This window comes from Pteropus medius, unplaced genomic scaffold, assembly GCF_902729225.1.
Source record: "Pteropus medius unplaced genomic scaffold, Ma_sr-lr_union100, whole genome shotgun sequence".
Classification (NCBI taxonomy): domain Eukaryota; kingdom Metazoa; phylum Chordata; class Mammalia; order Chiroptera; family Pteropodidae; genus Pteropus; species Pteropus medius.
Window position 1 is genome coordinate 1,027,299 of NW_024350399.1, and position 72,089 is coordinate 1,099,387.

The window sequence follows — 72,089 nt, forward strand, 5'->3', positions numbered from 1 at the left end:
CACATGACCTGCAGCTCTGTCTGACGGCTTCATTGCAGCCTCCTGGAGACTCTGAGACACGAGGCCCCAGCTAAGCTGTGCCTGGACTCCTGCCTGACCCACGGAAACTGCAAGACAGTAAATATTGTTTTAAACTACAAAGTTTGTGATACTTTGTTATGCAACAGTAGAAAACTAATACATTATGCCTTCAAACCATTTTTTACTTTATTTTTTGTTATTGTATTACTAATATAGTTCATGAGGTTTTTTTCTTTTTTCACCTAAGACATATTCATCAAAATCAGCAATGAAAATCATCTTTATTACAGCACATACTTTACAACTTTTTTGTAGCATGTACTTTATCATAGCATATACAATGGAAACAGAAATAAATACAAGGAAATCATATAAAGTCTAATAGAAAACTCTGAGTAGAGCTGTGCTACTATGTAAATCATAGTAGCCCCAATTCAGAGCTTGTTTAAATTTAAAGCAGTGGTACATTCTTTTTTCCTCATCATTTTGTGCTGTTTTGGCACTGAATTTCCCTAGACTTCTAATGGTGAAGAAAATGAGTGCTAGTAAAGGGAAATCCAGGGTTCATGGAGAGTTGTGACTCCTAAACAGAACTCTTAATTTAAAATTTCTTCTGTGAGAGACCTTCCACTCTGCTGCCTTGAATTACTGAAACGTATACCATAGTGTTGACCTATGAGTCAATTCCTCGAATTGAAGATTAGCTCAAAGAATAGTGGCACACGAAGGGCTGTGCCCTGCACCCTTACAAACGATTCTGAAAGTGGTGGATGTCGAGCTCCCCCACTTAACTTACTATTCATCAAGCTTATAACTTTTCTATATTCTTGAGCCTTTGCAGACACATTTTGCTTTTCCTGTAATAAATTTTCTTTTGCCTCCATGATGGGAAAAGGTCACCTCTCCCGTGAACTTTTCTCATTACCTTCTTTTGACTTCCTGGATAGCTGTTGCTTTTTCCCAGTTAAAGGTTTCTTCTGTTCAGTGAGGCCAACTAGGAGAACAAGTGTGACAACATGGGGTGGCAATTTTGTGGTTTATCATCTACATTGATTTCATCAGAGTCAACGAGTGAAGCTGTAGGTTTGTAAAAAAGTTCTCAAGTGCACAGGCTTGGATATACATACTTATACAAAAAATAAACACTTTTCCCTTTGTTTCCTCTCTTGACCACTTCCCTTGGGATGGTAATTAGATCGAGGCCTTGGTTTCTCCTATTTGCATGTTATTATAATACAGGGAGCTACCTATCCCCTTCTTGTTATAGCTCCCTAATATCTGCTGGTATTAAGCCAAAGGGTCTGTTTTCTCACTATCTTTGTATTTTAACTTCTGATTTTTATAAGAAGGCTTTGTTTCTTAATTTACTTTCACTATGTCAACACAATTCCAAAATACAATTAGACCTACTTTTATATCATATTGCATTTCTTGTCACTCTAGGATAAATTTAATGGTTTGTGGCACTATAGTTTCAGAACAGTTTGCAGACTTCCGCTCCAGAATTTGCTATGTAGTAACTACTTAATGTCTATATCCACCATTAAACTAAAAACAGGGGCCACACCTTACTCAACATGGCATCCCTAATCTCAAAAAGGCAACAAAATAAAACACACCACCTAATTTAGCTTAATTAAAACGTTTAAGACAAATTTGTATTATCACTAATACTAAACTTCCTATCCCTCTGCAATTAGCTGATTTTAGTTGGTTGAACCTATGGGGAAGGGGGAAGGTGAGGGAAAAGTAAGCATGAGGTTCCAACTGTTAGGTCTCCTCTCCAGTTCCCACAGACCTCAGAGCCAGAACCTCTTTGATAAGTCTGCAATTGCTGAAAGTGTGAATTCTCTGTAGATGAAGTTGAAGTTGTGGCTTGTAGAAGAAGAAAGTGAGCAGGTGAAAAAGACAAAATTCTTAAGAAAAAGAAAAAAGAAAGACTAAAACTATGTTCCGGTTTTCTACATTGAAGGTCATGAGTACCCTTGAGATATTTTGGTTAGCTTCACTTTTCATTACTGTTGATATTTATTTTGATAATTATAGTGTAGAAGTGCTTTTCAAGTGAACACTTTGCGACTCCTATGCTTATCTGAGTTATTATCTCTGTATGAGCTGAGCTATTGTTTGAGCCTGTCTCAAACAAGTTTATTGGCAATTGCAATCTATTTGCCAACAACTTAAGAAGCACTCATTTTAAACTAAAGTACACGCCAATCCTTAGATACAATCGTGCCTCGGGTTCACAAAGCCAAATCAATAGAATCATTCGAATCCAAGGTTAACTCTAAGCTCATTCCTATTGATTAAACTTTTATTTTTGCCTTATATTGAAGAACAATAGGACCTTGGGAGGGCTATAAGAAGAAGGCACCATAAATAATCTATTTTATGTCCCTTTGTAATACCAATAAATTCACATAATTTTTACTTCCAACTTCATTCCAAATATAATAGTGTTATTTTATTGTATATAGAATTATTTTTTTTTCTGATTGTTGAAAGTCTTTTTAAATACCAACTATTTTTAGTTTTTTCTAAAAATATTGGGAGAACAAGAGGAAAGGGAATAACTTATATTTACTGCACATGAAACAGACATATTCTATAAAATCTGACAAGAAAAAAGTGTGTTCATGGGTGCTAATTTCCAAGAATTAATCTGTTTTTAAGGAATTTTAATTTACATTAGAATTTTAATTGGCACTACAAAAGTACTTGATATTTTTCTTCTCTCTGCATTTTTCTTATGGATATTTTGATATCCTTTTTATTTTATGATGAAAAAAGCAAACATACAGGTAAGTGTAGGGATTAACAATTCATGGAGCAAAACTGAAGTTTCCAAGAGAAGAAGGAAATCGGACTCAAAATGGTACAAGACTGCAACATCAACTCTTGCTTGAGTTGCTGGCCTGCCAGCTTGCTATACATATTTCAGGCTTACTAGCTCCCAAAAATCACAAGCCAATTTCTTATAATAACACACCACACACACACACACACACACCACCTGCCTTGCGCACGCATGCACCTCCGCGCACATACACACATACATGTTCTTTGGAGAACTCTCACTGATATAGTAGATATATACCGTATTTTCAACTACAAACAATGTGTAAGAAATGTCAAATTCCATTATTTCTTCTATATCAAATTAATTCCAGCTCTAAGCTCCCATCTGACATGCCAGCAGGAAATTTAGCCTAGGTTCTTAAGACTTCGACTTTTCTGCCCGTTGTACCCACTGGCTTGGAATGGTGGGGACGATATCCAGGCTGCCAGTTCCAGAATTTGCTTCAGGAATACCGGTGACTTTCATTCTTTCACTGTCTCATAAGCCTCTAGCTCATTCTCTCTTACCCTTTCTACGTTCTGTGTGTAAACCTCCATGGATACCTGATTGGTTCATTTGAGAAACTTCCACTCAATAAACCGGGCATTCTGGAAAGACACAAACAAGTCCAAGGGTGTTACTTTGGTAGCCGCCTTCCTTGCTGCACAATGAAAGACCCCAGGCCTGACACTGATGGGAACTCTATGTAATGAAAATTGACTCAGCCTCTGCTAACCAGGGGAACAGATCCAATGTGTTTTTATCTCTTCAAGACAGACAGAAACTTGATCTGTTCAACTTTGAACATTCAGTTTTCTATAAGACCTGCCTTGTTGGTTACCATTGTTAAAAAGAATACCACAGGCCCCAAATGGTGTCAGTGGCTCATGACACCAAAACCCTACTCACTACCTGACCTAATTGCAGTTTCTACCTTTGCCAGAAATGCAATCCTAATCATCCAGTTTGGAACGTCTTAGATTACCTCATTGGTATTTACTCTTCCATGGGTCTTCTCCATCCTCTCCACCTCCCAAAGGAAGAAGAGGCAATCTACATGATAAAACTTGTCGTTCCTCTCCCCCCAAAAGTCAATGTCATAATCTAAAAATAATCCTTTTTTTCTTTTGCCAATAACTCCCCTACCGCACCCTTTTTCCTATAAAAATCTATTTTATACGGAGCACCTTTCTAGTTACTTGATGGGATGCAGCCTTATTCATGAATTGCCTAATAAAGCCAATTAGATCTTCAAATTTACACAGCTGAATTTTGTTTTTTACCACCATGTACAACAGTTCTCAAATTTGTTGGTCTCTTAACCACTTTGTGCTCTTAAAAATATTGAAAAACCAAAGAACTTTCATTTAGGAAGGTTAATCTTTTGATATTTAGCATATTAGAAATTAGTACTGATACATTTATTTAATATTTATTCATTTTATAGTAACAATAATAAACATATTACACTTAACATAAATAGCATATTTTTATGAAAAAATAACTATATTTTCCAGAACAAAAAAAGAGTAGTATTGCTTTACATTTTTGCAAATCTCTTTTAACATCTGCCAATAGAAGACGATTGGATGCTTATATCTGCTTCTCGATTGAGATATATGATGAAAATCTAGTCTCGCACAGATATACTGTTAAGAAAGGGAAATATATTTTAATATTTTTCAAATTATTACGAAAAGCATTCTTTGATAATAAACCAAAACTCAACAAATGGTACATTAAAATATCCCATCTTGCCCTTTGAATAGATCTTTTATTCACATGTAATTTTAACTCATTTGTTAGTCTTATGAAGAATATTAGTTTGTCTATGGCCATGTCACCCTGAATAAGCCGGCTCCTGTCTGATCTTGAAAGCTAAGTGGGGTTGGGCCTGGTTAGTACTTGGATGGGAGACCACCTAGGAAGTCCAAGTGCTGTAGGCGTAAAGAATTAAAAATAAGGCATTGTAAGCTGACAAGGTCCTTGCAATCTATGAGGTCAACCAAGGGCTGCCTTGCCATAAAAAATATATATTATATATATATGTTTATTATAAAATGATTTTTAAATCACATTTGTAATTACCACCACCTATGTCATGAGAAAAATCTGTGGGTATTGTGAAGCAGTCAAGTCACAGAAAGCCCACAGTGACAAATACAAGTTTTTTGAAATTCTAAATTTTGCTTGCAAGATTGAATTTTATCATTGGCAATAAATAATGTTGATGGTTTTCCTTGACGTGATAGTCTCACTTAGTTTTTTTTTTCAAGAAAATATTTGCCAAGTATCCATCTGAATAACCATAGTTCAAGTAAACATTCTGATTCATAAGTAAAGCAACTAATTTAGCTTCCAACCCACACATTTATTTGCCCACATGCTGGTTTTTAAGACCACCATTGTATTTCCATATGCACTGAAAAAGCTTTATAAATACTCCTTTCTGATTTTGTCACAGAGTCCTACAAAGGCATACTTAAGTCAAAGTTTAATAAAATCAGTAGTTTATACTGCTTTATTAAGTACCTTCTTAAGTGAAACTTGCTTTTTTTCGGTGAGTATATGAAAATGAAAAATACAATGACTACTAGTACTGTTAGGTGCCACTGCTTTGATATGTGCTAAGGTGCCAGTCGTGTTACCCATCATTGCTTTTGCATTCTCAGTGCAAATGGTAACACCTGTAAAAGCAAAATAAACTCTCAACTTTATTATGAAAATAATTTGGACATCATGGACACCCTGAAAAGATACTGGAGACTCCCTACATTCCTAGTATCTATATACCTCAATTCGAGAGTGTCTAATCTACAATGCTGGAGTACTGGGAAACAAGGAATTGGCACGGTTCTCCCACTTATGTCTTGGCAGAAGTGGGCACCTCAGTACCAAATAGCTTCAACTTTAGGTACCAATCCTAAACTAGAAACAGACCTTCAGACTAAGTAGGATGCAAAGATCAAGTTTGTATAAAACAGATTAGAAAAGGAAGACCAGCAGGAGGGAATTTATAATCATAGTGTAATAAGAACTTGAAACTAGGGTAGTAAAACACAATTAAAAAAAAAAAGAGGAAAGATATCAACCAATTTAAGAGACATAGGAAAAGTAAATATCTCAATAATACCTTAGCTTTGGAGAAATATGGCAGAGATGAAATAAAAGATGATTTCTCAAGTCCAAGGTTGGTGGTACTAATAGGAGAAAAGTAGAATCAGGAAGAATCACTGGAAAAGAATAGAAATAATAATGATAACAATAATAACTAACATTTACTGAACTTTCACTATTGTATTAAGCCGTATTCTAAGAGCTTTGATTTTAGATACCTTTTTGTTTTTAGATTTGAGCTTTGTTTTTGCTTTTAAAGATGAGATAGGCTGCTAATAAACTGACAAATTATAAAATTTCTGTCCCACCACTTTGCTAGTAACTCTTCTTTCTCTATTACCATGATATGAAGAATCCCAGGCATAACTCGAAGGATAACACTGAAATCTTAGCATTTTTAATCTTGGTTAACATGTAAAAACAAAAGTAAATGCTTATCTAGTAGAGGGGAATGTGAGTCAGTTCACACATTAATCTTTGAAATTACTGCTGTTAAATTAATCAATACAGATTGTGTGGTAGGTACTTTCTACGATGACTCTCGGTGATCCCAGGATCTCTGTCTTGGTAGTCATGCCTTTACGTAATACTCTCCCCTTGAGTGTGGGCTGGACTTAGTGATTTGCTTTACAAATAGAATATAGTTGACTTTGAACAATGCAGCGGGGGAAAGGTGCTGACCCCCACATTGCACAGTTGAAAATCCATATACAACTTTGACTCCCCAAAAACTTACTTATAGCCTACTGTTGACTGGAAGCCTTACTGATAATATAGTCAATTAACACATATTTTGTATATGGTATTCATGCAATAAAGTAAACTAGAGAGAAGAAAATGTTATTAAGAAAATCATAAGGAAGAAAAAATATATTTATCTATTTATAGAAAAAACCATGTATAAGTGGACCCACACCACACAGTTCAAACCCATGTTGTTCTAGTGTCAACTGCGCAACAAAAAAAGGCAGGCTATCACTTCTGAGATTAGGTTACAAGACTTTGGCATCCAACTTGCTTGCCCTTTCTTCTCTCACCTGTTCACTCTGATAGAAACTAGCTTTCATTTTGTGACTGTCCAGTGGAAAGACCCACTTTCTAAGGATCTGAGGGAGGTTTCCAAACACAATTTGTGAGAGACTCAGGCACTCAGTCGAACAGCCCACATGGGTATGAATCCTATCAACAGCCACTTCGGTGAGCTTGGAAGGAGATCCTTCCCTATTTGAACCTTCAAATAAAATTACTGCCTTGGCAACCCCTTGATTTTAGCCAGAGTAACCCATAAGCCACACCCAGGTTTATGACAAACAGAACGTATAAAATGAGATGTTTGTTGTGTTAAGCCACTGAGTGTAGGAGTAATTCATTACACTGACATTGAGGACTAATACAGATGAGAACAGTTACTCAACATTCATTTATTTATTCAGTGACAATATATTGAATGTCTTTATGCTAGTCACTGTACCAAGGAGAACAGAAGCAGATGTGACTATGGGTCCTGCCCTCTAGAAATCAATCTACTAAGGGAGATAAATAGGTAAATAGATAATACACAATACCTATAATGGAGATATGAGATAAAATTATGTGGGATTGGACATGGTTCCATAGTGTAGTGGTTAGCACATCTACTTTACATGCAGAAGGTCCTGGGTTCGCGCCCCAGTGGAGCCACGGTCCATGGTCTACAGCCATGCCACCCTAAACAAGCCCGATATCTGATCGCAGAAGCTAAGTAGTGTTGGACCTGGGTAGTACTTAGATGGGAGACCACCTAGGAAGATCAGGTGCTGTAGGCATAAATAATAATAATAAATAAATAAAAATTATGTGGGACTATAATAAAGAAAATAACTAATTCTATTTGAGATGGCTTCGCTGAGCACCATTTGAGCTAGATCATAAAGCTTGACCACATTAAGACTCTGGCAAATAGGATTGATTCAGGTGAAGCTGCTACTTCCAGAAATCAAACCAAGAAGACTTCATGTAATTATTGTCAAGCCACTTACATGCAGTTATTAGACAAAGGCATGAGAGAGAATAAGATCTCTTCAGAAAAAAAAGCGTATGGAGAAAAGCAAAGACCCATGTAGGTAAAATAAGGGAAGATGATGTTTGATTGATAATATGAACAAAGAGATATATAATTTCCTAAGCTATTTTAAAACCACAAAATGAAAATTTGAGTTGACATAATTTAATCACTTTTTTTTAAACCCAATTTTTTACCAAGATAAAAGCACAGTGCCAAAAAGGCAGCCAATAAATATACAGGTTGAACTGAAAACCAAACACCAGTAAAATCTGTACCATCTAATTACTTAAAAGCCTGAACTCTAAATAAAAAGGTTTCTTCTACTTAATAAGTGATTCTAGACAACTAATGTATTTAATGTATTTCACACAAGCCTAAATTTTCTTATTTGAAAATCAGAATTTATCATAACTATATCTTTAAAACCAGATTTTTTGTGAGCTCATATTCAGTAACATATATGAAAGCACTCTGGAAATGTTTAAATCGCTATACAATTCTTACAGCTATTCAAGCAAGGCTATCAGATCACAGTCACTAAGTCTAATTTTCAGATTACAACAATTTAAAAACCTACTTTCTACTTAACTGACCAAAAAAATCATATTTTGATTTTTAGCTTTGACATATGGAAATGAAACATGAATTACATATTGGATTCACATGTAAATGTCAGAAAAATTTCCCTGATTTAGAGAATCTGTTGCATTTCCTTAGGAAATTAATAACTTGATCAAAGCCATGAAATAAGGTTTGCTTCATTTACTTTGCCTTCTTTTACACAATGGCTTTTTCAAAGCTGTGTGTGTTACCTTTGCCTTACAATATGAAAAGGAGTCCATTTACTGAAGGATACCATTTGGCTGTGTATTTTTGTGTTTTATTTGCACTTGACGTTTGAATTAATATATCCCAATTCTCCCTCCAATTTATTAGTGAATTTATCGTAGTTAGCTAAAAAAAAAAACCAAACTTGCGGGTAAATTAGATAATAAACTGTGATTTACTAGGAGTCAGAAAGCTGCACAGACAATTGGGCTAATAGCATTCAATAAGACAACAGATAGTGAATCAACATGTCACTTCATTCACACTATTCTGTAGGTCTCGAAGCAACTAACACATTCTTTCTCTAATAGAAGTTAAGTAGCATATTCCTTTTGTAAAAAAATAAAATCCTTTCCCCACAAGAATACATAATAATATATTTTAAATACATTAAAAAGACTAATTAACATGATTTTCTCCAGCAGTACTAATAGTAGATAAACTGGAAAGAAAAGATGACTTGTGGAAAGATGGTTAAATCAAGGAGGGAAAGACTAATCTGGAATGGGCGCAGAATGCTTCCCAGTAGTTCATGAGTTATCTGCCTAATCACCCTGTTGCCCTTCCTTTTAGCCATGATCACTTCCAAAAAAAAAAAAGAGAAAAAAAAAATGGAACTCACCTGTTCTTATCTCTACCTCCAAATAATTATTTTTGTGTCTACTCATATTCTACTTCTTATTTCATAGAGATTGGTACTTTCTCCACCTTCTCAAGGAGAGAATCTCTTCCTACATTCTCTATCTACTCATGGTCAGCCTCCCTGATTTTGCTTCATCATTAGTTCACTTATAACTCCTGCATCTAGGCTATTGGTGATCTCTCAGTCTAGAAATACGTTGACCCTTCCCCAGAATCTCAAACATATCTTTCCCTATTTTTGTCAGTCCCTCAATTTACTTTCATTTCTTTTACTGCCAATATCCTTGAGTCACTTTTGTTTACGGTTTCCCACTTTCTATTAAATTTTCTACACATTATAATGTAGCTTTCATTGTTATCAACTCTAATAAGATTGATCTCATTTAGATCACCAATGCCATTCTAACCAGAATCAATGAACGTTTTTTAATAGTAGTACTATTATCTACAGCATTTGACACAATTCCTTCTCCTAAGAACCCTCCTTTCTCGATCTTTTCAACACTACTCTTTCCTTCTTTCCTTTCTACTTCTCTGATAACTCCTTGTGTTTTTAAAAATATCTTTGCATTAGTTATTTATTACTGTGTAACAAATTACCCGAAAATCTAGTGGCTCAAAACAACAAACATTAATTTTCTTAAAGTGTCTATTGGTCAGAAAGTGGAGCAGCTTGGGGTTGGGGGACAGGGGTGTTCTGGCTCAGGGTCTCTGGTGAGGTTGCAGTCAAGGCCTTGACTGGGACTACAGTCATCTGAAAACTTGAATGGAGCAGGAGGATCTACTTCCATGATAGTTCACCCATGGCTGTTGGCAGAAGGCCTCACTTCCTCTTTACCTTTTTATAGATGTTTCAGTTTCTCACTGGCTGTTTGCTAGAAGCCTCGGTTCCTCACTACGTGGGTCTCTCCATAGGTGGCCTGAGTGTCTTCACGACATGGTAGACAACTTCCCCCAGATCAAATAAAGAGAGAGAAACAGACAGAAAAGCTGTGATACCTTTTATTCCTCATTCTCTGAAATTGTACACTGTCCTTTCAACTTTAATTCTATTTGTTGAAAGTAAGCCACTAAGTTCAGCCCAACACTCAAGAAGGGAGGAATTACTCTACCTCTGTAAGAGTATCGATTAATTTGAGGGCATACTTATATATTACCACAGACTTCTACATATTATTTCTTGAATGTTACCATTACTTAAGGGGTCTTACCTCAGTCCTTTTACCATCTCACTCTGTTCACTCTCCCTCGATGATCTCGACTACTCCCACATTTCTAAGTCCCATCTATATTGTTGAATATAGTCATCTATATTGAATCACAAATTATTATTTAAGATTCATTATTCTAGTCCTGACCTCTCTTCCAAACCCCATATTTGTATTTTAAACTATCATATATCACCTAGAAAGCCAACTCAGCCTGACCAAAATCAAACTCCTGTTTTCTTGTTTCTTGCTTCCAATTTGGCTCTTTCTTCTATATCTCTAAAAGTTAGTTGTCTAAGATAGAAAACAAAAAATCATATTCAATTTCTACCTCTCCCCACCACTCATATCCTTTGATATAGATTTATCAATATACCTCCTAAATGATTCTCAACTTATTTCTCCTCTCCATCATCACTATCTTTACAGATTGTCATTATTTCTAAGACTACTTCAGTAGCCTAATAATTGATCCCTATGTACAGTCTCTCCTCTTTCTAATTTATCTTTTGTCAGATTTATCTTGAGTAAAATATATATCTGAATCATATATCTCTATAAAAATCTTGAACGGGTCACTAATAACTTCAGTTTAAAGCCCAAGTCCTTTAAAATGATATATAAGGTCCTTTAAAATCTGATCCAGCTTTGTTTCTAGCCGCATTTCTTGTCACTGTCTCAACATTGCTTCACCAAATCATTGTTAGTCCCCCAAAATGTCATGTATTTTCAGTCATATTTCCACATGCTATTTTCTCTGTCTGGAATATCCACTACTCCTTACTCTGCTTGGTAAACTCCTATATTCAGAGTTCAAACAGCACCTCCTCTAAGCTCCTCTCTCTGACTTTTGTAGGTGAGAAATCACTTTTATCTACTATTGTTCCACATCATCTTGCATATACTGAGGACATATATTTTTCACCTGTATGTCATAGATCTTTTTAGGGCTGTTTCAGTTTCAACAGTTCTGTCTTTAGATCCTCATAAGAACATGCATAAATTTGCCAGACTATGTTTCTCACTTTTTTTTATTAAAGAAAATATGATTGCTAGTGACACTATTTGTCCCCTCCAGAAATTCCAGAATAAGCTATTACAGGAAGAAACTTACCTCTCTGTTGCAGAATTTTTGGAATCTTTTCTGATTTTATGTTGCAAACATGCATCATTGAAGATGACAATGTGTAATTTTAAGCCCAGGGCACAAGTAAATATTTTAGCAACATTTATACCCTTCTCCACATTGCTCATTTCCCATTCACTGCAACCCCCAACATACCATTACAAACCCACATTCCTAACAATCAGCTGAGGTGTCATCAGAACTGGAAGAAAGGAAGCCCACAAAGGTGTTTGTATACCTAATTAAAGACACTTATCCTTACAAATCTCATCTATTAATTTTGTCCTTTTATTGTAGAATCTTGGCATTTAATGACATATAGTACAACCCTATTATTACTAGACACTTCTCCAGATGAAGCTGGGTACTCATAACATCTTGGCGCAGAGGCTATTAATTCATTTTCAATAGATAAGATAAACACCAAAATACCAAAACTAAATACACCCTTACAGAGAAAATGGGAAAAAACTCTCAGCTCTCAACTTAGTTCTCAGCCATCGTTCATTTTTTTTAACACATTTATTGAGTTCCTTCTTAGAAACAGGTTGCATTAGGTGCTATTAATGCAGTGATAAACAAGAGAGTCAGAATCTCTACTCCTACGAAGCTTACATTCTGGGGGAAAAGACACTCAATTAAGAAATAAACAAAAACACGAAGTTACAAATTGTAATAAATGCTATTAAAAAAATTAAGACAGTGATGAGATAGAGGTTAACTGGGAGTGGGGGATAGAGGCCCTTTAGATATAATAGTAAGAGATAGCTATTTGGAGGAATTGGCATTTGAGCTGAGACCTCAGGGATAAAAACGAGCCAATTATATGGGGTCTAGGAGAACATATCCCAAACAGGTAACAGGGACAACCATACTCTAAGTCAGCAGTCCCCAACCTTTTCAGCACCAGGGACTGGTGCACCTATGAGAATCTAATACCTGATGATCTGAGGTGGAGCTGAGGCGGTGATGCTAGCGGTGGGGAGCAGTTCCAAACACAGATGAAGTTTTGCTTGCTCGCCCACCACTCACCTCCTGCTGTGTGTCTCAATTCTTAACAGGCCACAGTAAATACCCCAGTCACTCTGAATGAGTAGCTAAATTTTTAAACCAACTCAAAAGTCAAAATTACACTACCAGAAAGCATCTGGTAGTGTAATTTACACTTCCCGTAAAGCATCTCTGTCACAGTTGCCTCTTTTGTTTTCTCCAAGCTGCTTTTTCTATATTTGTCTTTTAAATGTTCTTCTCCACATCCCTATATTTTTTGTTCCTCCTCAAATTTGTTCATTCCCATTGACACTATATGTTTCAAAGTCTCTCCTAAGTTTCCAAGTCAAATACCCATATGCCATTGGATTTCTCCACATGGATGTCCCACTAACATCCTAAATTCAACACAACCAAAACTGGATACATTACTTCCTTCCCTGCTCCCACACTCCATACATTGCCAACGTAACCTACCTAGCACTATCACTGATCATTTGCCCAAGCTTAACACCTGAAAGTCCTCTTCTTTTTTTCTGACTTTTTTCCCCTCAGCTCCCACATTTAGTCACCCAATCTCCCAATTTTACATTCTTAATGTTTGTCGGAGTGAGTTTCTTTAGAAACTAATGTCAACACTGACTATTTTGTCTTTACACTACGACTTGGACTATATAGTAGTATAAACTTAGTATGCTTACCATGTGCCATTCTGAGTTATTCATATGCATTATATCATTTCATTCTTCCAACAGCCCTATGAGTTACAAACAGTATAATTATCTTTTTTATATACAAGGAAACTGAAGCTTAAGAGGTATTCTGCTACCTATAGTCACAAAAGTGAAAACGGTATTTAATTCACGTGTTTCTGACTCCAAAATCTAATTTTTTAAATACTCTATCATAGAAGGAAGTAGCAAATGAGCTTTCACAACAGAAAATTAAGCATTTAAGATTATATTTTACATAAATATTCTCACATTATTTGGAATGTTTACAGAACATTTTTTACTCACATGAAATGTTTTATTCATTTCTGCTTGTTTCTTCTTTGTTCATTTACTTGATGATCTGATAGCTAAAAAATGCTGGCAACCTATCGATTTTTAAAGGGCAAATGTGAGGGAGTGTGTGGAGAAAGAAAGATGGCAGTAGCCAGGCTTCCTCCTGACACCCCTACCTAACTTCCCAGCAGAAGTGACTCAGCACTTCCCTTATGTAACCATGTGTCTGGTACGCATGCGCAGACTTCCATCCTCTGACAGGGTGCGGCTCTTTAACTTGTGTATAAAAAGGACACCACCGCCCTGTGTGTTTGGCCGTGCCCTTGCTGGAATAAAGAGCTATGGTGCATTTGCCTAGGACTCCCCGTATTTTCTTTCAAGTGCCCAAGTCTCATACCCCTTACCGTGGAACCTCGAATCTGCAGCAACACAGGGAGAAAGTTTGAAATTAAGTACAAGAGGTTATTGCAATAGCTCAAGCAAGAGATGTAGCCCTGAAATGAGTAGTTAGATAGGAAGAGCATAATTTGAAAGAAATTTAAGAAGTGGAGTCATCAGGACTTGACTAGATTTGGAGGTTGCAGAAGGAATCAAAGATGACTCACTGAAGTTCCTATTCATGGTACCTAGATAGAAGTTAGACTAGTTTTTGTTTGGGACTATATATGTTAACTATTTATGAAAAGCCCTAAGGCAGTAGAGAGTGGTAGGCAGGGTGTTGAGGTGGAGAATAGGACAAGCCTAAAATGGGGAGTATAAACTGAAATAGCATAATATAAAAAGCAGATATTATTGAGCTGAAGAAAGCATGGAATCCCTTGTATTGAATTTAAAGGGATATGGTAACCATCAGAAAGCTATTACTAGGGAAAGGATGTGATTCATGGGAATCATGGGAAATCATTTTAGCTTCGATGAGGCAAAAAATATTTGGAAATTGTATACCTTGATTTCTTGACAAATACCATAACAACTATCATCATAATAGCACCAAGAAATATTTCAAATAGAAACAGATAAGTCGCCCATGTAAGTCACTCATTTAAGAAAATTTTATGTCAGTGTAAATTGAAGTGAATAACAGAATTGAAACTCAAACTGACAAGTTAGATTTTATATGCTCTACTGAATCACTGGCAAATCTTTTGTAATAGTTTATTGTTTTGGAGAGGAAAAAAATATCTTAAAAGAAACTGCCTACATATCAGAAGCATTTTGAAGCATTCAATATTTAAATCAAAATACTTTCTAATATATACTGCCTCAACCCATAAATTGGAACAGCAGCTTATATGCCCAAATTTGTCTTGTCTTTATAAGAATTTATTTAGATTAACTAGTAGTCTTGCTTCTAGTCACCATAATAGCAATACCCACAGCATAGTTTGCTCATTGATCAGTCAGGGTCTGTATTAGTTTGCTAGGGCTGCCATAACAAAAACCACCACCTGAGTGACTTAAACAATTGTGGACGACAAAAGAATTCAATGGAAAGTAACCTGCATTCTGCAGAAGCCCTGATCTGATCATAAATTCCTAACTGGGCAGATCAGGGTAGGTAGTAACACTCCAGGCATATAACTTCTTTAGCAAAAGGTTTATCTTTGTCTTAAGCAAAACCTGTCCATTGTTTTTGTGCACCTAGATTAACACGTCTTTGAAATGGCTCTTTTCAGACCCCACAGAATCAAAACCACATAATGTAGTTAACTACCCTATAATCCCATCCTCACCTTGGTTTGTCCCACCTTCAGGTAATCTTCCTAATGTTCTCTCCTTAATTCCAAATGCATAAAAGCTGAAACTGACACTGAGAAGGATTTTCCTCAGTCTATTGAGATCTTGCTTCCAGGCATGTCCTTGCTCAAATAAATTTTTATAAAAATTCTCTACAGGTTTAAACTTTCTTACATCGACACAATAGAAATTTATATTCTTATAATTCTGGAGGCTAGAAGTTCAAGATCAAGAACAGGGTTGGCAGGGTTGGTTTCTTCTGCGGCTTCTCTCCTTGGCTTGCAGATGGCTGCTTTCTTGTTGTGTCCTCATGTGGTTATCTCCTTTGTGCAGTTATCTCTAATGTCTCTGTGTGCAAATTTCTTCTTCTTATAAGGATACCAGTTAGTTTGGATTAGAGGCCACCCTAACAGCCTCATTTTAACATAATCACCTCTTTAAAGGCCCTATCTCCTAATACAGTCACATTCTAAGGTACTGGCTATTAGTGCTTCAACATATGAATTTGGGGGAGAGGTGGAGAAACAATTCATCCGAAAACAGAGTCCTTGGTTGCAAATAATTAATATGAAGCCTAACTTAAGTAAAAAAGGAATTTATTAGAAATATTGCTCACAGAATCTAAGAAATCCCTGGGAAGCAATTCAGAATCTTGGGAAGCCTGAAAAAGCAGGCTAGGAAAACAAAAATATCAAGAGATAATAGCAAACAGTGTAATTAAAGTCTAGTGCAGATGCTGCAACTGGCCTACCAGTACTGGACTTGTAATATACCTATTCTTCTAATGCCCTGAAGTACTCCTGAACTCTTCCTGAAGTCTTGTCTCATTCTCTTGAGATTAAAAGCCTTAGGCACGGGTGGAGATGGCAGGAAGAATCTGCCTGACCAACCCTAATTTGTATACCTAGGATCTGGTTCTGTGGGATTAGGGAAAGAGAAATTTACCTTTAGCTTCTAAAGAGAGATTTTAACATAATGGGTAATCTCTCTCACACACTCTGGAAGGGCCTTTGTTCTTCCATTTTATTTTGGGTCTTGGATCTCTCTCTCTCTTTCCTTTTTTTCCCCTCTAGCTTTACTGAGATATAATTAACATGTATTGTGTTAAAGACGTACAATGTGATGATGTGATATATGAATATACTGCAAAATGATTACCACAATAAAGTTAAACAGCCTTCACCTCATATAGTTATATTTTGTGTGTGAGAGGAATTTTAGGATTTACTCTCTTAGTAACTCTCCAATATACAATACAGTATAGCTAACTATAGTAAAGAAAGATCTTTAGATGTGGATGCTGAGTAGCAGAAAAAGAATTTCTACTTCAGTACCAAATCTCCTACTGCTTAGTGACTCAGGTGCAAGAAATACATTCTGATATCTTCTAAAGATGTAGAGGAATGGACAACATCCAAGGCAGTATATCTACGGCCCATATACCAAATCAACTATCCAGGTTTGGCACTTTTTTCATTTTTTTTTAAGCTCTTATTATGGACATTTACCTCAGGGTGTGGAGGTGCCAGATAAGACAGGTTGGTCTAACGTGGGGAGTATAATGTACTTCACTCATTTTGACACCCTAGCTTATAGCCTTGCTTTCTGGGTCAACTGAATTTGTAATCCCTGGACTACATCTTTTAAACATTTTTTTGTGGACATTTAGTTTGAATTATAAAGGAGTATAGAATTCCTAATCTTTCCTCCAATTGCTATTGGACTTCAAAAACAAGCAATTTTCTTATTTCAGAAAACAGGGAATTCAATGAGTTAAATTTCTTTCTACTCTATGAAGAAATGACTGAGTGAAGAGGGCTATCAGAGCAGGTATTGTATTTAGAAAAATGTATATTTTCCACTTGAAGCAAAGGATGATCTTCTTTCTCTATCTAGACCACACTTCAGGCCAGAAGCAAAAGCAAAAGTCAGAGGTAGAAGGGCTATACAACTATGAACCTGGGGCCACTACTATGAGATTCTAGATTCTTTGTAATTTCCCTGTAGTTGTTACTTACAATTCCTCGGTTTAGTAAGAATGATTATTAATAAGACATTTCAAAAAAACAAGGAACCCAAAGTGTATCATTATGGGCACTAAAAAGAGGAAGTTACAGCAAATGCATTCTACCCCTACAGGAAGTCTTAAAGAAGAGGATTCCAAAAGAAGTCAATGGATTATTGTACTGAGTAAAGAGGGAAGCAGGCTGGGTCTGTCTTCTGACAAGAACAACTACAAAAATAACGAAAGATTAAAAAGGAAGTAAATAAGACAGGGAGTCCATCAACCTGGGATAGGAGCGAAATGAAGTAAAATTCATATATAGATATAGATAGATATAGATATATAGATATAGATATATAGATATATACACACAAACACATACTTGGGATTCTTTGGCATTATCTTATGTAGAAAGTTACTAAGCAAAAAACTGTACTAATTAAGGAGACTTACAGCTTTCTCATTAAGCAAATTAATGAAAAAGATTAAAAATACTTTCTGGAAAGAATTCTTGGCACCTAAAAGTAACAGTTTAAACAATAATCATGGAACAAAGTAATGGCTGAGAATTGTACATTTTTTAAAGATAGTATTTTGGTTTGTACCAAATATTAAATATTTGTTAGTTACAAATATTTGTACAAGTATTAACAGGACTCTTTCACTCATCCAACACTTTTTCTAACAGGATCTACTTTTGTAATGTGATAATCGTTTACACTTTTAAGTTAGACTGTCGAAGTTGGAATCCCTGGCTCACCTTTTAATATAACCTTGGGCATGTTTCTTCCTTTCTGTGCTTCATCTAGAAGATGCAAATAGTAACAACTCCTACCTCAATGTCGCTGATAACTAAATGATAGTGTGTGTAATGTGCCAATTAGTTTCTGGACTTATCAAGCACTTAATATAAGCTGTTGAGATGTGCTCTCCACCCTCAAACTAGGTTTGGTTAAATTCCCATTATAAGGATCTTAGGAATCATTTATGCATTTTCTGAAATCTGAAAATAACTTGATCAATATAATTCGTCAAAGGAGTTCAAGTGCCTCCTGCTCTGGGTGGTCATCCCTGGTCTCTTCAAATAAAAGGAAACTTTTCCCATTTCTTCATAAACCTTCGCAGGAACCTGAAGTATAAGTAACTTGGGTACCCTTGTCCTCCAAGCAGCCCTGAGATGCTGCAGATGCTCGGTCACTCAGGATGGGAATGGTCCAGGAGACCATTAAACCAGCGGTAGACAAACTCCACCCCAGGCGAAAATGAACAAGGGCGGCCCAACCTCAGCGAAAGAGAACACAGAAGGAAGACACAACACACTCTCCCGGATTCATCCTCCAGCTTGTTGCGTCCTAGAAAGGGCCAGGTGGCTGAGCGACGTCACGTGTTACGCGTAGTCATTTTCCCACGTCCCGTCCCTGCCCCCTCCCGGCGGGCCGCAGCAGAAGCGCACGCACAGCTCCGCTTCCGGGGGCCAGTCCTCACTACCCACAATGCTGTGCGATATCGACCTGTCGCAAAGGCCGCGTTTCGGCGGCGAGTGAGCGCCCAGCTTTCCGTGCGGTGCGGCAGCGACGGCGGCCCGCGTCTTCCGCCTCCTCCTGCCGCAGGGCCAGATACCCTGACGGTGTCCAGGTGCGCTTAAGTCTGGCCGGTGCCACCAGTCTCCGCAATGCCCCCCAAGAAACAGGCTCAGGCCGGGGGCAGCAAAAAGGCGGAGCAGAAAAAGAAGGAGAAGATTATAGAAGTGAGTACTAGTCCCCTCCCCCCACTCAACGCCGCGAGCCCTCGGGGAAGCAGCCTCCCGGTTCCCTGCTCCTCAGCTCCTGCTCGCGTTTTCTGGGGCCATGTGTCCCTCCCTTTGGCTCTCTGTGGCCCACTGCCCCTTTTCCAACCCCCTGATGACGCTGTCTGCGTCTCATCACTATAGTGACGCTGCTGGCGCCCCCGCACCCAGCCTTTGCTTCTCCCACACGCCTGTCTTCACTGACCCCGCTGCGAAACGAGGTCCTCCCCGTCCCCCGCCCCAATCTCCTGTCCCGGTGCCTGCCACAGGGTTTTGTCCTTTGCTAGTTCTCAAAATTGAAGACGTTTCTGGGCTTGTGTTTAAAAAAATCCGCCGAACCACCTTGAGCCAGACTCTTAGGAAGGCCAACTCTTGACGAGCCTTGTGTTCGTTTTTTATTTACCCATCACCTAAGAGTAGTAGTTACGTCTTTGAGCCAGCAAATTACTACTTCGTTGGCTTTTTTGATTTATCTCTAAAGTATTTCAAGTTCCTTAAAGAGAGGAGGCTTCTTTCAGGTCTCAACCCACGGTTTTGTACATGGCGCTTGATACATATACTCTGAATTAAATTGAATAACGCTTTAAAAGAGATTGGGTTTCAGTGTTACAAGCTTTGTCAAGTGCTGTACTCGATTTTGTTTTATATATCTAGATATAGATAGATTTCTTCAGTGTATTGAACCTATAGCTCTTTAATAGCCAAGGAACGCAGTGTTCGTCCTTAAATGTTTTATATTTGTTTTTCAACTACTGTATTAATGCGTTTCCTTAAGAGAACCATAGTTGAGAGTCCATAAACGTATCATATAGCCCTCAACAAGGTATTTTTTCCCTTGGTTCCTGTTGTTCTCATAATTAAAATTAATAGTTTCTAGTGCTTTGGATGTAACTGGGAAAAACCATGACCATTTTCCCGCATAAAGTATATCTGAGTAATGGATGGCCTTTTGTGGAATAGTTTTTATTAGAATGCGACCGAAGTGCACGTCAGGTGTTTTGAAATGAGATGTTTATTTATAAATGATTTTTAATGAACTTTACTGTTTGATTTAATTAACATGCTTGTGAAGACTTCTAGTAATTTTGGCCAATATTGTTGCTGCCAATTTGTACTATTTAGAATTCTCGTGAAGTAGCATAGCCAGAAGTTTATAGACTGATTGACACCTTCACACCTATGTCTGGTATCACATTTTGAACAATCTGGACTCCTGGCACTTAGGTAGATCTCTGGGGATGGGGATCTGATGACGTTCAGTACTGTGTAAACCAAAGGCATTTTAGGGATGACATTTTGTCATTTTTTTTTACTGAGCTTGAATTAACATGGTAGACCATGATGCAAAGTAAAACTCTTGTACAGATGTGAAATTAAATGTTATATGACAATTTAAAGTATACTTTATGCATTATTGACCTTTAACTACAGTACCTCTTTATCAGCAGGAGATACCTCGAAGACCACCAGGTTATTCCTGAAACCTTGGGGTAGTACCGAACCTTTTATATATGTTTTCCCTATGTGTACATACTTATAATAAAGTTTATAAATTAGGTACAGTAAGAGAATAATGATAATAGAACAATTAAAGCAATATACTGTAATAAAAGTTATGCAAATGTGGTCTCTTTCTCTCTCATAACCAGTCTGATAACCTAGATGATTACCAAGTGACTGATAGGGCAGCTAAGTGACTGGCAGATAGCATGTACAGTGTGTATATGCAGTATAAAGGGATGACTGACATCCCAAGTGGTAAGGCAGGAGATTCCATCATACTACTTAGAACAGCTCACAATTTACAACTTAATGAATTGTTTATTTCTGGAATTTTCTATTTAATATTTTCCAACGGCAGTTGACCATGGGTGACTGAAAACATGGTAAGCAACTGCAGAGAAGGTGGACTACTTTATATACAATTATTTTACTTTTAATTGGTAGAACTGGTATTTTTGTTTTAAGGAATTGTACAAGAAAGTTATTTATAGTATCCCATCAACTGAAAATGATAGATATATTATGACTCCATTAATCTTGTAACAGAATTACTTTTAAACTAATTAGAAAGCAACTTTAGTTTCATTAATAAAGACTACCAAAGAAAAATGGAAAATAAGGTAGCTGCATTCTTTAACTGACAGTAACTATCTTAACTGAGTGGTGACATTAAGCCTGTATTTTTTCCCCACATTTAATCTGCATGATGAGTGCTTTTTAAAAAAAATAGTAGTAAGGTTTCTACGTTCAAGTGTGTTGCATGGATGTTTGGAGCCATGGGATTGGTACAACAATATTGTGAATTGTAGTGTTAAGTTATATCATTTGTCTTGAAACTAGATTTATAGAGAATATTTTCGTTATCTGGCCTGGTGAGAAAACAATATATTCCACTTTATTAAATACTATAGGTGATTTTTTAAAACTTCCCTAAAGCCCTAGCAGGTCTCAATGGCTGTTACACGGGGTATTAAAGTTAAAATATATAATAATGAACTTAATTGAAACTGGGTAAATACTGGTTATTGATCTCTATCATAATTTTTGTGGAAAAGTTTTTTTTTTTTTTTAGTCTATTTTAACTTGTAAGACTAATACTTATTTCAGAGTCTGGTTAATTTTAGGAGATTTTATAGAAATAGGACTGAAAATTCTAAATTGGTCAAAACTATTAATTAAGTAGAACATATGCTTTTAAGCAGCACTTTTCAGTAAACTTTAAATAAGTGATAGCCCTACCTACCTGTAACCTCTTCTGTACCTCTATTGGTTCCACTTTTACACCATAGGTGCTTACTATAGAAAAACATGTAGCTTTTGAGAATTCTAAGGAAAGGAAGTAAAAAGAGGCAAGAGAGGCAGTATAATTTAATGAAAAAACGGCATCTTTGGGGTCAGATAGACCTGGATTTGAGTCCCATATTTCAAATTAAAATTCCCAACACTAGTTTTAGGCATGTTACATGACCTATCTGAACCACAGTTTCTCATTAGCAAAATGGAGCTAAATTACTATTACAGAGCTGTGGATTAAATGAGATGACTTACTTAAAGTATCTCATATATGGTATATACTCAATAAATGGCAGCCGTTGTTATTAATATCATAAATAAGAACTAGTTAGGGGAAATAATCAGACTGACCGGCACTGTCTATACAGGGCTTACTTTCTGTCACTTGAAATAATTTATATTGTCTGCATTTTTCCTTCTTTACACTCTTCAAAATTTCATGAGTTCATTTGCATTAAGTATTTTCTTTCTGAAACAAGGATATCAAAAAGGGTTATGGTTTTGTTAGACATTCACCCAATTGTCCTGAACAGCATATGCTATTTGCTTTACTTATAGCTAAATTTTGATAAATTGAAGTTAATTTTTAGAAATGGGACGTTTGGTTATGGGAAGAGGGAAATAATCTTTGGGTTTAGGGCAAGCAAATGGGACAAGGTATCCAGCAAGGCTTGTAGCAGCAAGAAAGTAGTAATACAGACCAATAGAGATGGGATCCAGGTGTATAAAGGATGGAGAAAGAGAAATGATTAGTGACAATGAAAAACAGCCAAGGTCAACTGTTGGTTACTTGAAACTGGATTAATCAGCTGCAGTATCCAATTGCATGGATGGACAACAAAAACACATTAGACAGTGCATGTGTGGGGGGGAAACTGAGTTAAAACAGTGTAAGGCTGTTTACCCTAGTGTCCCAAAAGGTAGACCCCTCAGTTATCTTGGAGCACTGTTCAATATCGACCTGCCCTCCTATCCCTTCCTTTTTTCAAACATCTTTTAAGAGTGGAGACCAGCCTGTAAAAGAAGCAGGATTACATATGGGGGTAAAGGTGAGGAAGAAAGGGTCAATTTTAAGTGAAATCTGGAATTCACTTAGGGTTAAGGCTCTTGGAGCCTCAAAGGGCCATCCTTTTCTTAGCATTACTACCTGTTTTAAACTCCTTTGTATTCAGTGTCCCAAGTCTGAAACACACACTGTTCCTTCCTTATAACCTAACCTTTGGACTCTTAAATTCCTAGTTTTATCTTAACCATGATTTGAAGTTGATTGTAACCTCTGGTCTTCCCACTTCATGTCCTCCCTCCCCTAAATCCAGATTAATCCTTAGGTAAGGGTCTGTCCTAAAGAAAAAGAGAGGAAGCCCCTTTGAAGTATTCTAAATTTCACACCATCTGTTTTCAAGAGGTATCGTTGGTATCCCAGATCCATAGTCTGGTATTTAGAAAGCTTTTTGTGTATCAAAGGGCCCAATAACCTAACCAGGTTTCTCTGGGAATTAGTTTTTCATGGTGAAAAGAACAAAGACTTTGCTAGGAGTCAAATGTACCTTGGTTCATATATCATGTGTGTCACTTAATAGTTAACACTTCATGGGCTAGACACAATTCTCAGTGTTTTGGGGAACTGGAGAGAAGAGAAACAAGCCACCTGCAAGTGATAACTTTACACAGGTACACAGCTCTTTCAATTCTCTCAGTGGGATAAGTATTATCCTTTTTACAATTGAGAAAACAGCAATTAAATAACCTGCCTAAGATTACTAAACTGGAAAGCGGCGGAGCTAGGATTCAAACCGTGGAAATCTGATTGTAGAGTCCTTGCTGTTAACCACTATACTGTACTGCCTTTTTGTAGTAAGTCTTTTAACTTTCACAACAATCCCAAGAGGTTAGTGTGAGACCCACTTTACAAATAACAAAACTGGCAAAGAAGGCGAATTGCCCATTTCTGTTTGAGATTAGAACTTGGGCAGTCTCACTACAGCCATGCCACCCTGACCATGCCCGATCTCATCTGATCTTGGAAGCTAAGCAGATTTGGGCCTGGTTAGTACTTGAATGGGAGACCACGTAGGAAGACCAGGTGCTGCAGGCAGAAAAAAATTAAAAAAAAAAAAAAAACCTTGAGCAGTCTCACTCCAGAGCTTATACACTTAAATCATTACACTATACAGCCCGCCCCTTATTATAGTATATTGTATATTAATATATTGTAGTATATTAGTATATTGTAGGATTCAATGAAATATATATTCAAGAGTTTATGTTTAATAACTGCTAGATAAATAACTGTCCCCATTTGTGGAAAAAATAATTTCTCAGCTCTAAACTAATTAGAGACTTTAAGAACACAACTCATCTCTTTAGACTGGTTAATTATGTGCTAAAGCCATGAGTGTAATTAACTTGAAAAACTTTCTTGTTTGAGATCTGGAGCTCATACACCTCTCCTGTTGTCATGAGTACTTTCTTTTCTAGCTGGTCAGGTCCCCTTGAAGGACTTACTTATTCCTAAGTCTTCATATATTAATATCTCCCTTTCTGTTTGGTCTTCTTTATTCATAGCTTTCTTCTCTGTAGTTACATGTGGGGCATGGGTTGAACCCCTGATGTGGCTTCTCTGGTGAGGTAAATGTAGATGTTGCACTTTGATCCTGGTAATACTTTCATCTAGAGTTCTCCCTTCCAACCCAAATGAGAGCTCACTGTTTGTAAAAGCAAAGTATGGCATTTCACACCTGGTTGCTGCATATGATCAGCTCTCTCCATGACCATTTTTTCTTCTAATTGGATCAAGTGTCAAACTTTCTTCTGTATAAAAACAAAGAAAGTCAACCATAAAAAGCTCAATGCAGAGAATTTCAGCTTGTATGTATGTGCCTCCTACCTTTTTTTATATGCATAGGCTATAGAAAATTCATGTAGAATTTTGTAATATGATAGGATATTCAAACATAAGATAGGCTTTTAGGGAGAATTAAAGTTTTGGTGTAGATAGATATAGATATAATGAATAAAGAAATATTTCCCAATGAAAAATAACCTTTTAGAATTAAAACCCTCTTTAACTGTGATCTTAAGAACATTGAAAGATTTATTTTATTGGTTTTGAGATGCTGTAAATTATGTAAAATTTATGTTTTCAAATACTGATCCTATTAATACTGTTTTCTATTTCCACTTGTCCACATAGGAGTATAAGTGTTCTGTACCTAAAACACTTTCTTCCTTTTACCCTGGCCCTTCCCTTAGAAGTAATACGAAAATGAAAGCTTTAAAATAGCTTCTTTGTTTCAGCTTAAATGCCTCTCAGATGGTTCAGGTTACTTTAAAAAGTAAAGAAAGACCTATTTGCCTCTTCTTTCTTTCTGAAACCCATCCATAAACAAGAGAATAAGAAAGAAATACAAACTTTGTCTTGAAATTAGGAGGCATCTTCAATTTTGAACTTCAGTATATGAAGATTGATAGTGGATGAGTTTGTTTCTGGCTTAGTAAAGTAGAACAGTCAGGTCTGAGTGCCCACCTAGGACTGTGCCATTGAGAAGCAAGCGGATTTGCTCTGCAGAATTCTGGAAAAGCTCAGTAATGGGAGGAGTAGATAATTCAAAATGCAAGAGGTTGAAAATGGGGAGGGGAGTGTTGTTAAAGTATAAGAGTAGCTAATAGTTATTATCTGCTACCACTCAGCTCAGTGATTACCCCTGCAGGAAATAGGTGAAGGGAATAAATCAAGAGGCCTCTCTGCTTCTGGAACTTTAGGCACAAAGGAGATAGGGAGAGGTGGTTAAAATGTGAGCCTGAAAATGGCCACTAAGAAGTCTGTGCGGTAAACCAAGAGATGCCCTCCCCTTCCTGCTCTCTCCTCTTGTCCTTCAAACAGGTTTATTGCTTTCCCAGCTAGAGAATCCTCCTCCCGAGAAACAGAAAAGATGGGAAAAAAAACTTCAGATACCAGTATTTGGTGGTATCCTGACATCTTTGCCACCCATTCACCTTAGGGCGAAGCCCACTAGTCAAACCTCCTGTATTCATTTCCCAGGGCTGCCATAACAAATTCCACAAACTGAGAATCTTAAAACAACAGAAATATATTCTCTCACAGATGTGGAGGCTAGAAGTCTAAAATTAAGGTGTAGGCAGAGCAATCCCTTCTCTGAAGGCTGTAGGGAAGATCTCTCCTTGCCCCTCCTTGCCCCTTCTTGGTGGTTTCCTGCATTCTTGGTATTTCTTGGCTTATAGCTGTAGCACTACAGTCTCTCCCTCTTTCACATTGCCTTCTCTCTGTGTCCTTTTCTCTCTTTATAAAGATACCAGTTATAGGATTTAGGGCCCGCCCAAATCCAATGTGACCTTATCTTAATTTATTACATCTGCAAAGCCCTATTTCCAAATAGTCACTTTCTGAGGTTCTAGACAGACATGTATTTTGCAAGTATGCTATTTTCAACCCACTACAGCTCCCAAACACACACTTGCAATGGCTTCTAAGTGTTTCTGTATTGTATAATTATTAAATAGGAATAGATAGCCAAAGATTACAATTAGTGTGTTGCACATATGAGCATTCCATAAGTGATAACTGCTATTATATTAATATATAACTTTCCCACATTATATATTAATATTCCAAATTTAAATAACATGTTGCTTTCTAGTTAGGTGTAGTTCAATTTTAATATTTCCAATTTAACAACAGCTAAGAATGTAAACTTTTCAGTAGTTTGAGTTCTTTAAATTTAATTGTTTTGAGAGGATAACTCTATCCCAAAAACCAGTCCAGAACTTAATATGTTGTCTTATGCAGTATTCTCCAAAACATGTTCAGTGGTATTTAATTCCTCAGGATACTCCCAAGAAAATGTATTCTGAGGTAGAATAAGATTTGGAATTGCTGCCTACTGTATCCTTTCTAGTAAAGGCTCTAAGATATCTGGTGCTTAAAATTAAAAAAAAAAAAAACATGTTAACCAAGCATTTTCCTAAATTCATTTGACTGTAATACTTCATATCCTAGTACAACAGTTCTGCAGTCCTGTGGAACTAATGTTCCAAAATACTGGAAAAAAGTATCATAGAGTGCCAAGCTTAATGATCTATATTTGTAAGTATGTATTGAATTGTAAAGAATTCTGGGTGATGTTTTGAGGTCATAAGTTGCCTTGATTTGATGTTTTAGTGTTTTCCATGTCTATGTATAGTATAAGAAATAATAATTTTCTTACCAACAAGTAAATGAAAGAATGATTTTTAGGTAGGACTGAAAAATATAGATAAGAAATTAATATAAATTGCTAAGATATTTTTATATTCTTTCTCACTTAGGACAAGACTTTTGGTCTAAAGAATAAGAAAGGAGCAAAGCAACAGAAGTTTATCAAGGCTGTCACTCATCAAGTTAAATTTGGTCAACAAAATCCACGTCAGGTAGATACAATTTCTGCATTTTCTTCATGTGGATGCAATAGTCTTTTACATATGAAAAGTATTTGGTATTGTAATCATATTTCAAATTGGAATCCTACTCTACAAACTTTTCTGTATCTTGTCTGTGTTACTCAGCAGTACCTTTTAGATGGTATTTCTCCAGCCATTTTGATATAGCTCTTAATTTATTCTAATGTCCGCAGACTATTATGTGGATGTACTATATGCTTCCATTTCACTGTTTATAAGTGATCACTTTGTTTTCAGCTTTCTGACTCTAAGAATAGTACTATAAGAAATATCCTTATACATGTGTTCTTACATGCATTGTGCTTTTCTTTTTGCGGCATAAATGATCAGATGGCACATTTCTATATCAAGGGAAGTGGATTTCTAATTTTAATAAATTTGATCACTTTCCATAGAGATCATAATATTTCACATTTTCATTTGCAGTGCATGAGTTTTAAGTACTAAAGTTCTTTTTAATGTTTTTCAATCTGATAAGTATGAAATAATTCCTTATTTTTACTTTGTTTCCCTCGCTACTATTGAGTTTCTTTTAAAATGCTTGTTAGCTATTTGGGTTTGTACTTCTCTGACTTGCTTTTTCAGATCTTTTGCTTTTTTTCTTTCTCTTGTCAGTTTATGAGACAACTTTTGTGTGTATTACAGATAATCTGTGATGTTCCTTTTACATTTTGCTGTATAATTTTCAGTTTTCGTATTATCAGATATGTTTAGGTTTTTTTATATATATGATTATATATTTATATAGATATATTTATATATGGAAACTGCCATTAGATTATTTGTTTTTCCTAGATTTTTTAATAATTATTTTCAGTCTGTATTTGTCTTAAAAATTTATTTCACTAAGTTCTTTCAAATGAATAACTACTTATATTAGCATCATTTATCCCATTGAATTGAAATACTACTATTGACATATATTAAAGACTCAGATATGTTAGGATCTATTTCTGGATTTCTGTTTAATAGAGTAAATAAATTCTGTTTATCGTGTACCCCTCAGCCAGTTTTACATCGATTTTGATTGTAGTGGCCTAGTAACATTCCATTAGCTATTAAGGCAAGTCTTTCTCCCAAATGTTACTTCTTTTCTATTTTTCTTGGCTTTTTCTCAGGCATTTATTCTTCCATATGAATTTTGAAATTATTTTATTTGTTAGCAACTCATTTAAAAAAGTTTAGCCCTATTTTCTTCAAGTTCTTTAGATCTTTCATTTTATTAGAGTTTAAGATTTTATAGACACAGATTTTTATTTTAAAAAGTACTTTTTTCACCATACTATCTCCCTTTCCTTAACTTTTGAAAACACTTTTTTCATTGGAGAATATCAATACATATTTGTGAGATTGTTAACCTCTATCTGAAACAAATATCTCACACATGCTGTCTACAAATTAGTATTTTCAACACTTTTCTTTTTCTTACACACAGCTTGATTTCTAAAAGCAAAAGCTATTGATCCTTCTACACCTGGTTTAATAAAAATGTATGCTCAGGCCTTGGAGTCAGTTCAACTTGGGTGTGAATCTAACTTATTTGTTACATGATCTTAAATTATTTAGTAACATTGTTCTTTACCTGTATAGTGGAAGGGCAGGTACCCTTGCAAGGTTCCTTTGGTGGTTAAATGAAAATACAATGTAAATCTTAAGTCATAATACAGGTATGTAAGAAGAATTCACTTTCTTCCCTTATTCAACCTCTTCCCCCTCCCTCTTTTTTTTTTTTTTTTTTCTCCCTAATGGGAAATATGTTGATGGATGATTTTAAATGTCATAGACCTGAGAAAGCCATAAAATTTGTGGTGGTAGTTAGGTTTGGTAGTATATTCAGTATATTTTATGATTTTGGGGCTACATGGCCCTTTATCTGCAACATGAGGTACCTAACCACTGTATTTAATATTGGAAATGAGCAACAGTTCTGCTTTCAAAGCTGGGCAAGAGATGCTTCTTCCTGGGCCCTCTGCTATACAGGGTGACTCGACTCTGTCACTTCCAGACATAGCTCTCCTCACAAGCAAGGATTCGATGAGGCCAAGGATATGTGCCCACCCAGAGTGTGCACCACCCTCCCCACAATGCCTCGGGGCCTGCAGAGGTCATGTTAACCCCACGTCCATCTTAGAGTGTGCGGCGTTGCCAGTATGCCTGAAATAATCAAAGGCAGGATGTGTGCTAAGAGTGTGGACAGAGCCTGGATCCATACCATGTCCTCCCCTGTACCTTCCACCTTCCTGCAGACACTTGGTGGAATGAAATTCAGGGTGGTGAGAGGACGAGCCAGGAGACTCTTGTTTTACTGACATGCCTTAGTGTAGAACTTCATGGGGCATGAGCATTTTAAATTTTAACCTCTCATTCCAGATCATTAGGTATATTTGTCAAGTAGGGGTACACACCATGTTTTATATAACAGTAGTTTTTTTCTAACTTATAAATTTTACAAAAATCGTCTGTAGGTTTCTGTTGTATTCTTGCTCTGGGCCCCACAAATTTTTGAAATGAGCCTAATGAGCAAAGGATACTTTTACTAAAAATAAAATGACTTTAAAAATTTTTTCTCACTATTTTTCTGTTTAAACACATGATCAAAGTCAGGATTTGAAAAGTCTTTAACTTAATTATAGCATTTAACCATTCCTTTCTTAAAATTTCCTCTTCTTTGAATACTTTTTTTGTCCTGGATTTCTGCCTATTTCTTTCAAGTTTCTTGGTCTCTTCAATGGGCTTTTAAGGTTCTGTTGGCTCATTTAACATTGCTATTCTTCAGGGAACTGTCTTCTGTTCTTGTCACTTTTTATGCTGTCCATGAGTAATCTTACATACACTCAAATCAATTACCTGTAAGCAGCTATTTCTAAAATCTTTATCTCAAAGCAGACCCTCTCTCTAGAAGTCAAGATTCATATAGCTGCCTTCTATGCTTCACCTAGATGCTCTATAAGCATCTCATACCCAGTATGTCTAAAATGAGCTCATCTCCACCATCTACCTTTAAACTTCCTGTATTCCCTGTCTTGTTTAACAGTACTAACCATACATATGATCATCCTCCTAGACTCTTCCCTCTCCCTTACACCTCATGTCCAGTCAGTTAGTCCTGTCAGTTCTATGTTCTTAAGAGCACTCTCTTGCCATTTTTCTCCATCCATGCTACTAATGCCCATTATAAGCACTGTTTTTTGCCTACAGCAATTGCATTAGCCTCCTAATTGTCTTTGCCTTTATTCTCGGGCTTCTTCTAGTCCACCCTTCATGGAGTTGCCATTGTGATCTTTATAAAATACAATCTAATTGTATAACTAGCTTACATTAAACCCCTGAGTCTTACTCTGTTGCCTACTGATACAGTCCAAACTTCTCATCAGTGTTTCTGATACCTTATTTCTTTTGGTCCCTGTATCTTGCCTTGGCTGGCTCTCTCAGCAGTCCTTTTGTTGTCCATCAGAAGAATTCATCCATAAATTAGTAGGTCATTCTAATTTTCTTAGGCATTTAGGAATTCCTTGTTCCCAGAGTACCATGTGTTATGTTATAGTCGTTGACATGTCTGTCTTCACACTAGATTCTGAGCTTCTTTAAATAAGCGTCTTTGTCTTTTCATCTTTGTATTCCCTGTCATCTAACATAGGACCTGACATATAAATATTTGGATGAATCCTCTAATCATATTAGGTATGTAAATTGTGTGCCTGAAACTATGTCATGTTTGTTTTGTTTAATCTCCCACATTGACTTGGCCCTTTATTTTTCCACAAGGCTACCATAGGTATTTTGGGTGGTGCAATTCTTTATCATGTGGGACTGCATTTCAGGGTATTTGCATCTCTGGTCTTTAGAACATACCTATGCATTTCTAGGGAGTGGGTTGTTACAAGAAGAAAATCCTAGGCAAAAACTATTTGCTAAAAATGCTGGGCATGTAGTAAATGCTTAATAAATGCTTATCGCTATAAGCTTTTGAATATGCTTTTAACTTAGCATGGTACCATTAAAGATTTTTTTTAAAGTAACTGCCACAAGATTGAGCAGTTTTGTTTAATAGTTTAACCATGCCGTTTAATATATACTGAAAGACCAGGTGCAAGGACTGTGTGTGTGTGTGTGTGTGTGTGTGTGTGTGTGTGTATAAATATATAAAAATATGCAAATATCTTTGTTATGTTAGTGTTATATATATTACTGTATAGTGAAAACAATTTTACTGTATGAAATCAAATTTTTATATTGTATCTGGGAATATTATAGGTAGCACAGAGTGAAGCTGAAAAGAAATTGAAGAAAGATGACAAGAAGAAAGAATTGCAAGAGCTAAATGAGCTATTCAAACCTGTAGTTGCAGCTCAGAAAATAAGTAAAGGTAAACTTTAAATTTCAGAAATATTATTTCTATCAAATGTGATTCATGTTTAAAAACACTTAATTTTTATGTATATTTTCTTCATATCATAAGCTAATTGTGTCTGCTATGAAAATGGTACTCCCTTTGTCAAAATTATCAATTACTTTTTTATGATTCCTCTGTGTATATGCACAGCTATGTCATTGTTTAGGTTTTAAGTCCAGCCATTAGCCTCACCACTTAAGGCAAAATTAAGGATTTAGATAGTGTACTACTAGATATATAATATCTAATCTTTGGTAGTACCCAAGGCAATCCTAGGGTCATATAAACTGTAAGTCCCAAAGTCTCGACAGTATACCTCCATTTATATTTCTCTTTTGCCTCCTGCCTCTTTAACTGCTGCTAGACAAGTGACTATGGAATAACTTATGTTTTTGTTCGGTTTCCCATCTCCTATCCCCTTATTTGGTAAGAATAAAAGAAACAAAAATAGATATAAAATGTTATCGAAAGAACTTGTAATGTCTTACTAACACCCATAAGTGGTATTTTCCTCTCATGTCGGTGAGTGGAAAATAACAAGTTAATCAAAAGTTATTAATCTCATACAGAAACTGTACTTTATGATCTAGCAGATTGAGATACAAAATACCATATGCCTTTTGACATAGGTGCAGATCCCAAATCTGTGGTATGTGCATTCTTCAAGCAAGGACAGTGTACTAAAGGAGATAAGTGTAAGTTCTCTCATGACCTGACTCTGGAGAGAAAGTGTGAAAAGCGAAGTGTTTACATTGATGCAAGAGATGAAGAACTTGAAAAAGGTATTTTTAAAAAAATCTTGTAGATAGGTGTCTATTTTTGTTCATTGTTACTAAGATATTTAGTAACTTGAATATTTCACTCTTGGTAAGACAGTGTTTGTAAAAAGTAATGTTGTTTTTCATAAAATCTGAGTTTACTACATTATGCCATAAATGAAGATTTTAAAAACCAGTGACCTATTTTGGATTTCTCTCTCACCATTTCTTATAGTACTACTTTTCCATTGCCTAAACTACTTAGGATTTTAGTGAAAAATCTCACAACACTGTTTATTCTCATCTTTGGTGTTTTAAAGAAAATGTGTTAAGTCACGAGTCTTATAATACAGGTTTCCTAAGCAGGTGTGCAGCGAATGTATTTTTGGAACAGTAGATAAAACTACAATATTTAGTCTTCATGTCTCTTTATTTAGATACTATGGATAATTGGGATGAGAAAAAACTGGAAGAAGTAGTGAACAAGAAGCACGGTGAGGCGGAAAAGAAAAAACCAAAAACTCAAATAGTATGTTCTTTTCTTGAATTGAGTGGTATTTATCATTAGGGACAATTATGTGGCAAGGTATTGCTGCTCTCTTATACTGGATTATTCTTTAAGTTATTGGATCTTTCCATAAAGATAAGATGCATCAAGTTTTGTTTTTTGGAATTTACAAGTATAAGTTATACAAAATTCGATTTCTGTTCAAAAGTAACATTTGAAAACCATGTGACTGTAGTCCTAATGCTATTTTCTGAGGAGATCTTACTTTCTCAGATGTGGATGAACACAATCACATATTCAGATAAGAATTCTTTCCTCATTTTTTGTGCCAAATGAATGGCAGGAGAACTATTAAACTAACCCTCTTAATAATTTATTCTATTTTAATGGTAGGGAGACTTTTTAAATCACAACGTTGAAAATATTGTTACATATGAATTGCAAAATGAGTTTTTGGTAGGTAATGGCTTTAGTATTCCAGGAAGTATACTTTTAAAAATTGATGCCTTATTTCTCAGACCCTTCATTCATGTTCACAATCTTGATTTATAGCACAGTTACAGTGGAAAACCCTGTGTGTGCTAGAAAAATTCAAAATATTAGTTTTACTTACATCTGTTCTATTTCCTCAGGAAAAGAATATTCTTTAGTGAAGTTTTCTCTTCTTATCTGCAGAGTTTATTACCTAAGGCTTGCACCCATTCATGTTTTGAAGAGTCACTATCCTTTGTGTTCCTTTTGTACCTTGCTTCCTTCTTTGATATAAGAAATTGTCTATAATTTCAGATAATTCAAATAGTGTTTACATCTGCATCTGATTAGTTTTAGGGAAAGAAAAAAATAAAATAATTGGTTTTAGTTTTATAACCATTTATATTTTCTCTTATTTAAAAATCATACTTTCAGATTACACTTAGAAATGCTAAACTGAAACAAGTCCTTTTTGTATAATTCAGAATTTAGCACAAGGTCGGAAACAAATTTTATATAGATCTTCTCTGAAAAGAATTTATCATTGTAATAAATATTTTAAAATTAATTTATATGTACATTTCTGCATAAAGAGTTCTCTGTACAGAATGATTAGCTTAAGGATATGAATAAAAAATATACTTGTTCTATATACTTAAGCATTTATCTTGAAATGGACTACACCGAACAACTACTTCTGAATAATATTGTCTCTCTAGGTGTGTAAGCATTTCCTTGAAGCTATTGAAAACAACAAATATGGCTGGTTTTGGGTATGCCCTGGAGGGGGTGATATCTGCATGTATCGTCATGCACTTCCTCCTGGATTCGTATTGAAAAAAGATAAAAAGAAAGAAGAGAAAGAAGACGAAATTTCATTAGAAGATCTCATTGAAAGAGAGGTAACTAGTATCTTTTTCCTACTGTAGAAGAAAACCAAAACAGTATTTATTGTAAAATTTGAATATTTACCACTTGGGGGCAATAGCATGTTATGAAAGGGAAAAAAAATATTATGATCTTTTCCCGAAATTGCCTTGCTCTTTCTTTAATTATTCTTGTATATCTAAAATGTAAACCTAGCTATAATCATTGACCAATTGTTAAATTTAGGATCATGAAACTTTTTTTTAAGTACTAATCACTAGTTTATCAAATAAATTGTGTCTATAAGGTTGATATACTAGCATATCGGTTCATTAAAATGCTTAGTCATTATTCAGATTGATTGAACTTGAAGTTTTAGATGTTTTCCTTGATGTCTTATTTTTTCACCATTTTACCAATCATTAACGTTGTTTGGAAGGAGACTACCACAGTTTTTTCAGTTACATGTTTTACTATCATCTTTGGACTCAAAAGGAAAATGAGTCTCATTGAAGAGAATCTTTAGCTACTCGTCTCTGAATAAACAGAAGAGTTTATTCTATGAGTTAGCAGATAGGGATACAGAGTTAGCAGGTACGGCTTGCGGGAGTGACACAAAAATGTTAAGATTATTGGAAATACTAGATTTAAGGTTATACATTTCAAACTATATCCATTTTGCCATGACTAGGATAATCTAAATATGTTGTGTAAATGTCTAATGTTAGAATTATATACATTTGTTCCTAAATGGATATATTGTTTGGTATTTCACGCTGGAGGTAATACAGTGCAATAAAAAATGTAGACTTTGGGATTGTTTATGTTCTAGTTCTGCATATTAGTTGTTAACCTTTGGTAGATTTCCCATCGCCCTCTGTTTGCTCATTCGTGAAGATCAGTGTATTAGCATATGTGTATAAAGCATTAACAATACTTGATAGATATTCAGCAAGTATTATTTTTGTTTGTTTTTTGTTTGTTTTTATTTACTTATTTATTTTTTTAAGGCTGGGCAACCCTTGGTTGACCTCATAGATTGCAAGAACCTTGTGAGTTTACAATCCCTTATTTTTTATTTTTTATACCTGCAGCACCTGGTCTTCTTAGGTGGTCTCTCATCCAAGTACTAACCAGGCCCGACCCTGCTTAGTTTCCGAGATCAGACGGGATCGGGCTTGTTCAGGGTGACATGGCTGTAGACAGCAAGTATTATTTATTACTTGATTATTGGCCTGAGAAGCAGGTGGTGGTTTTCATTTACTTTTTTTCTCCTCTACTGAAGAACACAGATGATACTTGTATATTGTTGGTGCTTTTCATATTTATTGTTTTCATCAGTTCACTTGTTTAAAACAATTTCTCATGGCAAGTTTTACTCACCTTCAGTTTTGAAAAGAAATCTAGTTCAGAATAATATATTTCATTATGTTTATAAATGTTGGTAATCTCTGGACACTCGTTTTGCCCATTGCCATTGCCATGTAAAAAAAAAAAATCAGGTTATTTTAAAATTAATGTCTTCATAATTGTCACAGGCAAGGACTTAAAACTCTTAAATACTATTATAGGCGACTTGAGGAAAAATATTAACTCTTTTATCTTTGCAGCGTTCTGCTCTAGGTCCAAATGTTACCAAAATTACTCTAGAATCTTTTCTTGCATGGAAGAAAAGGAAAAGACAAGAAAAGATTGATAAACTTGAGCAAGATATGGAAAGAAGGAAAGCAGACTTTAAAGCAGGGAAAGCATTAGTGGTATGTCGCAAATGCACCCAAATAGATGCTTTATTCTTTCTTTAATTTTATAATTTCTGTGTCATGCAAGATTTTATCATTATTTAACGTATATGTCTAAAATCAGTGACCAAGAAATATTTGAATTTTATCTTGACTTGATATATTTGTGTATCTGAATAGATCAGTGGTCGTGAAGTGTTTGAATTTCGTCCTGAACTGGTTGATGATGATGATGAGGAAGCGGATGATACCCGGTACACCCAGGGAATAGGTGGTGATGAGGTAAGAGGAAGCTTTGATACTTCATCTCATGTTGATTGAGAGAGAGGATAGAGAGTGACAGTGGAGCAGCATGGTCAAGAGTGCCAACTCTGGGGCCTTCGTTCAAATCCTGACTCTAACCTGGGAAATTACCTATACTCTAGGCCTCCACCCTCATCCGTATTATGGATATAAGGATAATCCCTACATCACAGGATACTTGTGAGAATTAAATGAATTAATTTATATTTATTTATAGTTCTTTTTGGAACTTAGTTCACTGCCTGGTATATAGTTTAAGTGCTTATATGTATTAGCTGTAAAAAATATTTGTTTTATTCTCCCTTTAAAAGGAAAGTCTTTTTTGTATAATAGTTTATAGAAAAAAATCATGGTTCAGAAACACTAAAAAGATCATTTGATTGTAAACAACATTAGTAATTGCAGATAGCTATTTTTTGTATAGCTATAAAGTTCTGACTTTTGTCTTAGAGTCGGAAGATAAGAATATTGTATTCTATATGTAAAATGTGATGTCAGAGGAAGTAGCTTCAAATATGGCATTGCTGTTTTTTTAAGAAGTTTAGAAAAAGAAGTGAATTTTGGCGATAGTCGTTTGTTTTCACTTTTCACTAGCAATAATTTTGATTTATTAAGATAAACATCAGAAGTAAAAGCCAAGTAATTTATGAAAATTGTTATTATTAGTATCAACTTTCTTTCCATATGTTTTTAAAGGTTGATGATTCAGTGAGTATAAATGACATAGATTTAAGCCTGTACATCCCAAGAGATGTAGATGAGACGGGTATTACTGTAGCCAGTCTTGAAAGATTCAGCACATATACTTCAGAAAAAGATGGTAAGTATGCATTTTTGTGTAATTCTAAGAACTAGGAAGCTATCTAAAGGACGTTAGATCAGGCTTAGCAAACTTAGATGCCATAGGTACCAGAATGATAACATAAATATGTGGTTTGACTATATATAGAAGTAGTGAGTAATAGAGGCTTTAGAGATGGGTGGCTGGGACTGTCGAAGTCATTAACTGAAACTAGAAGAGGACAAAAAAGAGTTTGGAGATGTAGCTAATGAGTTCAGTTTGGAACCTCATAAGGTTGAGGTGTTTTAGCTATCAAAAGTGGCATTGTCTATGATTCTGCGTAGAGATTTGCAGGAGAAAAAGTTTGAAGATAATCTTCATTGCTGAGAATGAATTCACCCAGGTGCAATACATAGGATGAGAACATTCTAGAGTATACTGCAAATATTACTATTTGAGATTAGTCTAAAGAAGAACAGCTTGAAAAATATACTAAGGACAGAGAAAAATTAAGAAAAGTTTTAGAAAAATTGAGTAAGGTAAATTGGAAATAGTTGTTTAGCTGCAATTAGGGAAAGAGTTGTAGGAATGGGGTTCCAGAGTGCGCCAGGACTGCAATGATAAGAAGAATGAGGAAAAAAATGAGTACAGACCACTCACTCTTAAGACCTTGGGAGAGGGTCCTGGTCATGGGAAGGCCTTTATGGATATGGGAAATCTAAGTATATCTGTAGGGCAGAGAAAAAGGATTTGGGAGAGGAAGAAAAATTGAAGATGAAAGGATATTAATTATAGAAGCAAGATCTAGAAGTATAGATAATGAGTTCAATTAAAAGGAGAATGGAGAAGACTGGCTAAATGTGTTTGGAAATAAGATTGTTGTAATAATTTATATTTAATTGCACCTTGAGTGAGTGGCCATCAGAGAGAAATAAGTTTGGCGTGGTTGCTGTGAGAGAAAAAGGTAGCAAGAATACTAATCAAGGCACAAGTTGAGAGAGAAAAAGCTAAACCTGAATTTTACAATAAAAGAATACAAGTTATAAACTGAAAAATAGGCCTGTCCTCCTGCTATTTTCAGACTATTGTCTTAATGTTAACCTGAAGACCAATATGCTCCTTTTAGAGATAGGGCTTTGGGTGATAGTAGGCACAATTACAAGTACTTAAGAGATTAAAATCCCTAAGACTTTGACATCAGAGATGTTTGAAATATCTAAAATATAAACTAGGCTATTAAAACTGTCTCTGTGTAACTGTTGATGTCATTGAACAAGAAAAGGCAGCATTTTTGTTAATCATTTATAGCCTATAAGGAAAAGTAGATGTATAGCCCTTGGTTCTTTTTTCACATTTTGATGACAAGATGAAATGATTCACACTCATTTACAGCATTACAACTAGTGTGGTTTATGTGCAAAACCAAAAGCTAAGTAGCTGCTTATATCAAACATTTTTGATACAATTATGTAAAAGTTGACTGTTTAAGAACCTAATTGCTGGGTCCTGGGGAACACGAGTTGTTTAAGGTAAATTTTGCCCTAAAATGTATGAACCATCAAATATCTATAAAGTGGAAGACATTTTATATGAGGTATAGATAATTGTTACAAATAACTCAGAAAAAGAAAGATCAGTTCTTGTTGGAGTTATCTTAGAGAAGGCTTTCATGGGAAAAGAAAAAGAGGAAGTGTAGTATTAGTCTGTGACTGTCAGTTACTAATGGAATAGTGTTTTCTGTTTCTAGGCCTTATTGATTTCAATTTTTATTTTTAGAAAACAAATTAAGTGAAGCTTCCGGAGGTAGGGCTGAAAATGGTGAAAGAAGTGATTTAGAAGAGGACAACGAAGGGGAGGGACAGGAAAATGGATCCATCGATGCTGTTCCTGTTGATGAAAATCTTTTTACTGGGGAAGATTTGGATGAACTAGAAGAAGAATTAAACACACTTGATTTAGAAGAATGACACCAAACAAGTCAATGAAAAAATTAAGCCAACTCAGCATGAGTTGAAATTGACTACATTAATTTTTTTCCACTTAGACTTCTTCAGGATGTTTATTTCCCATGCTGGTATTCTGGAGGGCTTAAACTCTCCTCCAGAAAAGGAATATTCTCCCTACGTTTTGTCTTCTGACTTTGGCTACATCTCATAGTAAGTTCAGAGTAGTTCATGATAAATTGAAAATATAATGGTCATTGCAGAAAATGATTGATTGTTGTAACTGTCCACTCAAGTAGGAAGTGTAACTGCTTTTCCAACTTTTAATTTTCATTGGGCATGTGTTATTCCAAGGACAACAAAAATTTAAAATACCCTTTATTTAATTCAGTTTTTAATGAATGATTTTGTTTCTTTTGTATTTATATATGTTTAAAAGACTGCCTAAAATATGAGTGCTGTACATCATAAAGGAAACTGCATATGCAGATTCAGTATTGTAATTCTTTGAACATTTAAAATGAAACCTTTAATCTGACAAGATCAGTTGCAATGCCCTGTGTTAAACTGTTTTAAACTTTTTCCTCTTCTTTTTTGCCAATAAAGTTGTAAATAAAGACCATCATACATTAAAATTCAAATATGGACCCTTTTTTTAAAATTTTCTATCAAAGTTTTCTTAGCACTTACAACTTGAGGATTTTAATTAAATATCTGTTATAGTTAACTAGCACAGAAAGCATAGACATTTAAAGAATTTTCTTAAAACTGATTACAGAACTATGTAGAGTACTGACAGTACTACTATGAGCTTAGCAGCACTAAAACTAATCCTCAGAAGGAGACTATAGGTGATGTTATATGAAAGGGTTATTCCTGAATTGATAGATTATCAACCTAATTAAATATCACCTACTGTCGATCCAAATACTACTTAAGCATTGTTGTGGAGATCCATGGTGTTATAATAGTACATACTAGAGTTTGATTATTTGAAAGAGTGTAAACAGATCCACCAGAAAACTGGGCTGAGGGCCTTTGACATTGAGATCCCCCGAAAAATTAGAGTAATATATCTCAAATGGGCATAATTTGCTAATGACATATTTAGTACTAATTATATCTTTGATTATTTTTATGAAGTACTTTCAAATATTGATACCGTACTTTCTTTGTTATTTGCAAATATAAATGGATTTTAAGGCAGCTAAGATAATATCACTGAAATGTCTGGTGACTTGGGCCTTACTCTCATTTCTGCTTCAGATAAGTTGCATTATTTTCAAATCCTTGAATCTTAGCTGCTTCATCTGCATATAGAAGTTAAAGTGTTTCTGAATCATAAAGCCTAAGAAAAACATGATTGTAAATCTTGTTAATTGAAAAAATCAAAATCAATAAAGAAATTGACTTTCTAGCTCTTCAATACTAGTACTATAATTGGCATCTTTCAAATGTAGAACATCATTAGCCAAGTTTATTTTCCCATCTACAATGAAAGTGTACTTTTTGTTAAAAAGACTTGTTTTAAAATTTATATCTATGAAAGATTGTTCTGTTCTTTTTGTAAGAAATAAGTTTTAAAAATTATTTATTGTATTTTTAATGAAAGATTTAAAATACTCTGATGAGCTTAAATCTTTCTAAAGCTATAAGCCAAGAAGATTTTTTCCATTTTTGGAACCATCTAAAACTTCTAAGAATTCTCATAAAAGTTAAAATCTATTTTATTTTAGACCTTAAGCGTTTGTTTTTTTTTTAAAATGTGTATAAGGTAGGCCTATGTAAACAAAAGTATACAACCTTACAACAAATGTGTGTTTTTGAAAACCAAATTTTCTTTAATAAGTGAGTCGAAGGGAAAATGCTGCAGTGTGGAGATAATTTTGGATACTTACAGTTCTTTAAATTTCACTTGGCCTTCATCTGTCTTTCCCTTAGGTTTCTTTTATTACAGATGCAACATAGGCTCAGAGAATGCAAAAGCATTTTAATCTGAGAATATCAGAATGCAAAATTCGCTTCCAAAGTAACAGTAATACATTTCACAGGCCAGTAGGTATAATTTATGTATTGTTCATATTACAGTTACCCTGTATTATTAATACAGTAAACCAAAATTGGCTTTTTAAAACCCATTTACACATGTTTAATTTTAAGTAGTTTTTTCTTACAAATTGCTTCTATATAATTCCCATTGTTAAGATAGATCTCTGTAATCCAATGTAAAATAATTTAGCTTCATTTTAAAAGATTCGTAGTTTACAAATTCAGAAACTTATAATGAAAGCCTTCCACAGGAGAGGAACTATGGTTTTGCACTTGTTTTCTTATAGTCTGTAAAATGAGATCATTTCCCCAAATGTAAGAATGTTTCATTTTCTCCTTAATATCTATGAGATTACATCAGCCTATACTTTTTATTTTATACTCAATAACAATTATAGCCTATAATGAGCTCATGTTTGCCAAAAGCTTTCTAGTTCAAAATAGTTAAATTATAAATGTTTCTTTATTTTTGCACAAATAACATTCGCTACTGTAAGCCCACCATGGATAGACTGATAAAATTATATGATTGTACTATATATTTTTAATATTTGAATTAGTCAATTAACTATTAAGTGATTTAGAATGTTAGAGTTATGAAACTACAGGATCAAACATTTAGGTGTAGCAGATCATTAAAGCATCACATCTATCCTCAGTTTTTAACAAAGTGTACAGATGGAATTTGTGACAGAAGTTCATACAGATGATTTATGATATATGATTTCTATTCATATTCTAAGCAGTGAAGTTTGTATAAAGAACTTTCAGGATCACAGACTACAGACTAATCCTCTATATTGAGTTTAGGACTGTGATTCTGATACATATTAAACTATTATGTTAATGTTTCCGGATACTTAAAAGTTCACAGCATTTGAATTCTAAACTAGAATTTAGCAACATCTGTAAAATTTAATAGTATCTTCAGAAACAAATCTGAATGAAACATTAGTACAAAATGCATTTTATACCCCTATTTTAATGTATGTTTACTCTTACATTGTTAATTGCTTTCTGTTAGTATGCAAAGAAGAGAAACGATTAGTTTTCATTCAATTAACATTTTTGTGTCTTTTCATAAATAAGGCACTTATTTAGGCATTGTAGGTAGCATGAACTATATGACTCAGCTTAAGGCATTTTCTGCCTGATTTGAGAATACATTTTAGAAAGGGAAAATCACAAATAGGTAAGGCTATAAAACATGAAACTGAGATAAGTGCCTAACCATTAATAGGAATGCCTTTTCAATTAAACTGTAGGCAAGCCTTTTAATTATTTTGTATTCAACTATCATTATTTAGATTTTCTTTTTTATTAAAATGTCCTTTGTGAAAATACTGCAAGATGGTCGTTTTTAGGCAAAGGTGGTGGTTTTATACGTGGTTCCCAGAAACATAAATTTCTGTGACAGCCAATCTGATTTTCAAACAGATGTATATATGTAAAATAAACATCTTCGGAGACTTGAGCACGAGGACTTAGTTTCTTTAGCCTTGTCTAGTTAGCATCATGCTGTAATTGAAGAGACAATGAATACTTACCATTTTTTTGGCAGTTAATCTTTAGTGTGTACCAATGTTTTCAAATGAATATATCAGTTTCATTCTATATATGCAGCTATGTTTCTTTCTACTTGTGAATCTTTTATTTTTATCTAAGTCTTAGGGAACTCTTTCAGTGACAAAGGTCATCACTACCACTTTTACTACTATACATAGTTTAAGAATTTTGTCACGATGTTACTACTATTTTTAATTGGGTAGCTATTTATTTTGAGCAGTCCTGTTCATGACTTTACATCATGTGTATAAATGTATCAAAGAATGTATAAAGTGAGAAACTGAAACCTTTCAAGTTAGAAGTATAGTATACAATAATACACTAATTGTGTGGGTCGTTAAATGATTATGCATTATTGTATACAGTTGCCCCTTGAAGAATAGAGGTTAGACGTGACATGCCCCCCCCTACCCAAGTTGAAAATCTGAAAATAACTACATCCCGCCCTTCTCAAATGCAGATTCCCAACCACAGATTAAAAATACGTTGACCCTTGAACAATATGTGTTTGAACTCTGCGGGTCCACCTGATATGCAAATTTTTTTCTCCCACAAATAAGCGGACCTGCCCAGTCCAAATCTGTGTTCAAGAGTCAACTGTATATTGTAAATATTGCACTTAAATTTAGAAAGATTTAATGTGGTAGAAGTAGAATCCACTGCATTAGTAGGAATTTCATCCTGGAATGTTTACTCATTCAATAGTGAAAGTAAAGACTTTCATAACGAAATCCTTTTGATAATTTTGTGAATATGTAATCGAGAAGCCAGTTAATTTGTAGAGATGCATAACCAAACCAGCTGTCACTTAACTGTATACAACCTCATGAACTAACCACATTGGTGGTTCACTACATGGGCCATTTTCTTCTAATATGCTAAAAATTATTAAGTATTTCTACACCTCTTGCTTTGATTACCCAAAATAGAAGGAAAGGTAAATAAATATTTAATGAACCTTTATACTTCAGATCTATCTTCTACCTCTGTAGGGGAGGGGAACTTAATCTCTAATAGTTTTAGCCTATTTATCTACAATAAAAAAAGACTAAAAGGAATTACGATGTAATCTAGTTTGAGCTAATCATTTCCATTTTTTAATTGGTCTTTTTGTTTTCCTCAGAGAAGTCTAACGGTAAGGGTAAAAGCCTTAGCTGTCTTAATATGCAGCCTTCAGGAACCCTTAGATATATGGAATGGCTTATATGTAGGAGACCCTATCCATCTCTTGACCACCCCACCTCTTTTCTCTCCCAGGAAGATTTTTAACAGCAAATAATTTTTAATTATTAATCATTCATCCTTAGAACTAAATAAAGATCATTTAATTTGTAGGTTTATTACACAGGTGTTTTTTGATTGCTGATATCTGTAAAAGTCAAAACTGAAGGATGAATATTGATACCCTTTATTAAAAAAAACAGCAAATCATTACAAGTGAAGGAAGTATCAACAGAGGTGAGTTGTCTATAAATTATGATTAGCATAAGTCTTATGATTAGCATAAGACTATTGTCCCTGTGAATGTCTTCTCAGCCTTTCATTGTCTTTTTATTGTCTATTGACAATGGAAGGCTGGGAAGACATTCACAGAGACAATAGTCTTATGCTAATCATAAATCTCTGTGTCCATATACAGCATGCTACTGTGTAAAAATACCATGCTACTGTACAAAAATATCCTTGAAAAGGACAAATGCAAGGACAAAAACAGTTTATGATAAATTCTCTTTATAATACATTTGCACAAAATCAAAGATTTCATCTCTTCAAGAACATAGTACTTTTCACTTTACATGCAAGTCATAAATATAAAAGGATGAAATTAAGAAATCCCTTTGAAGGATTCTAAAACGTTATGAAACAATCTTACTTGATTAATACCAATGAGCATGTTGAAGTCCATCTGATACATTCTCTTAAAATGTAATTCAGTAATGCAAACTATAACACTTTAAGAAGGAAGCACAGTTCCTTGTCCCCCATGTTTCAAATTTGGGGACATTCCCAGAGACATTTGACAATAATTTCAATCAGTTATCTCTACTGAGGGATAAACTATGATAAAGAAAATTCTCAATATTGAAAGAATCAAGTGTATCTTGTTCAGATGTTTCTGTTATGCCCTACCCCCCACATAAACAGTTTATGTAAGCATAGTTATTCAAAGAAGTAGAAGATAAAATAAGTTGAACATTCGTTGAAGAGAGAATACCAGATACTATTCTACTGATGTTTGGAAATAATTGAGTTTTCTGAAGAATGAATTTCACGATAGTAAAATAGCCATACCAAAATGCTTGCTTTTTAAAGTAAGCACCCTAAAATTTTTCATGAAATACTGGAAGTTCATGAAAGTTCACTTTCAGATGTGTTTTTATTATGTTCAGAAAATATCTACCTTTTCTTTAAAACAGTATTTTTTTAAGTGTTTGCAGAGTATATCTTCAAAGGATGGTTTTCAAGTCATTTCTGGAAATTTTAATTAAACTAATGACTATGAGGAGATAGAGGCAGTGGTAAATATTTACCACCACCACCCCAAATGCCACTCATGGGGTAGAAACAGCAAAAATAGAATTTTAAGTTTTCCTGAATGTTTTTAGCAAGTTAGCATTTTAAAATTAAGAGTTATAATTGACACAATAAAACTAATCATCTTAAGCTTCATTAAGTTACTACCTCATTTTTATTAGAAATAGCACCAAACTTAATAGGAGCTTTACATGCTGTCTAGAACTCTACCAGCTTATTTGAAGTGAAACTAATGAAAATATAGATTTCTTTTTTTTAGGTTTCAATTGGGGTTTTGCATGTATAATGTGAGGTATCACTACTCATTCTTCCTGAACAGAATTGCACGGTGCTAACAGTTTTCAAAAGCTCGTCCATCGTTTTCATCTTCTCTTCCCTTTGATAGTTGAAGATCAGAAGACCAAATGTAAAATTGACTGTTAGAACTTGTTCAGAGGAAAATAATAAAAGCATAGGCAAATTAAAGTGAGCCAGTATGATTTCAGAGGTTTTGACAACAAACTTAGGCTGCTAACAGGTTTATTCTTGTACTGACATTTTTATATCTGATTTAATTACATACATATGAGTTATCATACTTGCATGTAGAACTGAGAATGAGTCCTATGAGAAATATAACAATATTTAGGAATTTGCTGTGGAATGGCTTTTACATAGAGGTTTTTTGCCACAGTTTTAAATGAAATTTTTCAGAATATGAACTTAAATAGTTATTTAAAAATGTAAATTAAGCCAGATTTCAGAGGTAAATTAATAGAAATGTCTGAATTAAGTTCTTTGACAAAACTAAATGGCTTTCATAGATCTTTACTAAACTTTTTAAACAGCTTTATTGAGGTATAATTGATGCAATAAACTATATATATTTAAAGTGTACAATTCGATGTTTGACAAATGTATATATCTGTGAAACCATAATCACAAGATACAGTATACATATTCATCCCCACCAAAAGATTCCACGTGTCCTTTGGAATCCTTCCTCCCCAAGCAAGTACTCATCACCATAGATTAGTTTACATTTTTTATAATTTTAAATAGAATCACATAATATGTCCTCTTTTACTTTCACTCAGTGTAATTATTTGGAGATTTACTCATGTAATATGCAGGTATTAATAGTGCATCTTTTTTTGTTGCTAAGTAGTATTCGTTTGTATGGCTATAACCATTCACTTGTTGATGGACTTTGGGGTTATTTTCAGTTTGGGGCTTTTATAAAGCTAATGAACATTCACATACAAGTTTTTATATGAACATATGGTTTCATTTGGGTAAATGCATAAAAGTGGAATGTCTGGTTCATATGTTTAACTTTTTAAGAAATTTTCACAATGTTTTCCAAAGTGGTGATACCATTTTATATCCTTACCAACAGTTTATAAGAGCTGCAGTTGCTCCACATCCTCACTAACATTGATGTAGTCAGTTTTAATTTAGGTCTATTATTCATTTGGGGTTAATATTTTAAAAATAGTTCCAAGTTTGGATAAAAATTCACCTTTTTGCCGTGGTGAACAATGTAATTGTTTCAAAGTCATTTATTGAAAGGACTTATCCCTACGCTGAATGCCTGTGCACATGTGTTGAAAATCAACTGACCATCAATCAATTCAATTTTTTTAAAAATTTCTCTAATTCATTTATCTCCTTGTCTATCTTTACATCAACACCATACTTTCTTGACGACTGTAGCTTTATACTAATAAAGTCTTGAAAGATAGAATAAATTCTGCAACTTTGCCTTTTACAAAGTGGCATTGGCTAGTCTAGATTCTTTGCATTTCCATGTGCATTTTAGAATTAGCTTGTCCATTTTTCCAAAAAAAATCTTGGAATTTTGATTGGCCTTGCATTAAATCCGTGGATCATGTTTGCAAAGAATTGACATCTCACATCTTTGGTCATATTTATTATTTCTTTTTTGATGCTATTATAAATGGTATTTAAAAATTTTTTAAATTTACTATTCATTGCTAGTATATAGAAATACAATTAATTTTTGAATTTTTATTGTATTCTGCAACCTAGCTAAACTCATTCAAGTATCTTTTTTGGAGATTTTATGGTCTTCTACATATACCATCATCTGATAGACATCAATGAATAAAGAGACTTTTCTTCCTTTTCAATCCAGATACTTTTTTTTTTCTTTCAGTATAAGTCAGCAAACCTGTATTTATAAGAATAGTTTTATTCACACATTTTTTTTATGTATTATCTTGTGTGCTTTCATGCTACAATGGCAGAGTTGAGTTGTTGGCAGAGTTGAGTTGTTGCCACAAAGACCAAATGGCTCCACAAAGCCTGACTTAGTATCTGTTCCCTACCAACAATAAGAAAAAAATTGGCCAAATTCTGCCTTACTGCACTGGCTAGGACCTTGAGTAAGAAAATGGATAGAAGTGGTAAGAACAAACAGTCTTGCCTTGTTCATGATCTTGGGTGAAAAGGATTCAGTCTTTCACCATTAGGTAATGACTTTAGCTGTAGATTTTTCATAGATTTCTTATATAAGATTGAGCAAGTTCCTTTCTATTCCTAGTTTATTGAGAGTTGGGGTTTTTTGTTTGTTTTAATCAGGAATGGATGTTAGATTTTGTCAAATGTTTTTTTTTTTTTGTCTATAAGTGATCATATAGCTTTTAAAATTTTTTTAATGTGCTAACATGGTGAAATCAGCTTTGAATTCCTGGGATAAACCCTACTTGATCCTGATTTTTTTTTTTTTAATGTATTGTTAAATTTGAGTTGATAAAATTTTATTTAGAATACATCTATTTTCATAATTGATGAATTGGTCTGTAATTTTCTTGTAATGTCTTTGGTTTTTGGATCAGAGTAGTATTGTCCTCATTGAATGAGTTGAGAAGTATTTCCTTTTCTGTAACATGTCATATACAGTAGTATATCTTCCTTAAATATTTGATAGAATTCACCAGTGAAACCATCTGGACCTATAGGTCCTGTTAGGAGAAAGTTTTTAATTAAATGTTCAATATCTTCTAATAGACAGGTCTATTTGGAGTACTCCTTCTTGTGTGAGCTTTGTTAGTGTTTGTCTTGCAAGGAATTTGTTCATTTTGTATAAGTTTTCAGTGCATTACTATGAAGTTGTGCAGAATTTTAATATTTTTTGTCTTTTTCCTGACCAGTCTTGCTAGAAGTTTATCAACTTTTAATTATCTCAAGCTTTTTTTTGTTGATTTTTCTCTGTAATATTACTGTTTTCTGTTTCATTGATATCCACTCTGATCTTTATTATTTTTTCTTCTACTTAGGGTTTAATTTGCTATCATTTAGTTTCTTAACATGGCAACTAAAGTTATTGATTTGAAACTTTTCTAATATAGGCATTGTAAAATGCTATAAATTACCTCTAATAACTGCTTTAACTGAATCTCTTATATAAGTTTTGATAGGTTATATCTCACGAATTTTAACTGAATCTCTTACATAAGTTTTGATAGGTTATATCTCACGAATTTTAATTTTTATTCAGATCAGACTACATTTTAGTTTCCCTTTGACCAATGGGTTATTTTAGAAATGTGTTATTTCACAAATATTTGGAAAGTTTTCAGGAATATTTGTTATCAATTCTTAATTCTATTGTGGCAAAGAATATACTTTTTGTAACTTGGATCCTTTTAAAATTATTTAAACTTGTTTTGTGGCTCAGAATATGGTTCATCTTGGAGAATGTCCCATGTGCATGTCTGCTGTTGTTGGTTAGTATGTTCTATAAATGTTTCTTAGGTCATATTAGTAATTAGTGATTTTTAATCTATTTGCATCCTTACTGAGAAGTGCTGGCATGGCATATCTTTTTCCATTCTTTTACATTTAAGCTATCTGTGCCTTTATATTTAAGATGGTTTCTTTTAGGCAGCTAAAAGAAACCTGCTTTTTTTATTCAATGTAATAAACTTTGCCTTTTAATTGAGATGTTTAGACCATTTATATATAATGTGATTATATGATTAGGTTAAAGTGTGCAATCTTGCTGTCATTTTCTATTTGTTCTATTTGTTCTTTGTGTCCCTTTTTTTCTTTTACTACCTTGTTTTTGGATTGAGTATTTTGTATGATTTTGTTTTATCTTCTTTCACTTATTAGCTATATAATCTGTGTCGGTTTTGATTGAGTTTTCTCCTCATGGATTTGTTAACCAAAGAAGAGGTTCAGGCTGTTGCAAAGAACAAGAAACATTTATTTGAGCAAAAGGATTACAATCTAAGAGACAGATTTAGGTAGCAACTCAAACTGCTCTGGAGAAAGCAAAGAAAAGCAGGATTTAGAAAGGCAAAAACCACAAAATGTCATTCTTTCATGCAAATGAAGGATCCTAGCTGACTTAACAGGGGTTGGTTAGTTCCAATATGCAAATGAGGAAGGTGAAGACTACAAAGAAGTAAAGTCCATATGTGTACATGTAGCAGTTGTTATTCTAGAATGTTTTTTAATCCAGGATGTTTATGACTTCAGGATGTTTATGCGGTTAGGAACAGGTTTAGCAACTTAATGCTCTGAGAACTGAGGCACAAGATATGCATAGGCCCTACTTCCTTAATAGCCTCCTGACTATTTTAAGTGCCTCTCTTAGCAATACTTCATTTTTATTTTTTTCATTATCGAGTTATATTTTTCTGCTTATTTTGTCTGATAAGTTTTGATAGGATGTAGACATTTTGAACTTTACCTTGTTGAGTGCTGGATATTTTTGTCTTTTTGTAAATATTCTTGAGCTTTGTTTTCTATGTGGTTAAGTTACTTGGGAATAGATTTAGTCATGGTCTAATATTCCTCCCAAGTGAGGCAGAACCTTTCTGAGTACTGTACCAGATGCCCCATGAATGATGAGATTTTTGTCTCTGAATGGTGAGGACAGGAACTGTTTGGGCCCTGTGTGAGCTTCTAGTATTATTCTAAAACTTTTAGGTGTTTTGTTTTGCTTTTTTCTCCAGCCTTGTGTAGATTCCTGACATGCATGGGCTGGTCAATAGTACTTAGTTGAAGATACTGTATATCTCTAGAGTTCTCTTTGTGTGTGGCTTTCTTCTCTCTGGCCTTGCAAATTCTAGCTACCGTGGCCTCCCTGGACTCCATCTCCTCCTGGGTTTCCCCTTCATGGCCCGTGTGCTGGAAAGTCCAGGCAGTAAGCTAGGAACTAACATGGGTCTCACTTTCGTTTCCCATCTCTTAGGGGTCATTGCCTCATTGCCTATTGCCTGATACTCAGTGTCTTGAAAACCCTTGTTTTACATATTACATTTAAATTTTTAACTGTTTCAAGCAAGAGGTAAATATGATTCATTGTGCCATCTTGGCCAGAATTGGAAGTAAAGTCTAAATTTAGATTTGCACTACCTCTTTGAATGGACCCTGCTGATGATTTTCTCCATAAAATCTGGTAGAAATATGACAGTTCACAAAGTATCAAACTCCAAGTTAATTCTTTACCACAGATTCTTATGTTTACCCAGGGAGTTTATGTTTTTGGTCAATAGTAATAAAAATTTACCTGACATAAATATCTTGGTGATATTAAAAATGTTCGTATTCAAAAAGATTAATCTCATTTTTTCTATTAAGATTCTTTTCTAATGGTTAAGCATTTGAATAGAAACTATATGTGAATATAGTATGAAGTAATAAAATCTCATGAAAACAGGTGTAATAAAATAAATGTCAAAAACTTCAGGGAAAATTAATAAAGGGGTCTCTTGAGTAGTTGAAAGAACGATCTTGTTATAATACATGGTTCCTTGGATTCTCTGTTAAAAAGATGTATCTATATTTAAAGTGATTCTATGAAACCAAAAAGATGTCCAAATTACGGCTTTTTCTTTCCCAAGGCTGTTTATTTAAAAGCCACAATAACTAATAACAAGTTATTTAAAACTATAGAACTTTACAGAATCTAAAATATTCAGTGGATGACCTCAGAGAAGATACAAATATATCTTTATGTCTTGTTTTTATTTCCATCTGTTTAGATTAAAAGCTGCTGCTTTCAATTGGCTCTTAAAGGTCAAGAAATATTTGGACACATTTGACCACTTTTGTTCTCTTGGTTCATTTACTTGCCCATATATTGATGTGAAGACTGAAGTTAATGCCACACTAAAAATGAGGGAAACATTTGACGTGATAATAACAAGCAGTTCAAGATCTCAACTTTAAAAATTAGGTGCTAGGAATTCAGGAAACATACAAAATGACAGTTTATTTTCCTTAACCTCTGAACATATCATTGACATAATCATTTACCTGTATTATCATCCTGGGAAGGAGAAAACTGCTCAACATTTGCATAGGCTATACTTTATTAAACATACTGCCAAAAACAGTTTATAGAATTTTTTAAATGGCATGAATATGGTACTTCATTTAAAAACAAACAAACAAAAAAAAAAAACAAAGACAAGACCATTAATAATGTCAAACAACATAATATCTAGCTAGATTCTAGCCAGTCATTTGTTGACTGTTTGCAACCTATTACTGAATATACTTTACCATCGGGAACAAGCCTACCATGGTGACCATGTTAAAAATTTTCAGTTTTACATTTGAAAGACCCATTGCCTACCTGGAAAAAGTTGTTTGCATCAATGAGTAATAAACTCTGCATATTGGAGATTTCCACAGTGCCTGAATTTATTTCACAATATCGGCAAAGAATCTGAATTCTTAACTGGATACATATATGTTTATCTTCCAAGCAGATATTAAAAACACATTGTCTACTTTTCAGAGAGTTGTACTAGAAGTTGCTGCACTATGTCTTTCTGACAGTAGCTTAAGGTTTGTAACGTACTGAAATTGCTTGAAAAGATTCATTATCCTGCTCTCTTTTCTCCTCCATAAATTTAACATAACTCCAGTGGTCTGTCCCATTTGTTCTCAGATATGTGGAGAAATATGTGGTCTACTTTAAAACTGTTATTCCTCCAAGAGGTGAATTTTGTTAAATGAAGGAAAATATGGTTAAATAATTGCAAAGTAATTTTTTTCAGTTAGACTTACAGTAAATTATGTATGTTATTGGTACTTACTGAAACATCAAAAAATTTTTTTAAAAGAGACAAGTTTAAAAAGCATGCGGGTACTCCTGCTGTTTAATTTCAACTTCTTGGACCATTAAATGAAGTTTTACATTTAGAGTGCTTTCATGTGGCTTAATTTTAAGGGCAAAAGAATATGAATTTGCCTTAAAAAATGTAAGAATTTTAAATACACTTTTTTTTCTCATTCATCAAAACAGGCTTGAAATTAAAAATTCAAATGCATTTGTATATGTTTAAGGTGTACCTGGTCTTTCCTGGGTGAGATTTACATCTCTATATAAATGAAACAGTATCATGGGCTTTCACACGTGAACACTAGTGCCTTGTCAATATACTACACAGTTCTGAATGCACTGATAATACAGACTTTAATTCTGTTCTTTAGTCTTCATGCCATCACTGATAAGTGTGGAATAATGAACCCTCAGCTAGACAATCTACGGCAACTTATGTAGGAAAACAATACCTTTTTTTTATACATATATTAATGAACAGGAAAGTGAGTGACAAAGGATGTAGACACTTCAGTGGCCCACATCATTTACTGCTGTGTTTACCGTGTATCAATCACTAGTCCTGTGCTAGAATATGTTTATAACATAACACTCAGGAGTTCACATTCACAAGAATGTTGAAAATGTCATGAAATGATAACAAGCAAGAAACAGTTTCTGAAGTTACCCTTTGGTTTCCTGATCAGCTACTTACAAACTCAGCATTCACATGGGCAGTTGGTAATTTTGACTGAGCTCAAGATGATCAGGTAATTATAGAAATATCTATTAACTATTAACCTCATTTAGTATTTACAAATTGAGAGTTTTTCTAAATAGTTCTTCCTTGAGGTCCTTCAGGCCTCTTTGCCATCTTTGATTATTCTCTATTCCTTGGCAGTCTCATTCTTTTCACTTCCATGATTTCAATAATCACTTCCATATGGACAACTGAATCTCCAGCCTCGCATTTCCAATAAGCTACCACACAGCTCAACATGAAATCTTGCCAGTCCAGTACATCAGATTCCAAACTAAAGTTATCATTCTCTCTCCTAAATCTTTTCTTCCTTTTTTCCCTAGTTATTGAGGTTTTATTACCCAGCCACTTGAACTGAAAAATACCTATAGATTATTCTACCACACCAAGATTTCTCTCACATCCATTCTCCTGTCTATCCACATTGCCACTATCCTGTATTACTCAGGCTCTCATCTACCTTCATATATAGTCACATATTGTTTCCCTTCCAAACTGAGACATTTTTGAGTGTGAAAGGAACATTAAAGTCTCTTTAATACTTATACTAGGACAACTGGTATACATTGAGACTGCCTCTTGCACAACCTGGGCATGGAGTCACTGTACTCTAACTTATTTCCTTTTCCTTCCTGTAACTAATTCATCCAAAGCACTACTGGACTTATCTTCTTGAAGGATTGTTTTAATCATGAGGTTTCCACATTTATAATTCTTCAGTGGCTCTAAATTACCTACCAAATAGAATCTAAACATTCAGGCAAGATCTTCAAAGTTGTCTTTGGTCTGGGCCCAGCTTCCCTCTCTTACATTTTTTCACTTTTTTCCTAGTTTTATTGAGATATAATTGTCATACAGCATTGTATAAATTTAAGGTGTATAGCATAATGACTTTCATATATTGTGAAATGATCATCACAATAACTTTATTTAAACATTTAACATCTCATATAGATACCACCCCCCCAAAAAAAAATTTTTACCTTGTGATGAGAACTCTTAGGATCTAGTCCCTTAACAACTCTCAAACAGACTATACAGCAGTGATAACTATAGTCATCATGTTATATTATAACCCCAATACTTATTTATATTTTATAACTGTAAGTTTGTACTTTTTGATTACCTTCCTCCAATTTCCTCAACCCCCACCTCCACCTCCGGTAATCGCAAATCTGATCTTTTGTTTCTATGAGTTTGTTTTTGTTTTCATTTGTTGATTTGTTTAGATTCTACATATAAGTGCAATCATAGTTTGTCTTTCTCTGACTTATTTCACTTAGCATAATGCCCTGAAGATCCATCTATGTTGTTGCTACACTATCATTTCTTTAGTCAAATAAGTCACAATGTTAATACTTTTCTGATCCCGAGTTGCCTCTTTAGTAAAATGGAAATTAAACTATTCCTCAGTTGTGAGGCTGAAACGGGGTATTGTGTATAAAGAATAGTTTGGTGCATAGGTACTTAATACTTGCTGCCAAGTACTTAGTACATAGGCACTGAGGAACTGGTAGCTATTTTATTATTCTATATTGTAGTTTGTACATCTTGTTCCTACAAGCAGATAAGATGTACAAACTACGTATTTCCTTCTCTTCTCGAGTCTCCCAATCTTCACATTTCTAAATCCTTCTTACCCTTGAATATTCTGAAGATACATTCCCTTGAAACCAGCATTGATTCCCCTGAAACTGGGGATCCAAAATTCACATGGCTGTTAATATGTATGAATGTCTTTCTACCTTATTTATTTATGTGTATGTCTTTGCTTCCATGAATATTGTTTTCTTGAGGACAGGAACTTTTGTCATTCATTGTAGTGACTTCCTACCCCCTATCCCAGTGCTGTGCTTTTAGGCAATAAATATTTGTTAATTATTAAATTTTTTATCATTAACATTTTAATGATATTCCTTTGGAAGTATGTAGCCTTTAAGACCTATGGTATTACATTCACCAAATATGATACGTTCATACAATGAAATACTATGCAGCTGTTTAAAAGAATGAAGCAAAATTTTCTATGTACTGACATGGAAAGGTGACCATGATATTCTGTTGAGTATTAAAAGAAAAAAAGACAAGTATGAGAATTCTACTGAGAAGTATGTATGAGCGTATAGTGTGTATGTGTATCTGTATATATTTTTTTAAGTTCTTGAAGCTATATACCTGTTAAGAGTAATTGTCTTTATAATGTAGTATTTATGTAGTATGTTTGTAGTAGTTTGTAGTAGGGTGGGAGTGTAATTACAGAGGCTCTTGACTTTCAGATTTTTTTTGTGGTCAAAAAGATATATTAAATTCATCATTTAAATCATTTTTAAGTGTAACAGTTTAGTAGTGTTAAGTATATTTACATTTCTGTACAACAAATCTGTAGAATGTTGTCATCTTATAAAACTGAAACTCTATATCCATTAAACAAGTCATTTCCCCTTCCTCCATCCCCCTGCCCTAAGCCCTGGGCAACCATCTTTCTACTTTTTTATGATGTTAACTACTCTAGATACTTCATATGAGTAGAATCATAGAATATTTGTCTTTTTGTGGCTGGTTTATTTTATTTAGCATAATGTCCTCCAGATTCATTGATGTGGTAGCACATGACAAGATTTTTTTCTTTTCAAGGCTGCATAATATTCCATTATATGTGTATACCACATTTTCTTTATCCATTCATCTGTCAACGGACATTTGGATTGCTTCATTTCCTGGCTATTATGAATAATGCTGCAAAAAACATGGGTGTATAAATACTTCTTTGTGATCCTGCTTTGAATTCTTTGGGGTTGGAAGACTTAATATTATTAAAATGTTCAATTCATTTGTATTTTTTTCCAATTCATTTTAGCAATGTTTTGTAGTTTTCAGTGTATAGGTCTTTCACCTCCTTAGCTGATTCCTAAGATTTTATCCTTTTTGATACTCTAGTAAATGGGATTGTTTCCTTAATTCCTCTTTAAATTAGTCATTATTAGTGTACAGAAATGGAACTGAGTTTTGCATGTTGATTTTGTGTCCTGCAACTTTGCTGAAATTGTTTATAGGTTTTTAATAGGTTTTGTGTGTGTGTGTGTGTGTGTGTGTGTGTGTGTGTGTAATATTTAGGGTTTTCTACATATAAAATCATATCATGTGTGAACACTGATAATTTTACTTTTTCTTTTTCAATTTGGATACCTTTCATTTCTTTTTCTTGTCCGATTGCTCTGGCTAGACTTCCAGTACTATGTTGAATAGTAGTGGCAAGAGTGGACATCTTTGCATTATTCTCGATCTTAGAGGAAAATCTTTCAGTCTTTCACCTTTGAGTATGATGCTAATTGTGGAGTTTTCAAATATGGCTTTTATTATGTTGAGAAACTTTTCTTCATTTCTCATTTGTTGAGCGGTTTTATCATAAAAAGGTGTTGAATTTTGCCAAATGCTTTTTCTGCATCAGTTGACATTATCATGTAGTTTTTGTGCTTCAATCTCTTAATGTTTTATATTATATTGATTTTTTTATATTGAGTTCACTTTCTGTTTTATACATGTCTATTTTGTTTACATCATTTTTACAAGGATTCTGTATTCTAAAATCTGGAAAAAACCAACTATATGTTTATATATATGCATATATATGATAGACAAGATGAATAACTTTACCACTTAAAAATAAATGTCTTAAAATTAAAATGTGTTTATTCTAGAAAATTTAGAAAATATAGGAAGTATTAAAAAAATCTAAATCCTACAACTCATAAATACCCAGTTAATATTTTTTCTCCATTATTCAACATTGTAGCATAAGTATCTTCTTGTCTTGAAAACTATATATACAACATTTTAATAGGTTTAATGGTGGGAAAAAGGTTTCCTTTTCATGAGATTATGCCTAAATTTCTAAAATATTTACTTAACATATAAATATAACATTTAGATTTATATTTTATTATAAATACATTATAAATATTTAAACAAGATAATAGAATTAATTACTGGATACTTAAATGGAAGTATTTCTGAAGAATTTTTTTTTCTTTTTACCTATTTGGGTTTTGTTAATTTTTAGATTTGATTTTTCTTTACTTGGTGTTCAGACTCTATAGAATTGAGGAGGAATAACATTCCTATGTAGAAGCATTAGTAATGATGATGATGGTGGTGGTAGCATTTCATATTTTTTGAGTACTTACTGTGTCCCAGGCATCATGCTCATCTCATGTATTCCTCAAAACAACTCTGTGAGCTAAGTACTATTTTTCCCATGTTACATAAAACGTAAATGAATCCCAGAGAGGTCAAGAAAATGTCCCAAGGTCAAATAGCCAGTAAGTATCAGAAGCAGAATCAAATCTCAGTCAGATCTAAGGGCATTATTTTATGAATAGTTCTTTATTCTTAACCTTAGCTAATATACTGTGGGGCTATTGTGATTACCAATAGAAAAATCAACATTACTATGATTTAATCAGAAGAATATCTGAGTCTTTTCAACTATTCACTTCTGGGCAATGGATCTTCAAGCTGAATTAATTGGGTAAGGCATAGCGGATCCATTCAGAATGAATACTGAACCCTGGGACCCCAATGATTGTGCAATGATATCAATGAACTCCTAAAGCAAAGCTTAGCCATTTAATGAATCCATTCATTCCATTCCTGGATCTAATCATTTCTTTCTCAGTGTGACATTATCCTTATAATAGTCCTTATTACTAGAGCTTTCTAGTTAGAATGACCAAAACACCCCCATTAATAATGTGCTGCCTTTGTTCATAGCATTAACTGTATGAAGCCAAAGTTCTTGCTTCACATTGACAACTTGCTGCCATAGAGTAATTTAATGATATCATTATAGGAGAAAGGATCAATATGGAAACTGTCCATTTGGATGCTATGTCTACTTAGCAGCAATTTTAGTTCAGTCAAACGTGGAGGAAAAAACATGGTAGATCCCGACAGTTTTGTTTCTTTGTTAAGCATCTCAACTTTTTCATTTATTCAACTAACACTTGTGCAGCTACTGTGTGCAAGCAATATAGTAGGTTTTGGGGATAACAGAAGTTAAATTAAAAAACAAAACCTAAAACCAGCTGTCTCCGCAAGGCCCCAGACTAATGCGGAAGATAGAAAAATGAATGTATAATTTTAATGCAGCGTAATACAGATATGCACATGTGATATGAGAGCATGTAAAAGGATCGCCTAACTCAAACAAGGAAGATCAGGAATTATCCCAGATAACTTTGTATAGTAATACTTTAACTATATTCTGGGTAAGCACATGCACACTAGGCAGTTATATAGCAGCCAGGTGTCAATCAAAATGACCTCACTTGCCAATCACCTTGGAATGCCTTCGAAACCACCCATCACAGCCCAAATATATGGGAGACATTCCCACTTCTGGGCCCTTCTTTTTGCCCTCTTGTTGTGGTGGTTGTTATAGCACTCTAGCAGCTCTCTGCCCTGGGATCATGTGCCTCCTTGGGGTATACTTTGTCTTTTTTCCATGTGCCTCTTAGGACATTCTTTGTCTTTCTAAAATGTACTTTTTTTTCCCCCTTCTTTAATTCTCCCTCCTCCCACTTCCACCTCTGACCCATAGATGTTGCCATTTCCCCTTAAGAACTGGATCTCTGAAGGCAGGGCATCCCCTCCCACACTGTACTCGGGGCCTGGTGCATCCGGAGTATGGTCTATGACTCCTCCTGGGGTGTGAACCCAGGACCTTCTGCATGCAAAGCAGACATGCTAACCAGTACACTACGGAACCACCCCCTAAAATATACTTTTAATAAAACTATTAAATCTCAACGACCTGTGATTCTTCACTGGTCATTTGAGGAAGAACCGAGGGAAAAGATGGCACATCTGTGCCATCTTTATCCCTCTCCCTCCCGCTACTGTTGGGGCAACACCTGAATGCCAATCAGCCCCAAAGGTGACATAACTAAATCTTGAAGAGCAGAGGTACAGAAGTGTGAGCAAGTGTGGCTCATAGTTCAGTATAATTGGAACATGAATTGAGGAGGAGTTATGAGAGATTTTTGATATCATGGTTGAAAATGTTCTAAACATTAAGGAATCCGTAATTAAGGTTCAGGATCCTAAAATTCCAAAAGTAAGCTTTCACAGTAAAAATAATGTTACTTTAAGTAAAGGAATATTGTAGGCTTAGTACTCTTTCCAAAATGATAGAATTCTTAGATTCTTTTAAGGCTTTTAATGACAAGTAAATTAGTACTCTGTCCTTTAGATTAGGCTAGAAAGTGAGATTTGAAGTTCTGAGAGGTGGCTTGTGCAGGAGAATGAATGAGGATCATTCCCGAGATGATTTGAGAAAGAGCCCACATGGCGAAGAGCTAATCAGCTCCTGCTTCTTAAAATGGCTGAAAAGCCCTTGCTGCCTACTGAGTGCAGAGTGTTACCAGAGATGGTAATCTTCTTTAGCAGTCAGTTTCGTCAAACCCATAGGGTTGCCAAGTTAATTCTATTGATTATGTTATGCCATCAAAAAGGACCAGAATTTTGTCTCCAAAAGGTAGATTTTCCCCCTAACTTGCATATCCCACCCGCCCCAACTTCCTTTGATTAACGTAATAAATGAAAATTTTAAAATGACTGTGATACATGTCCAGTATTAATAATCACAATTTATTCTTGAATTATTTCATATATTCAACATTAAAATGAAAAAAATCTATTTCCAGAGTTTCTTCCAATTTCAAGTTAATTTCTATCAACTGTATAGGTCTTTCAACCATTACCTTATGTATTACTTTCTGAAAAATAGCAAAATGACATGTTGAAGATTAATATTTTTCATTAAATTGAGAGGTGTTACTATAGATATGTTTTGGAGTTCCACATTTGAACATAGAAAGAAGAAATGTTTCTCTCTCCTTACACTCCATCATCCTTATACCTAAACTTATTATACACAGACCACAAGCTATCCCATACTGGATAAAGAAGAAAGAATAAAATTACCTAGCAGTTAGGATTCCTTGCTTCTCAGGGTCCCTGAAAATTACCTCATGTCTGAACACATTCACAGCAATCATAGACACCTCACCCAATCTCCAGAAACTATACAAGCAAGGCATGACTGCCAGTACTAATAAAGGTTTCTTGAATCTGGACCCTCAGAAGCCCAAATTGGATTGGAGAGCACAGAAGTGCAGGCATAAAGGCCCTTTTGGCCTCAGAAGTAAAAATTCATAGCCAGTGTGTCATCCCTCCTCCTCCCACAGCTGTATTATAGTCTTGTTTGCCAAGTGTTCTTCCCACCCGTGTACAGACACTGCTGTATATGTATATTGAAAGGTGTAGCTAACTTGGACTTGAATAAACTTTTTCTTGGAGTCTATTAACTGTATGATATAACACCGTGAACAACTTCCTTGTTATATGAAAGAAAGGAAAGCATGATAACACACTGGTTGCCCCAAATGCAGTTTGGCTGCTATTGCAAATTCTTGAGAGAGCAGAAACAAACCATATTGTATAGATTAAAATATTGTTTTAATTGGCACAGCACATTATTACTGGAGGTGGGTATATTTTCAACAAACGAACTGAACATTGAATCTAAAAAGAAAAATGGATATCAAACTGGTATAGGTAGAATATCAACAATGAAGCTTGGTAGGGGCAGCTGTCCCAGTGAAAACCTCTAAGAAAATTTTTGTAGCTATTTTCTTAGTATCTCAATGCTGGGAATATGTTAAGTGTTCTTGTGTTCAATGAATAGCAATAAAAATAATGTGCAAGACAGATTAATTTGGAAGACATTTAAAGGATTGAAAGTAGGAATGAGAAAAGAATGAGAAAGAATACCCTGCCCTTATTTCAGTTCTCCCTGCTCTGTGAAGAAGGTGAGCTGGCCAACTTCAATGACTGCTTTGTATCCAGGATATAGCTCATCCCAAATAGCTTTTGCATTGCCTGGGAACCCACAAAAGAAGAAGGGTCCCTCAAGGATTTCTCAAGGCTATGGACTAGTTTGAGTACACCACATTCTCTTTGTACATAGTATCCAACAGAGTTCAAAGCACAAATAGGCACTTAATAAATAATGTTCACTTGAGTGAATTAACCAGATTTTTTTTACTGTAGTTTGAAGTTAATCTCTCTTGAGACAAGTGTGAAATTATCTTTCTTTAAATGTTTCTATTGTAATATACTTTAAACCACCATGTAAATGTTAATAATCATAATTTCTTAGACATATACTATTGAAAATGTTTTGCTCAGTTAAAAGTAAGTTCAGAGCAATGCTTAAACCAACTCTTACCCTGGATACTAAATTTCGCTGCATCTGGTAACAACAGATGAGCTAATATAATCTATTTATAGTTGATTTATATCCTTCCTTGTCATAGAATGGGCTCCAGGAAATAGGTGGAATATTGTCTCTATGTGCAGTAATATTTTATCATTCTTTAATTTAATAAATATGCTGATGACAAATGTTTTTTTCTCTCATGTTTCTACAAAAGCCTGAGTTGCAAGATTTTAAGCTCAATGGTAAGAACACAGCTACATATTATCACTCTTGACATTTGTGGACTGAAAAGAATTCTTTTTTCCACTTGGTTTCTGGCTTCACTCACTGACTCAATAAACAGTACTTATTTATTGTAGAAAGATTTAAAGACCAAACCCAGCATGATGAAAATAGCAAGAGGGTAGGTTTGGGAGTAACACAGTCCTAGTCACAGATCTTAACTATTCCTCTTAATAGCTAAATGACCTTAATCTTCTGACCTTCCTCATCTGTAAAATGTGGAGAAAAAGATTCTCCCTGGGGTTGCTGAGTTTTGAAGAAGAAAATGCATGTGAAGCACTTAGCACAAAGCCTGACAGTTTATAACTGTCAACTCCCTTCCCTTTGGCTCCTTCCCCTCTCTCTTCTCTTCACATTGTACAATATGATAATGTCTCTAGAAGAAAACATTAAACAATACATTTCTCCATCCTTTATTTACACAAATTATAACTTTCTCTCTTTTAATACTCATCATTATACAATTCTGTTACATTAGAAAATGAACAATAATAAATTATGATTAAAATATACTAATGATAATGATATCTTTCATGTATAACGCCTTCCAAGTTGTTTGACAGATATTGTAATAAACTCTAAAGGGCATGATTGCCTCGTATAATAGTGCTAGGATAGAGCTATCATTAGGCAAGACTTGAACTAGATGCTCAAAGGATGTTATCAAGAACCTGGGTTTGAAGTTTTGACTTAATCTACAGGCTAGTTCCCCTAGTGACCCTGATGATGCAGGAGAGAGAGGAAAACTCTTTTGAGAGAGATACTGAAGAAGCTAAGGGTGGTAAGGAGGGGCATTTCAGCAGATTATCTGGGGGAAGGACATTCCAGGTAGAGGGAGATCACATGCAAAAGTAATGAAGGAAGGAATATATTTGGAATATTTGAGAATCAACAAGGAGGCTAGTGTGCTAAAGCAGAGCGAACCACACAGAGTAAGAAATAAAATCAGAGAAGGAGCAAAGGCTAATTAATCTAGGGCCTTGTAGGCCATTGCACGGATATTGATTGGCTTTTAACTGAGTAGGATGGATAGCCACTGGTGGATTTAGAACAAAAGAATGGCATGATCTTACTTACATTTTAAAAGGATTACTCTGGTTGCTGTGTTGAACTAGACAAAGGAGAAATAAAAGGGGTCAGACTGATCGGCGTATTTGCAATAGAGCAGGTAGAAGATGGATTTACTTTAGATGAGGATTTAGTGATGAAATATTGAGAAAATTTGGAATATGAATATATTTGGAAGGTAGAAAAACCAGGGTTTTCTCATAGACTAGATGAGGAAAATGGTAGGAAGCAAAGAGGAAGTTAGAAAAGGCTGCAAGTGGGGGAAGCTAAGGGAGAAAAATTGGAAGTTTGGTATTGGATATGTGATGTTCGTGATGCCTATTAGACAGCTAATGAATTTACAGCTGGTTTTTATAGAGTACTTTGTTCCAGACACAGTTTTAAGTGCCTTATATATATTAACTCATTTAATCCTCATAACAGCTTCGTAAACTGGGTATTTTGAATTGAAGCATCCTCAGTTATTGACAGCATTTAAAACCTTGAGTCTGGATAAGATCACCAAAAATGTGAGTGTAGATACAGAAAAGAAGACCAAAGACTGCTCTCAGTGCACTCCAGTGATTAGTATTTAGAGAAGTGAGAGGAAACTGGCAAAGGAGATCAAGAAAGAGTGGCAATTATGAATAAAACTGCTATAAACATTTTTATGTGCTAGTTTTTGTGTGGATATAACTTTTTAACTGTCATTTGAGTAAATACTAAGGAGTGCGATTGCTGGATCTTATGCTAAGATATGTTTAGCTTTGTAAGAAATTGCTGAATAAAGAAGATGTGGCACATATTTACAATGGACTATTATTCATCCATTAGAAAAGATTTAATGCTGCCATTTGCAGCATGGATGAATCTTGAGATTTTCATGCTAGCAAAATAAGTCAGGCAGAAAAAGCTGAAAACCATATGATTTCACTCATATGTAGGACATCAAACTAAAAGTAACAAACAAACAAACATGACAGAGACTCATGGATATAGACAGCGGATTAGCGGTTACCAGAGGGAAGGGGAGGAGGTGGGGAGGTAGAAAAGGGTAAAGGGGGTTAAATATATAATGATGAAAGGAAATTTGGCTTTGGGAGGTGAATACACTTGCAATATATATATATGACGTATTATTGAATTGTACACTTGAAACCTATATAATTCTATTAACCAATGTCACCCTAATAATTTTAATAACCCCCAAAGAAATTACAAAGAGTTTTCCAAAGCAGCTATACCATATTGCATTTTCACTAGCAATGACAGTTCTTATTGCTCCATCCTCACCAGCATTTAGTGTTGTAGTATTTTGGATTTTGTCCATTCTAATAGGTGTGTAGTAGTATCTCATTATTTTAATTTTCGATTCTTTAATGACATATGATGTTAAACATCTTTTCATATGCTTATTTGCTTTCAGTATATTTTCTTTGCTAGAATGTTCAGATCTTCAGCTCATTTTTAATGCAGTTGTTGGTTTTATTATTGTTGAGTTTTAAGAGTTCTTTGTATATTTTGGATAACAATTGTTAATCAGATATATCTTTTGCAAATATTTTCTCCCACTCTGAGGCTTATTTTCTCATTCTCTTGACATTGTCTTTTGCAGAGTAGAAGTCCTTGGTTGTAATGAAATACACCTTATTCTTTCTTTCACGGACTTCGTGTTGTATCTAAAAGTCATCACCATACCCAAGGCCATCTAAGTTCTTTTCTGTTATCTTCTAAGAGTTTTATAATTTTGCATTTTGGACTATTATCCATTTTGAATTAATTTTTGTGAAGGGTATAATTATCCTTTAAATGCACATGGATCTGTAGCGATGTCCCCTCCTTCATTTTTCTTTATTCTCCTTCAGGTATTCCTATTATGTGTATGCTACACCTTTTATAGTTGTCCCATGGTTCTTAGATATTCTGTTCTGGGTTGTTGGTTTTTTCCCCCCAGTCTTTTTTGTTTGTTTGCTTTTCAGTTTTGGAGGTTTCTAGTAAGACACCTTTAAGCTCAGAGATTCTTTTCTAAGTTGTGTCTAGTCTAGCAAGAAGCCCATTGAGGCATTCTTCATTACTGTTACAGTGTTTTTTGAACTCTAGTTTTTCCTTTTTATTCTTTCTTAGAATTTCCACCTCTCTGCTGACATTGCCCAACCATTCTTACATGCTGTCTACTTTAGCATATTACTCTTAGCATATTAATCATAGTTGTTTTAAATTCCTGGTTGGATAATTTTAACATTCCTGCAATATCTGAGGCCAGTTCTGGTGCTCGTTATCTATTCAACCATTTTTTGCCTTTCGTATGCTTTTTAATTATTTCTTGATAGCAGAACATGATATACTAGGTAAAAGGAACTGCCATAAAGAAGCCTTTAGTAATGTAGTAGTAAGGTGTGGAGAAAGGGAAAGCATTCTGTAGTCCTCTAATTAGATCTCAAGTCTTTTAGAGAGCCTGTGCCTCTGGACTGTGAACTTCACAAGTGCTTCTCAGTTTTTGCCTCCTACTTAGGTGGGACAGGATAGCTGAAGGAGGTTGGAGTTAGCTATTTCTCTTTCTCCAGTGGAAGGCTAAAGGGATAAGAGTTGAGTATTTCTCTTTTTCCATGTAGAAGGCTAGAGCTAGCTGGTGTTGGGTATTTCCCTTTTCCCAGGTTGGTTAGGCTCTGATAAAATCTTAATAGTTTAGGCTCTTGTAAAATAGTTAGGCTCTGATAAAATCTTAATAGTTTAGGCTCTCCTTTGGGCAGGTCTTATGAAAAAAAGAATGCTCTTGCATATTTTGAAATGGTTCCTTTTCTCCTCCCTCTGCCAGAAGCACAGTGGATTTTTCTCTGATATATACTGTGATAACCAGGTAGGACTCCTGGAGGTAAAACTCACAAATTCAGGGGGCCCTTATGACTGGATTCCCCCAGAGTTTAAATGCTCAGACTTGTCTACACTAAGCCTCCAGAGATTTGGCAATTACAGTTTAAGTTCTCCTAGCCCAGCACTGGTTCTCATACAGATTTCTGTTCTGGTAGTTGTGATTCTCTATATTCACCTGTCTGTCTCTCCAGTTTGGGGGGAAGTGGTTTGCATGTGACCTCACTTCTCTGATGGATCTAGAAAAGTTGTCGATTTTTTAAATTGTTCATCTTTTTGCTTGTTGTTAGTACAGAAGGACAACCACCAAGGTTCTTACATGAAAGACAAGAAAAACAGACCAGAAGTCTGTTTTTGTTTTTAAGATAGGAGATATTACAGTTTATCAGTATACTGATGGGAATTATTTAGCCAGGGTAGGAGAATTGATGATATAGGAGGGAGAATAAATTTGAAAGAGAGATCCTGGAGTAGGTTAGGGGATAGGATCTAATGCACAATAAGAACCTATTGGATTTAGACAGGAGCATAGCCATTGATCAATAGTAAAATATCAGGTAGCATACATAGGGCCCCATGCAAGTAGGTCAGTAGATGTGGTGGTGGTAGCAGGTTGATATTCTTTTCTGGTTTTCTATTTTTTTGATGAAATGGGAAATAAGCCAATAGCAGAGTGAATATTATAGAACTGGCAGCAGAGTGAAGAGACAAAAGGTGTGAAATAATCAACACGTGAACTGACTTGGAAAGTAGAGTAGGCTTTCAGGGCTATGCCAAGGCATAAATTTGAAAAGAGAACAGTTAGCATGGTCGTTTTTCTTCAGCTGTGTTCAGCTTCCCATGTACAGGCAGGGGAAGTACAGAGTTGAATTTAACCAGGGAGGAATTTTGCTCTCATGCATGAAGGCTGAGGGTACAGACTCTGGAGTCAGATTGCTCAGATTTAAATCATGGATTTGCCACTTTGAAACCGCGCAATCTTGAACAAACAGCTTTCTCTTGCTGGACTTCGGGTTCCTCATCTGTTTCTCATTTACAGAGAGACTAGATGCATTTCAGAGATCTTTCGCATGCTTCCAATACCCATCTCCCAGCCTACCTGCATCTGGCCCATGAGTGAGTAGGTATATAGTGCTTAGAACAGTGGTCGACACATAGAAAAGATGATAAAAGTGCTTTATTATCTGCTAAGAAAGTAAGATGGAGAAAGAAAGTAGCAGGAAAGCTGAGGGTATCTACGACAGCGTGATTAAAGTGATGAGTGATGAATGAGGAACTGAAATCCTGCTTCTTTAGATCTCAAAAAACGTGGAAGAAACTCCATTAAACTTCAGGGAAACTCCTTCATCGAAAGAACACTGCGAAATTTGATTTCGATTCAAAGAAGAATGAGACAAATTTAAAACACGTGATCTCTCATACAGTTCAGTGATGAAAGGAGAAACATATGCCAAGAAAGTGACAAATACTTAATGCAAATCAGAGAAGTTCTGCAACTTTGTTGAAAATGGTCTTTCTTTTTTCTGCTGTAATTACTTCAGTGGTGTAGGATTGATTTTAATACCTGCTCCGAAGCAGCCTTAGAGCTGTTTTCATACTACTAGTTTCAGGAATCTGGAGTTACATGGCGGCTTGCTGCATATTTCAAGTCTTCCATGTTCATGGGCCACAAAATTACTTCCATATTCTTATTCGTTGAAGAAAGGGCAGTTTCAGTAGTTGTCCTTATAGAGTTCCACCAAAATTTTTCTCTTTTCCTGTTTGAAATCTAGTGACTATATCACATTTGTCACGAGGGTTTTTCTTTCCTAATGTATCGTAAGGGAGTCTGTTAGAGGAAGGAAGAAGAAAACAGCTTTAGGAAATAACAGGGCATTTTGCAGTCATACAAATAAGCAAGTGACATCTAGTGCTTAAGGGTGTGGTCTCTGAGTACAGACTGTGCAGGCTCAACTTCCATCTCCTTTCACTGCTATTAGCTGTACGTCCTGAGAGATTTCTTTTGGTTTTCTCATTTGTAAAATGGACATCATAATAGGGGGAGGTGTTAAGATCCAATAAGCTAATATACAAAATGTTCAGAATATTAATCGGCACAATATGCACTCATATATTTACACGCCATAATCTAATAAATAATGCATGAATGGATTGTAGTTTTCTTCCTAAGCCCCATGGCTTTGGACTCAGCATGACCAAAACACATTTGAATACCTCTATCCTTTTTTTACCCCCTTTCTTTCTCAAATAACCTTGGGCTTGTCCCTACAAAAGCTGTCTACTATCTTAAAGTTAATTCAGTATATGAGGAGCAGAAAAAGGCAAAGCAGAGATTTTCAGGTAGGATCCTGAGTTCGTACATTCTACTATACTCACTGAGTTATTGTTGAATTAGAATTGAGTTAGTATGTGTAAAGTGCTTAAAACAATGCCTAGCTGAAGGGTTTGTTATCTTCTAGAAGAGAAAGAAGGAGGAACAGAGTAGCAAGGAATCTGAGGGAGAACTATCTCCAGTTATCCAAATCATTGCCAAGTGCTGTCTGTTTTCTCTTAATTGTCCAGGGTATGCATCCCCTTGCCTCCGAGTTTCCAGAACACACTCTGCTCCTTCCTGCTGCAGGACCCCTATGAATGCTTGTTCTGCCTGAAATACTCTTACCACAGTCAACCTACTGACTCTTTCACTTTGTTAGCTCTCTTCCTCCTTCAGATCTCAGCTCAGGAGTTAGTTCTTCCTGAGAGAAGCTTTTTTTTTTGCTCCTCGGTCAGGTATTCTGTCCTTTGTTACAGAAGACCTTCATAGCATTTACCTTCAACTGTAATCATGCTTATGATTATTTGGTTTGTCTGTCTACTTATGGTTAGTCTAATACATGGTAAGCAATCTGTAACTATTTATTAAACAATGAATAAATATTGCTCCCATTCTCACACTTTGGAAATTTTCTCCTTCCTAACTCTTTCACTGTTAGTGGGCGGACAGTGACTTAAAGAAGAGGAGAAAGAGAAAAGGAACTGAGGACTTTATCATCTAGTGGCTATATGACTGGGGCAAAAAAGCAAAAAAAAGGATAAAACTCATTAAAAAAAGTTGGCAGTGTTCTTACAGATTATCTAGTCCTACTTCTTTGGTATTTGATAACAGGAGAATTCACCATTTAGGGGTTTTTTAGTCAAGGGCTTTAGCTAGCCAACTTCCAGACAACAGCTTCATATACAAATAAAAAACATGTTTCAAACTATAAGAGTTTAAATGTGACTCATCAACATCTGCTTTCTTTAAATATTTTTCTCTTAGAGACTAAAAACTGTTTACAAGGATAGAACAAATTCTCCCAACTTAACACATGACAAAAGACAAGGTTTTTATGCCACTTTCTTTTTAATTCCCTCATTTTCAATCTCAAATGACTGTCTCTATCACAGGACTCTTGTGAAGAATGTTTGAAAGTATCTGTTGAATCATAGCATAGGACTGCTTATTTAAGGTTCCCTTAATAAAGGAATCATCAAAGCAGCATCTAATTTCAGTGAAAAACTATCACCGTTTGATATTGACCTAAGCTAGTAGCCCAGATATTGGAGGACTACTAGAACTCTAGAGTGAGAGGAGAAAAAAAAAATCAAAGTTTGTTTGAGAGTATTTCTTTTTTGTCTTTCTCCTCTCTTCTTTTCCAAAAAAGAGAAAATTTGCACTGAAGCTGCCTCCTTGCTCCCCAAAGCCCTCCATAAAAGTTCTTCAAGAACACAGGCCATGCACAATGTTTCAGACATTCTTTACTCTACCTGTCCATCTCATTTTCTCTAATAAAAATGAATGGCAAAACATTTAATCAGAGAACACAATCATTGTTAATGTGTTAATAGGCTAATATCCTGTCTTAGCAAGATAATAACATCCTTCACCTAATTAAAGTCCAAGTTCCCAGAAAATCCCTTAGGAATGACTCATAAAAATTTCAGTCATGACATGAGACTTATGAGTTGAAATATATTTAAGCACTTGAGACTTTCTCTCATCCTTTATGAAACTATGTAAAGGTTCATATAGTTGGCTTTGGGCAGGGTTGACCCTGGATGTCAAACAACTAATTACTTCCAGTAAAACAGCCTAAGAACCAAAGTGTGCAAAAAGTTCTGTGCAAATGAAAAATTATTTCCTACAATAGACACCTTCAACAAAGCTAAAAGAGAAAGGATAGACATAGATAGCAATAAAAGAATTAGGAGCCAGACTACATGAAGAATTTCTACAAATTAAGGAAACACAAGCAATCCAACAGAAGGGCAAGCAAAAGTTATCAAAAGGAAGCTCAGAAAATTAAATGCAAATGATCCACAGATGTGAAAAGATGGTCAATTTCATTTGCAACCAGGAAAATGCACATTGAAAGAGCAATGAGATACATTTTCATCGGCCAGCATAGCAAATATTTAAAGTTTTGATTTTTATCAAAATTTGGATAGGAAGTAAGGCAATCTTTATTTTTTTTATATACTAGTGCTAATGAGAGTGTAAAGTGGTAAAACCAATTGTAAGATTCCACAACATTTAAAATATGCCTTCTGTCGGAGCAATTTTATATTTCCGTATTCATCCTAGAAAATACCCACATATGCATAATGAGGCATCTACAAGGGTGCTTACTGAAGCATCATTTATATAACAAAATATTAAATGATATTTCTCTGTTGTCTTATTCCCCAAACTGAAATCAATAGGTGCTAACCCCCTCATATTCTAGAGAGATCCACTAAGGAACCCTCAAACTCAGTGCCTAAGGATACCTGAAACTGCAGATGCGGTATTGGGGCCATGATGAGAAATAGCCTAAAAAGACAAAGAAAGAATGTGGGTCTTTCAGGATATCATTAGGCCAATGGTACTAAACTTTGGAGCAGTTCTGCTAGGGCTTTCTTGTTTTGAGGTAGTCAATGTCTATTGTTGAAGGCATTTTTAGTTAGGCTTTCTAACAGTCCTTGCCCAATCATCCACTGACCTCTAAAACCTGATATCTTCTTTATTGACTTTACTACTCCACCCACAGTCTTTCTCTCTACCTTAAACTGTGTCATCCTCCCAAGTACAGACAGGTATGATTCATGAAAATACCAAAAATTAACACTAAATATTAATAAAACTATACTTTGAGCCCTTATTGAGTATCGAATGTGAGATACTTTATATAAAGTATCACATTTAGTCCCCACAACAACTCTAAAGGTTGGGAACTAATATGACCTCTATTTTATAGATAGAAAATATGCGGAAAGGTTTAGTTACCCGCATAGGCTCACCTAATTGGAGAGTAATAGAGCTGGGCTTGGAGCCAGTCCTCTCTGACTGGCCCATTGGATCTTACTCCTACACAGCCTTTCCTCATGGCTTCCTGGACTTCCCGAAGCAGAGTGCCACCCCACCAGGCTGCTCCCCGATGAGGCCTCCCTAGGCTTCATTTCACTTGATGTTTTTCCACTTCTAAGATCTTGACCCCTGAAAATATACACTTACCTTAACTTCAAGTTCTTTCATTTCTTCATGATTGCTAAACTTGTTTTTAATCCTAATGGTATCCATTTGTGTCTTGAACTCTTTCTTTTAACGTATCCTCTTTCCTGGGTTCGTTTGTTATGTCAGTAATATACCAAGCCATGTCAGTAATATACTATTAACCACTACATGGCATCTCTTGCCATTTTTATCTTCTCTCATTCCCACTTCAGCGTTATCGAGCTTACTATAATGCAAAATATGCTTTCTCTGCTCTTACTTCCTGGACATTGAACATTTCTAGGAGAAGTCAGGAGAGGAGATCTATTTTCAGTGTCTAATTTCAACTAAGCTCCCATTACTGCACAGAGTTACTGTATTCAGCTACAACGCAGCAGCTCTTCTGTAAGGTTCCTCTCATCCTTCAGTTTCCACCCAACTCCCGGAAATCTCTGAGACTACAGTAGTCACTTTTTTGTTTACCAGTAAGATTCAAACTATCTGATGGAGACCTCATGCAATTCCATTTGTTCTATCTCAGTATCTTCTGGTAGCTTTAATTTGCCCACTCCTTTGCTTTACTCTTGCCTCCAAGAAAGATGTGCAATTCTACCTTTACAAAACTCAAAGTAGCCTCTATTCCCATTCTTTCCTGTTTCTTCTAGGTTCTTATTCCGCCAAGGACCTCTCTTGATGGTGTTTTCATTTGCTTTCCCTGTTTGAATTCCTACGAAGATTCTCCTTCCTTATAAATATCTCTCCCTTGACCTTACTACAG

At 34.9% G+C, this 72,089-nt stretch overlaps 1 protein-coding gene, 1 long non-coding RNA gene and 3 pseudogenes across 3 annotated transcripts; 3 read left to right on the forward strand and 2 right to left on the reverse strand.

Moving 5' to 3' along the window:
- Window positions 1-3,103: 3,103 nt before the first annotated feature.
- LOC120584267 (uncharacterized) lies at window positions 3,104-19,000 on the reverse strand. Of its 2 annotated transcripts, none has more exons than XR_005647998.1 (3): window positions 18,847-19,000; window positions 5,994-6,093; window positions 3,104-3,468 (listed from the first exon to the last, which is right to left on the reverse strand). It is a non-coding gene; the product is annotated as an uncharacterized LOC120584267 (long non-coding RNA). The 2 variants fall into 2 exon arrangements; XR_005647999.1 differs by lacking the exon at window positions 18,847-19,000 and adding an exon at window positions 10,330-10,414.
- Window positions 4,688-4,806, forward strand: LOC120584330 (uncharacterized; annotated as a pseudogene).
- Window positions 19,001-19,091: 91 nt separating the features above from the next.
- Window positions 19,092-40,007, forward strand: ZC3H15 (zinc finger CCCH-type containing 15). The gene is made up of 10 exons (XM_039839936.1): window positions 19,092-19,311; window positions 27,472-27,573; window positions 31,858-31,969; window positions 32,626-32,778; window positions 33,192-33,283; window positions 34,453-34,635; window positions 36,211-36,357; window positions 36,520-36,621; window positions 37,339-37,462; window positions 39,200-40,007. Exons 1-10 carry the CDS (start codon window positions 19,237-19,239, stop codon window positions 39,388-39,390), a joined length of 1,281 nt encoding a protein of 426 aa, XP_039695870.1. The 5' UTR covers window positions 19,092-19,236; the 3' UTR covers window positions 39,391-40,007.
- LOC120584316 (uncharacterized) lies at window positions 24,123-24,241 on the forward strand (annotated as a pseudogene).
- On the reverse strand, window positions 35,686-35,804 carry LOC120584337 (uncharacterized; annotated as a pseudogene).
- Window positions 40,008-72,089: the final 32,082 nt, after the last annotated feature.

What these genes read in the sequence shown, in the direction of transcription:
- ZC3H15 (XM_039839936.1), top strand. Translation starts at nt 19,237, where the DNA reads ATGCCCCCCAAGAAACAGGCTCAGGCCGGGGGCAGCAAAAAGGCGGAG. An exon ending in AAGCAGGGAAAGCATTAGTG is followed by an intron (nt 36,358 to 36,519) that starts GTATGTCGCAAA and finishes GTATCTGAATAG; the next exon opens with ATCAGTGGTCGTGAAGTGTT. An exon ending in AGGGAATAGGTGGTGATGAG is followed by an intron (nt 36,622 to 37,338) that starts GTAAGAGGAAGC and finishes ATGTTTTTAAAG; the next exon opens with GTTGATGATTCAGTGAGTAT.